General features: G+C 37.0%; 1 long non-coding RNA gene and 2 other non-coding genes across 3 annotated transcripts; 2 read left to right on the plus strand and 1 right to left on the minus strand.

Moving 5' to 3' along the window:
* Positions 1-406: 406 nt before the first annotated feature.
* On the minus strand, positions 407-19,313 carry LOC139357714 (uncharacterized). Its single transcript, XR_011611320.1, has 3 exons — positions 19,161-19,313; positions 1,552-1,701; positions 407-891 (listed from the first exon to the last, which is right to left on the minus strand). It is a non-coding gene; the product is annotated as an uncharacterized lncRNA (long non-coding RNA).
* A 29,181-nt stretch (positions 19,314-48,494) lies between these two features.
* On the plus strand, positions 48,495-48,600 carry LOC112423769 (U6 spliceosomal RNA). The gene has a single exon (XR_003014325.1). It is a non-coding gene; the product is annotated as a U6 spliceosomal RNA (small nuclear RNA).
* Positions 48,601-48,672: 72 nt separating this feature from the next.
* On the plus strand, positions 48,673-48,779 carry LOC112423763 (U6 spliceosomal RNA). The gene has a single exon (XR_003014319.2). It is a non-coding gene; the product is annotated as a U6 spliceosomal RNA (small nuclear RNA).
* Positions 48,780-72,089: the final 23,310 nt, after the last annotated feature.

Raw genomic sequence — 72,089 nt, forward strand, 5'->3', positions numbered from 1 at the left:
CAGATGTTCTGCTAACTCCTATAATTCACCTAAAGAAGCAAATGGCCACAGGGTGCTGTGACTCACGCCTGTAATCCCAACACTTTGGGAGGCCAAGGCGGGCGGATCACCTGAGGTCAGTAGTTCAAGACCAGCCTGGCCAACGTGGTGAAACTCCATCTCTACAAAAATACAAAAATTAGCTGGTCAGGATGGTGGTGCCTGTAATCTCAACTTCTCGAGAGGCTGAGACGGGAGAATTGCTTGAACCCGGGAGGCTGAGGTTACAGTGAGTTGAGATCGCGCCTATGCACTCCAGCCTGGGCGACTGAGTGAGATTCCATCTTCAAAAAAAAAAAAAAAAAAGCAAATGGCCAGTCAGAGTTCTGTTTTTTCTTTATTATACTATTTATTAAAATTTATTGAATGTCTGTACAGAAATTAGGGAGGGCAGTAGGAATGTCTTTACCCTCTAGTAAGTCTGAATAGTCCTTACAAGTTTGGGACAGACTAGATGGTCCCTAAAATCAAGAACAGATTCTGGTTTTCTTTGTTTATAATATTGGATTTTAGACCAATTAATATACCAGTTAGAACCTTGGGGATCCTTGCAAGGAGGTCCAGTATTATTTCAATTCTGCTTTTCATATCTTTTTTGTAGTTGATGCTAGATCAGGTTGGACTAAATCTTCTTGGATGTGTCTATTCGGCTTTGTCTATCCAAATTTTAGCTTCATGAGTTGACTTCATTTGCTTCTACCTTGTGTCATGAAGGCCAGTACAGTCATGGCCGCATCAGCAACAGCCATCAAGGAAATGTCTATCCCCAAGGTACAGAGCGAGCAAGTTCCACTGGGCATATGGCAGTTGCATCTCAGCAGATAAACAGGAGATAGGACATCTGGAGCAGCCCTTGTAGTAATTAAGGCAAAGCTGGATTATTTTAAATGTTGATTTGCAAATCTTTAGTTACAATAGATAATTAAAATAAGAAAGTTAAAAGTTAAATTTGATATTGAACTTGATGATTGTGAGTTCAGTTATCACGGCATAAAATCTGTGTTTCACAAACATTGCTTTCTAGATACATTTTAAAAAGTAAAGTGATAATAGTCATAGTCATGATGATTATAAATTGTAGAATAAAGTAAATATTTCAGAGCTTTTCTGAAAAACACTACAAAATTTGTTTGCCAAATGTAAGTTCATTAGATCAATAACTACAATACTGTTAATCAGTATTAACAAATATATAACATAAATCCATCATGCAAATAAAAACTTGTTTGCTTGAAGAAAAAAATGGGACAAGTATTTTACCAAAAAGAAATAAAGTTTTATTAATATATTGAAGAAAACTAACTAGATGTTCAGCTATACAAAAGACATGCTATGTTGTAAATGTCAGTTATCTCGACATTGCTCTACAGATTCAGCGCAATTTTAGTTTTTTAGAGGCATTTCTTTCATGGAACTTAATATTTATTTAAATTATTTGTAAATAAATATAGAAATTCAAAGGGCCAGGAAAAATTATGATACCCCTGAAGAAGAAGAATAAATGGTACTTACTCTGTCAGACATGACAACATATTACACGGCTATAATACACTATAATAATCAAGACAGTGGCAGATTTAAGTAGACCAATGTAACTGAATGTTAAGCCAAAGCACCACTTGATAAGTGAGACTGGTGTTATTTGCAGATCACATCATGCTCCTAGGACAAAAGATTATTCATAAAAATCAGTTTCATTTCCATATTTGCCTTAACTATGTAAAGCAAAACTAAAAACTTTTATCTGGAAATATAGGAGCTATCATACAAGAATTTCAGGACTGTCATAATGATGCAAAGTAATTCTTCTATCCAATATAATAGCGATAGATATTCTGACTCAAATATAGAATATCCTGTATTTGGCTTTTAATGCTTATCCCAAAATTTTACAAATGGTATAGAAGAGCAACATAGGCTTTTCCAGGTAAATTAGAGTAAGCACATTCCCATTCTATCTCTTATATGAAATGCAACTATATTAAACGTGGAGAGAATTCAGGCAACAGCTATTTGAGGATTCTATAAAGTGAATAGGATCAGACAGAGGGAAAAAGACCAGAATTCAAATTACCACCAAATCAGTGGTGAGTTTACCATTGTTTTTTTTCCTCTGGCATCCTTCAGCCTTGACATATACCAGCCTTCGATTAATGTTCAGCCAATGTTCTTGTATACAAACATTTTTAGAAAGGTCTGTGGGTCAGGGTTAGGATTATTTTTCTCTGTGTGGGTGTTTTGTTTTTTGTTTGTTTGGTTTGGTTTGGTTTTTTTGTCTTTGTTTTTGTTTTCTTTTTTGAGAGACAGTCTCGCTCTGTCACCCAGGCTAGAATGCAGTGGCGCGATCTCGGTTCACTGCAAGCTCCGCCTCCTGGGTTCACACCATTCTCCTGCCTCAGCCTCCCGAGTAGCTGGGACTACAGGTGCCCGCCACCATGCCCGGCTAAATTTTTGTGTTTTTAGTAGAGATGGGGTTTCACCGTGTTAGCCAGGATGGTCTTGATCTCCTGACCTCGTGATCTGCCCGCCTCAGCCTCCCACAGTGCTGGATTACAGGCGTGAGCCACCGCGCCTGGCCGTTTGTTTGTTTTTTGGAGACACGGTCTCACTCTGTTGCTCAGACTGCAGTGCAGTGGTGCAATCTCAGCTCACTGCAACCTTGACCTCCCAGGTTTAAAGCAATCCTACCACTCAGCCTCCTGAATGGCTGGGACTACAGATGTAGGCCACCACACTCAACTAATTTTTGTGGTTTTTGTAGAGACAGAATTTTGCCATGTCCCCAAGATGGTCTGGAACTTCTGGGCTCAATGGAGCCTCCTGCCTCAGCTTCCTGAGCAGCTAGGACTATAGGCACATGCCACCACACCTGGCTAATTTTTTCATATTTTGTAGAGATGGGGTTCACCATGTTGTCCAGGCTGATCTTGAACTCCTGAACTCAAATGATTCTCCTGCCTCAACCTCCCAAAGTGCTGGGATTACAGGTGTGATCTACCACTCTCAGCCTAAAATTCTTAGTTACATATTTCTCCATCAGGAAACATCTTTCATCTGTATAGTAAAAACAGGACTTGGTGGAATTCTTAAAATAAAACATACTTGAGATCGAGGTATTAGAGATTTATAAAATCTTTGATTCCCCTACTGTGAAGGTCAGAAACTTATTAAATTTGATGCTTTTTATACGAGTATTTAAAAATACTTATGTAAGAACTTTGTGTATTTTCTAGTTACTATTGAAGTTATATAACATGACTTTCAATAAATATTATTTTTATTACCATGTAGTCCTAAGTAATTTCTTTTCCCTCTCAGGTTCTCTTCTTTGATGAATTGAGAAGACTGCTTTAAATATTTCTCCCAAAAATAATGTCCCCTTCACAGTTTTTGCTGCTCTTGTCCTTTAATTATGCTGTGATGAAACTGAACATTTGATATTTAAGAATTGTTTTGCAACTTAGAGTGTGAACATTATTTTTAAGTGTTCCATATGTGTTTGGGAAAAATGCATATTCTCTAATTGTTTGGTAAGGATTTCTAAATATCTATTAAATTAGTCCTAATTGTGCTGTGCAGATCTTCCGTGTGTGTGTGTGTGTGTGTGTGTGTGTGTGTGTGTGTTCTTCTGTCTAATCTCTCAATTATTGAGAAAGAAGTGTGGCTGATTGGTAGTTTTATAAATTTTTACATTATAAGTTTTGAGGCTACTTTTTAAATCCCCTAATATGAAACTGTTAATTTCCTGGTGAATTAAATATTTTTCATTTTACAGTAACCCTCTTTCTTCTATGCATCATTTGATTCTAAAATCTAAATTGTCTGATATTAAAATAGCCACTCTGACTTCTGTTTGGCTTATATGAGATTTGTAACCTTTCCATTATTTGACTTCTAATCGGTCGGTGTCTGTTTTCCTTACAGAGAGCATAGAGTTAGATTTTTAAAAACCTAAACTTACAGCCTTTACTTTTATATGTATTATCATTGCTGATGTGTTTGTTTTATCTTTTGAGCTTTTGTCTTTTCTATTAATGTCTCCCCCACTTTTTAAATACTTCATTTTTATTTCTATTTAAATAAACTTCTGTTGGATTAACTGAGTCCCTATTTTCTTACTCTAAGTTTTACTTCTACAGTTTTGAAAGCTACATATATCAATATTTAGTCTTTTAGTGGATACCTTGGCATACTTAAATGTATAAAGTTTCAATTAAATGAATATTTTATGTCTTTCTCTCAGAAAATAAAAGATTATCATATTTTAACTCTACTCAACCCTTCTCAGGATATATTCTACAGACACCAATAGACATTTTCTTATGTTTACCGATTTCTTTATTTACTCTTGCATCTCAAAACTTCCTGTTAGTTAGGAATTGCATTTGGCTCCTAGAATTAGGTTGGTGCGAAAGTAATTGCAGTTTTTGCTATTATCTTTAAATTATTGCCATTATACTTTGAATTTTAAAAGTAAATTTGCAATTACTTTTCTAGTGACATAAAAATGTATATTATCATGTCACAGAAGATTGGTGATAAGCAGTTCAGAGACGTGCTATGACCTCACAAACTCATTAGGAATTGAAAAAGAAAAATCAGACAAGGCAAGATGAACAGATGAAAAGAAATTTTATTCCGATACTTTTGCCAGCCACAGGAGAGAAAGCACAGACCAAGTCTGGATTCTTACTCCACTGAAACAAAGAGCAGGGGAGTTTTTGAAGAGTAGGGTGGGGGTTGTCATAGGCCTCATGTGTTTGTTAATTAGCTTTTCTCAGAGGAAAAGTCGACTTTCTTCTGTCTTCATGACAAGGCTTACAGCCGGGAAGAAGCCTGTCTAGAATTTAGTCAATTTGGGGGAAACATTAAGGCCATCTTTTTCAAGATCCAGAATTTGCTCACTTTTTGCCAACCTCTCTTTCATGTGTTGTTTCCATTTTCAAAGTCACAAAAGAGCTGTAGTACTCAACCCACAGTGTTTGTTTTCCAGGCTGGAAAGGAAAGGGCAAAAAGAAAATGGCAGCCCCTATGACTGATCAGCCATCTTAAAAATAATTACCAAAAGCCCTACCCAGCAACTTCTCTTGACATGCCCTAGTCCACTTTAACCTTCAAAAGCGATGGAAAAATGTGTGCTTTTAGCTGTGAATGAAATCAGACCAGAGTAACGTTAGAATTCTACATTAAGGAGGAAAACGAAATAGAAATTTGGTGGTCAAGATAGTCTCCATGACAGCCCTATTTAACTACTCACATCTCTACATACCCTTCTTCCACTCGTGAAATAGACTTATTTCCATTTCGAAAGGTAAGAAGCAGTTTCTGCATCTATACCCAGCTCAAAGTCCAGATAATGTACAGCCCTTTCAGTCATGTCTACAGGCAGCTTCTGTGGTCCATCTAACCATAAATTGAGGATATTTTGGGGATCCTCCACCCTGGGACACTTAATACAAGAGGAAAAAGTATAAGAGGAAAACAAGTAGCTATAGTAAAAACTTCCATGCGGAAAAGAGAAAAATGGGAACCATGCAACCATCAGTGTGCCAGAGCAATTAACCCAACCTGACTGGAAGGAATAGTGAGAACTCCTTTTCTTGGCAATGGAGTGCTTTCTATGATTAACCCATCTGACAATCTCTAGTTCCATTTTCCACTTCCCTCCATGGCCTCTGGCCCTTCCATCTGAGAGGTACGTCTGTCCGTTTTCTCTCATGCTCTCAACAAGGTGGGCATTGGCAAAGTTGCCCTTCCTGGGGGCTGCAAAGCTTTACAGATTTATTCCTATTAGTGGAAATCTGGAGGCCTGGGATTGTTCAGGTAATGAGGCCGTGAGAAGATATTATACGCCTGGCTTGGAGAATCTTCAGAAATATTATTTTCTCAAAACTTGGTAAGTTCTCAGTGTATTTATTTCTGGTTGGGCCCATCTTCAAGTAAATATAGCCCAAGGTCTTGACTAAACATGGCTTTTAAGTCTCAGAATTCATCTTTAACTCATTGGCCCTATGCTTAGCCAATTTCCTAAGCTCCTAAATTAATGGTGACTACTTCAAGATCATTGAAAATGAAAGGCTGCATAAGGAAGCAATACCGTTAATCTGACCATTGACCCTGTGCTGTGTGTGATTATGCTACCAGAAATTTTCCCACTTGATCTATTAGACTCTGAAGTATTTATATGTTAAGATTATTCCTGTTATATTGCCAATGTCCTTGAGAGGTGTTATGGAGCCCCAGGTTCTTCATCTGTGAAATGCAAATAATCCCCCAAATACTGCTGCATTTGCATGCTTTGAAGCAACACACAAACAAAAAAATTATTTATTAGAAGATGCTGGAAAGTCAAGAGAGCAGTGATGAAAGAAACAAACAAAAAAAACCACAGAAAATAGTAATTTTCTTTTAGAAATTTCTCTTTTATTTGTACTTCTCAAGGTAAGTGAAAAAGCACGACATTGAATTTAGGCTTTTTTTTTTTCCCAAAAATTTATACTAATATAGTGATGATGACAATGACAATAATGATATCCATGGTAAATAAGTCTTATAGCTGGGCACCATGCTAAGATCTTCACATGAAATACATCAATTCATTTTTAGGAAAATCTGCTGTCTCATGTTTTGGAAGCTTGCTACCAGAGTCTCTGATGTAATCTAGGAATAACATATTTAAATTATTTTATGTTTGAACAGTTCCTATGCATTTACATGGAAATGAGATCTATAGTAAAGAAACAAAAGGCATGTATATATAGTTGACACATACTGAAATGTGTACAATCTCTTTTTGTTTTTATTATTTTAATTTTGGGTGTTTATGCAGCACTTTGAGACCTCATGATTCTCCAAGCACTTTTTATAAAATCCATCTACTGTTGATCCTTTTATATATGGACGACTCTGCCTGTTCCAGCTGTCACTGTAGCAACGAGATGTGTATTAACCATGACTTTCAAGCCAGAAAGTTTCGCATTTGTTTTGACAGCCTACAGTGAATTCTCTACCAAAAGCAATTTCTTGCGAGAATATTACAAGCAAGTCCTTGCAAAGTGGAAAGTCTGGGGACCTTTGGATGTGAGAACTTGCATTCTCTGTATGGAAAGGCATTGCATTGTCGACCAAGGCTGTGTCTACCAAATTTACCATTTTATAAATCCAGTTGGTTTTCAAGATTATGAGCTTAGCTTTCAAAATATCTTTTTCAGGTTGAGACAGTGAAAATGTAGAAAAGATGAACAGAATTCTGTCACTTGTAAAATGTAACCTGTGTCAAGATTTTCTTGTCACAGAATTTTTTTGCAATAGGAAATAAAATAGAGGCTGGTAAAAAAGAGGTATACATTACCCTCTTTATGTGGAGAAACATACTATGATGATGCCAAAGGTAGAAAGCACACAAAATAAAAAATGTAAGTAATTGGCTACATAAAAAGTAAAAGAGTGAACTCCTTTGTGAGTATGTGTATGTGTGTGTGAGAGATAAAGAGAAAATGCTGACAATAAACAGACAAAACTACATGTAACATTTGACATAAATACCAGGTACTTTTTACAGCAATGCTAAATATTGGACTCAATACTTTACATAAACTATTTTACTGAGTCTTCCTTCACAACAGTCCAATGATATAGTGTTATGGTTGCATTTGTGTCCCCTCAAAATGTATATGTTGAAGTACTAACCCTCAGTATATCAAAATCTGACCTTATTTGAAAATAAAGTCATTAAATATGTAATTAAACAAGAGTTAATATTAGTTAAGTTGAGGTCACACATGAGTAGAGTGAGCCCCTACTCCAATATGACTGTGTCCTTCTAAAAAAAAGTTTTGGAATCAGGGCTAGATAAACAAGGATAACATCCTGTGAAGCTTAGAGATATGCTGCCAGGAGCCAAGGAATGCCAGAGATTGGTGGAAAACCAGCAGAAGCTAGGATAGAGGAATGGAGCAGATTCTTCCTCATAGCCCATAGAAGGAACCAACCTAGTTGACATCTTGATTTTGGACTTCTAGCCCCTGGAACTGTGAGACAATACATTTCTATTGTTTAAGCCATCCAGCTTGTAGTACTTTGTTATGGCAGCACTAGCAAAGCAATACACTAGAAATCACCATTACTCCCACTTACAAAGATGAGGAAACACATGCTCAAGAAGTCTGAATAATTGTTTTATTGTCATGCAATTATTAAGTGGATATTATAACTAAGCCTTTCTAATGACAATCCAGGTGTTTTTTACAACTTTAGAATAGGGAAGAGAATATTCCAGGCAGAAGGAACAGCCAGTGAAAAACATATGGAGCCAAGAAATGCACATCACTGGGTGGAAATGAAGGATAATTTCGTTATAGGTAAAGATTAAAGTCCAGGATTAGGGAGGTAAACAGAGAGGGGAAAGAGCAATAGATCTACTTGACATAACGCTTGTAAATAATATTGAAAGTTGGATTATGCACTATTTCTTTCCACGGCTGCATAGCTGGCAATGATTTCCTCCTCCTCCTCCTCCTCCTCCTCTTCCTCCTTCTTCATCTTTGTCTTCGTCTTCAAGTTCTTCTTCTCCTTTCTTCTTCTTCTTTTGTTTGTTTGTTTGTTTTGTTTTTGTTTTAGAAAGGGTTTTGCCCTGTTGCTCAGGCTGATCTTGAGATCCTGAGCTCAGGTGATCCTCCCACCTTGGCCTCTGAAATGTTAGGATCATAGGCATGAGCTACCATGCTCAACCCTAATTTTCTTCATATTACTTCATGTTTTCAGGAAAATTTCCCAAGTAATTTTCTTTGTGACACATTAACAAACTGATCTGAGTGCTGTTATGGACCTTGTTCAGAATGTTCCATGGCCAGTGACCTCCATCTACCCAGTAGGGAATCTAACTGTTCCATAGTGAAAACATCAAATGATGAGTGAGTGTAACTATTTATTCCCAATCCTTCAGCCGTACTCTTCATGGAAACTCTCGCCTCAATTTTGTCTGCTCGAATTATTATACCACTGACTTCTAGGCATGGACACATCACTCTGGTATTTGGCCTTCAGTATGTGTTTGGTTAGCCCCATTCATTACATTTAAAAAGACATATTTTTAATTTTTATAGTCAGTATAAAAGACATAACATACTATTGTTTTGTTTATAATGTTTCCAGCTTGTCTCGAATGTGAATTTGTATAATTTTATATTCTTTGAAGTTAACTACCCAAGATTTCTTTCTTTCTGAACACTATCCTAAATACAGCACAATATTTCATTTCTGATATAAGCAACTCTTTGTATGTTTACCCATTTTCATAAATTAAAATAAATTGTAACATTTATTTTGTGTATATATCATGTATCTGAAAGAGTGGACTGACAACAGGAGAAACCAGGAAGCCCCTCCTTCTACATAAATAAAGGCAAATATCACATTACAGCTAAATTATTTATGGAAGAAAATATTAAATGGTCACTAAAATGTTAAGAAAAGATCGGGGAGATAATCATGTTTTTTCAGAATCAACCTAATTGCCAAAACATTTAAAAAGTATAACTGATCATTACAACACAACTTAGAATAGTAGAATCTATGCTTCAATATACTTCAAATTATTCAGAAGTTTATTTATTTAATGTAGATATCAAATTACTGAAAGCAATGTTTATTCACTCAAATCAACAAATAAAGACGAGGTCTACTAGGCTGAGGGGTATAGCAAGAAAAATAAGATCATTTCTGCAGAGATTTTAAAATCTACTCAGGGATAAATCAACAAATAAGCTTATTACAGATTGACATTGTGATAAGCACTATGCCCAAATAAAAAGAGTGATAAAATAGCGAGTAAGTGGAAGATATCTCTTTAATTGCATGGTCAGGAACTTAAGGAATGAAGCTGGCTCAGTCGTCCAAAGAGGTGGGAAAAAAAAAAAGAATTTGTAATCGTTTTCTATCTCTGCCTAACGAATTAGCATAATCTTAGTGCCTTAAACAACAACTTCCATTAATTAACCTCAGTTCAGTTGGTCAGACAAGAGGCAAGCTCCACAGAGTTCTCTGCTTAAGTATCACAAGTTCTTAATTAAGGTGCTGGCTGACTGGGCTTTTATCTACAGATACTTGAAGAATCAGCTTCCAAGTTCATATTCAGACTGCTGGCAGAATCCAATTCCTTATGACAATATGTTTAAGGTCCCAGGTTTCTTGCGGGAGCAGACTTTGGCTATTCTCAACTTCAGGGATACCCCTCTATCTTCAATCCATCAATAGTGCACGGAATCTTACTCATTTGTCAAACATCTTTGACCACTCCTTCTGCCTTTCTTATCTACTGCTATTAGAGAAAGTTCTCTGTTTTTACACACTTATGTGATTAGATCACATTTCCCAAGATAATCTTTCTTTTTTTAAAGTCAACCATACCATATAGCGTAAAACAATAATGGGAGTGATATTTCATCACTTTCTTAAGATCTGTGAATTTAGAAGATTGAAAGCTTTGCAGGAATTTTTAGAATTATGCCTGCTACAGAATTCTAAACACTAACGGGCACACATAAAAACCTAGTTTGATTTGCAGTTATCTTTGCAGATAGAAGGTTTTAAATACAAACCCCATGAATGGGTTAAGAGTTGCCATGTATAAGATCATAATTGTTCTCCCAGTACTGAGGATATCTGTAAACAGAGAGTTATGCTCTGTTGCAAAAGTTTGGTCTGATTAGGCACCTTGCCTTGGACTATAAACAAGGGTCAGATATTTCATTTGGTTTCATTGCATTCCAACTTGATCTGCATAGCAGGACTCTAGTCCATTGTCACAACTACTAAGCTTCTCTCCAAGAAAGGCAAATGGGAATTTGGCTCTGTAGATATTACAGCAGAGGAAGGAATTATCTTCTCTGCAGGTACAATAAAATAAAATAAAATTGACTGGTTTATTTATGAAACTACTATTGAATATTACAGCAGATGTAGAAATGAAGAAACTTTTGCTAATTATAGAAGAGAAAATATAGAGCTCCTGGGTGAACGAGAAGTTGGAACTTCTTTGTAAATAATATGAAAAGCCAAACATTATTTTTTCTGTATGTTGTCTATTTTTCCACTTTCTTATCTGTAGAACAAAATAATATCTACCTATTAAGACTCTAGAACCTAACCCATAAAACATGGGCTAATATATGTACCTCTGCATTGCATCATGCCTACCATATAGTTTTTACTCCAAATGCTAAGTCCTGATTTTTTCTCTCTGTATGAACCCAAGGCCTTCTTAACTATAGCAAAATAAAAATGAACGGCTGTCCCTTGTCCCTCTTTGTCAAGTATTGTATAAATCTGCATGATTTTAATATCAAAATGTATTTAAAAATATGGCTTAACATTTACAGGTTGTGTTATATTTTTCTGCGTTGTGCTCTCCAATTAAAGCATTCTAGGTAGGAGTCTGTAATTGACTGCCTGGTTCTTTAAATACTTTCCAACACCAAAAAAAGAAGTGCTGTAGGGAAAACTCATCGTGAAACCAGTTCTCTTAATGCTGAGTGGCAGCTAGAATGGCGGTTCATGTACAGTAGGGTAGAAAATGAGAAAAGCTGGCTTGTACATTGGTTTTCTGGAAGTAACGCTCAGATACTGAGCTTGAAATGATTAAAACGTGGCCACAACAAACAAGAGAGGCTTAATTGTATTCTACGTGAGGTGTCATCATTGGGTGTAGTTTCTACCCTGAATTCAAGCTGGAAGTGACTCTTCTCACAAGCATGGAGATAAGTGACTTTTCTACCACTGCAGTTAATCAGAGAACCTTAATAGCTGGCCAGGAAAACCAAAACCTCAGAGCGGCAGTTCTAACTTCAGTCTCTTCCTCAGCATGTCATGAAAAGGAAAACTATTCCAGAATGTGGCTCTTAACAATCGTAGGTATTATGAAACAGATACTATATGAATTAAAAGCTAACGTTAATATAAAAATTAAAATATTTATGCAAATTACATTTCTTTCTGTGTAATGATATATTTTATCAAATATTTTGATTTACTCATTGTAAATCTCTCCCCCTTTTTCACTTAAATGAAGACAGCGTATCTCACAGTCTTACTTGTAAACTATCTGGTAAGAGAATTGAGACAGGAAAAATAAAATATTGGGATTTATGAATCTATTACTGTGATATTGTAAAGCAAAATTGCAAGTATTCCCAGATCTCCCTAACAAGGAGCACTCTAACTACCCCTGGATTCTGAAGAAATCAGCAGCGAAGTAAAATTTGTTCCTTGGCCCATAACACATCCTCGTTCACAAGAAAATTCTATCTTAGGTCTATTATAAAAATGACTTAATGATTTAGTCCAAAATAATGCATATTTTTGGAAGCCACAATAGAAGGAAAGTCAAAAGTGATAAGGAAAACCAAACAATTAACAAAGTGAAGAGACAATACACAGAATGAGTGAAATATCTGCAAACCGAACATCTGATAAGGAGTTAATACACAAAATATATAAGGAACTCAAATAACTAAACAGCAAGAAAACAAATAACCCAATTAAAAATGAGCAAAGAAGCTGAACAGACATTTTTCAAATGAAGACATACAAATGGCACACAGATCTGTAGAAAATAAATGGCTCAACATCTCTAATCATTAGAGAAATGCAAACTAAAACCACAGTGAAATGTCCCCTCACATCTGTTAGAATGGCTACTATAAAAAAACATGACCAATAACATGTACTGAGTGAGGACGTGGAGAAAATATAATCCTTGTATACTGTGGGTGGGAATGCAAATTTCCCCAAACTTTATATTGTATTCCCATATTTATTACAGCATGATTCACAATAGTCAAGATATGGAATCAACCTAAGGGTCCATTAATGGATGAATGAATAAAGAAAATGTAGCATATGTACAAAATGGAATATTATTCAGCCTCAAAAAGGAGAGAAATTATGTCATATGTGATGACATGGCTGAGCCCTGGAGGACATTACGCTACATGAAATAAGCCAGGCACAGAAAGAGAAATAGTGCACGATCTCACTTAGATGTGGAATCTAACAAAGTTGAACTCATAGAAGTAGTGAGTAGAATGGTGGTTACCAGGGGCTTGTTGTGGGAGGATGGACTGAGGAGTTGTTGGTCAAAGGGTACAAAATTTCAGTTAGAAAAGAGGGATATGTTTTTGAGAACAACAGCACAGCACAATGACCGTGGTCAATAATTCCAAAGTAGATAAGAGTACAAGTTTCACAGGTTGCACTACAAAAAATGATTTTAAAAAAGTGAGGTATGGATATGCTCATTAGCTTTATTTAATTATTTTGTATTGTCTACATGCATATGTAAAACATCAAATTGTACCTCATAAACCTATACAACTATAATTTGTCTATTAAAATAATATTAAGAATATAGAATGAGGAAATTATTAAAATACAAACTAGAACTAATTCCAGAGATGATTAATTCTCTAACATTAGTCATAATATCCCTGATACCCAGAAATAAATCAGTGCAAGAAAGCATGAAGCAAAAATAGCCAGAAAAACATAAGAGTCTCAGCAGAAATGAAAAAATTGAGACCCAGATCTCACCAGAGTAAGGACCATTGTCCAGTTATATTTGGCTTTGTTGGCTCTGGGTCTTGACTGAAGAACAATTGTTACTTCCAAAGGTTAAAATGTAGCCAATGTCTCTGCAAGTGTCTATCACTTGCTCCTTGATACACCACCCTCCACACACACCTTCCCAGTCTTATGTTGTACTCTTTTCTCTCTCACACAGTCTCCTTCACTCTTGCCTGGTGAGTTGTAACCCTAGGGGCTTTGCCTGCTTCACTTTTCTCCATAGCATTGTTTACAATGTAATATAGTACATATTTCAATTGTGTTTTGCTGACTCTTTTTTTTTTTTTTTTTTTTGAGATGGGGTCTTGCTCTTCTTGCTCACGCTGGAGTGCAGTGGCAAGATCTCGGCTCACTGCAACCTCCACCTCCCGGGTTCAAGCAATTCTCCTGCCTCAGTCTCCTGAGTAGCTGGGATTACAGGTGACCACCACCATGCCTGGCTAATTTTTGTACTTTTAGTAGAGACAGGGTTTTGCCATGTTGGCCAGGCTGGTCTTGAACTCCTGACCTCAGGTGAACTACCCACCTCAGCATCCCAAAGTGTTGGGATTACAGGCGTGAACCACTGTGCCCGGCCGTTTTGTTGACTCTTTATCTCATCCAACTAGAATATGAACTCCATGGGAGCTGGGAATTTTATCCTAGTCTGCAACACTAAGCACAGCGAAAACAGGGGACCCTTCGTAATCATTTTTCACATGAACGAATTGATCTTAAAACAACAGCAATGTAATCATTCTAAATTAATTATTCTTTCTCCATCTTCTTCCATAAAGATACACAGTAAACAACCACCCCAGAAATTGTTCTAGATAGAAAGACAAGCCATATCAACTTTCAACAAACCGTTGAATCAAGATTGTGGTTTTCTCAGCAAGCGAACTGCACAGAAGTCACTCATTCCATGATACTTAACCAGCATTATTTCTGAGTATCTTTCCAGGTCAATCCTTATCCCACAGAACGATTTTAAATAAAAATTACATATGCCTTTTCTGAAAAAGTTCTACAATTCTGTTCTATTACCTTTGTATTATCTTTCATAATAACATTGTCCTTGTCTTTATTTTCAATTGAGAAATAGAAAAATTATCACACAATTTTTAAATGTATAAATTTCCGGTTGTAAATAACCCTTCATGGGAATGTCATGGAGTTGGGATGTGCCTGTGTATATAACCAGGAGATAAAAAAGAGTGAAATTTATTTTTCTTTTCAGAGCTATTAAGCCTATTGTTCTTTTGTTCTGGTTCTCTGTTGCATCTTGCAATCTATCAGCCTACTTGACTATGAACCATTTTTATGTCCCTCACAAAGCATGCCTTGGAGTTGATTATTGTGAGGAGGAAGTAATATACAGGGCTTTATGTGTAGATTCAAAAGTGTCCAGTGTTTTATTATTTAGTCCTTATAGGTTACAAAAACTAGAAAATTCCAGGTTAAACCTGGAAGGAAGATAGAGAATATGGACAACATTGAACATCATTTACTCACAGTTTCACAATTACTCTAGCTCTGAAATCCTGAAATCTAATGCATGCAACAATAATTTAGTATCGTTTGATGTTTACTTAGCTTAGTTTAAATATCCAGATTTATTTAGTGTTTGTTTTTCCTACCAGAGAGTCTTAAATGGAGCACCTAAAGTTGGGCAGTTTCCCACCATACCTACTCAGAGACGCTTATGCCCCCTTGTGGTGGTTGGTTACATTACACTAAAACACAACGTTATTAATTCAATGACCTATTGCCAGTGTAGCTGTATTGATTTCATCAATGGAATGTACCATTGCAATATAATCCAAAATTACTGCTTAGGTTTCCTTTTTTCAGAAATGCTTATGGGCTGAGCAGACAGTATTTCATTACATACCATCCATTTCAAGAAAGTCCTCAGTAACTTTTGGAAGTGAAAGTATATTTTCAAGGAATAGAGTAAATGTGACTATCATACACTTGTGAATGAGGGAAGACAGAGAAAGAGGGACCATCATGAAGGAGCTAAATTGCCAAGGCAGTATTCCACCAAAAGTTACTCCTAGTTGGGACCGGGCGCGGTGGCTCATGCCTGTAATCCCAGCACTTCGGGAGGCCGAGGAGGGTGGATCACGAGGTCAGGAGATAGAGATCATCCTGGCTAACACAGTGAAACCCTATCTCTACTAAGTATACAAAAAATTAGCCCGGCGTGGCGGCACGTGCCTGGAATCCCAGCCTCTCGGGAGGCTGAGGCAGAAGAATGGCTTGAACGCGGGAGGCAGAGGTTGCAATGAGCCAAGATCATGTTATTGCTCTCCAGCTTGGGCAAAAAGAGCGAAATTCCGACCCCCTTCCCCCCAAAAAAATTACTCCTAGCTGGGTTACTTGCAGAGAGAACCATAATCAGCGTTCCATAGTTAGCTGACAGTCCATTTGGTCTTTTTAACTAGAACATTATGGGTGCTATTGTTTACCTTATGACACTATCAACAATGAAAAAGAGGGAGAAGAATTAATTCAGAAGGATTGAGCCCACACTTTGCTGTGATTCACGTATGCAATAAATATCTATTGAGGGCCTGCTATTTGCTTAGGTGAAGACATGTGTTTCTAGTTGTCACATAGAATAAGACACAATTCTCTGGCCTAGAGGTGTGAACTGCCAAACAGCGATGGACGTTAAATTTGGAGTTTGGAGGAATCTTTCTTTCTGAAAAGAAATGGCTTAACATGAACTTTATCTGCATGTAAATGGAAATACTGGCGAAAAGAGTACTTGGAGCATCCTTTGCTAAAACCAGCAACCCTGAAAGCAGAGAGATAGTCATCCTCCTAGTTTTTCAAAGTAGCACTTCAGTATTTGCACAAATTTACATCCTGCTTTCTTCTAAGCTAGTATTGTGCAACTGAGAGTCCCTTACCAGGTTGTAGGGTGAATGAGCAAATGCACCACAGTATGCCTACAGTGAATCTTCTGGTTATAAGAATCTATAGGTTATAATTCAGCATTAGATTTTTTCATAATAATAAGTAATGATAAAATCTAGACCAGCTTTTGGACAATCCTTAAGTAAAAAAGAAGATTATTGACATTGTCCCTTCCATGGTTGAATTGTTGGAAAACAGTCCACTTTTACTATGGCACCAAATTAGATAAAATTAATCAAAATTGCTTGCACCACAGTTATACCAGAGTTGCTTAACTAATAACAAATAAATTCACATATAATACAGCAATAAAATAAGCACTAATTAAAGTTTTAGAGAGACCTAGGAAAATAGGTTTAAAATTGTCGTATGGCTAGCAGCCCCCAGAACCATCATGATTTTGGGATGGTATCTCACAAAAGCACCATCAAAAATATATAATAAGAAGAAACCACAAAACATCACCAACAATAGCAAGATACGGCATGGCAGAATTTTGGAGTAATTGTAGAAAGTATATGACAGGCGGAATTGACATGTTTAAAACCTATTCAATCTTTAATCTAGCTCTGGCTAAAGTCTGTGAAACATGAATCTCTTTTAAAAAATCAGGCCTTGGCCAGGCGCGATGGCTCACGCCTGTAGTCCCAGCACTTTGGAAGGCTGAGGCAGGTGGATCACAAGGTCAGGAGTTAAGACCAGCCTGGCCAAGATGGTGAAACCCTGTCTCCACTAAAAATACAAAAAAAGTTAGCTGGGCGTGGTGGCGGGTGCCTGTAATCTCAGCTACTCAGGAGACTGAGGCAGGAGAATGGCTTGAACCTGGGGGGCAGAGGTTGCAGTGAGCCGAGATCGCGCCACTGCATCCCAACCTGGTCGACAGAGCAAGACTCCCTCGGGGAAAAAAAAAAAAAAGTCAGTCCTTTTATTCAGGCCTGAATTCACTGTGGGCCCCTATGTTCTTCATCATTGCTATGCATGTCTCTATATGGTAAATACCTCCTTATTTGAACTAACTTGATGGAATTTCTGTATTTCACAACCCAAATACTAACAAAAGCACATTTTTATTGTCTTTTTATTTTCCTGTCTTTCATAGCTCTAACTTAATGTTATAAAAATTCTGATTTTCAAACTTTCAGCATGTTATTTGTGCACAATTACACACAACATTTACAGTAGCAAAGCTGCCGGCCTCGTTCTAAAGGCCTGTCCTACTGCCTCACCCAGGAATTAAACATTCAGAGACAAGACATTGTATAAATCCTACAGGTAGAAGTTGTGTGGGAGAATTGAATGCACTAGAATGCCTTATCTCCGTCTTTTTCACTTGTCAGACAGCGCTTCATTCTTCAAATCACCTTGCATATTGTATTTTCTGGGAAGATTGCTTTGACAGCCTCTCTCCTACCACAACAGATGTGTCACTCACTGAATCAGCTGCCGTGAGTTTGCACCGTGAAAACAGCAATGGCAGCAACAAGATTAATAGCGAACAATTTTGAGTGCTTAACATGTGCCAAGCAATGTACTAAGTGCTTACACACATTGCCTCACTCAGGCTTCACCAAAACCTCAAGAAATGACAGCATTTTACAGATTTAAAAAACTATTATTTTACAGATTAGAAAACTCAGGTTTCAAGCACTGCGGTTAGTACTTTACATTTATTGCTTCATTTTATCACCACAGCGATAGTGTGGAGCTATTGTGAGCCCCACTCTAAAGGCGAGAAAATAAATGCTCATAGCAGTTAATTGTCTAATCCCTTATTTTATCTCCACTATATCTATTATGGCATTTATTTAAACGGAAATGATCCACTTATGTGTCCACTTCCCCTGTGAAACAGTAAGTTCAAGGGAAAGACTCTTCCCTACTCTTCTTTGAATATCAAATTACGTACTTAGTAAATATCCACTTGCCAATGCAGTATATATAAATTAACAGGTAATGCATTGATCTTTGCTCATTACTTCTTTGACAAATCTCTTTAGTAAGTTATCTGCATACCCATCCTGGAAAGACAGCCTTCCATGTCTGGAGTCTGGCTCTTTTCGTAGTGCAGCAGTCAACATCATTGTGAAACGGATCATGATAGACCTTTCTGTCCTTGGAATAAAGAATCCTAAAATCTCTTCACACATTTGTCTCATTATTTCTAGGCCACTCCTCCCTGATGTGAGTTCTACAATTCTTAAGTTTTCAATATGTTTTAGTAAATGAGTAAACACACATGTACTTTTTCTGCAAAAGGCTCTAGCATTTTTATTTTACCACCACATTGCTGTCTCCCCTGAAAACGACCCCCAAGGGATCATTCTTCTAGAGGACCCAGCCAAAGTCATGGTTGGCTATTGTTGATGACCCTGTCAGGCTTAAGGACAGAAATTCCGCTCTTCTGGAGCCTAAGCATCAGTCCTTGTTGCTCTCAGGCCTACTAAAAGACTCAAGAACTATGGCCACAAATGCTAGTTGTCCCCAACAATCCATGCGCAACTCTGCACTACTGCAGCGAAAGATGCAGCAAATAGTAAAAGGCTTGTGTTACTGACCACTTCAAACCTGCCTCTCCGGGACTAGGGAACACTTACCCTGGGTGCTGGACCTCCTCAGGTCTTTGCAAGCCTTACCCTGAGCCTCCTCTTCCAAGAATGCAAATGGAAAGAAAATAAATGCAAAGGTAAGCCTCATCGGTGTCCTCAGATAAGTTCCTTGAGAACATGAGGAGTAGGGGCACCCTTTCCTTCCAGGACAAAAAGATGCAACATCGCCCAATGATCTCCAAAAGGGAACTACAAAAATATCAACATAGTCTTCAATTCTTTCATTTTATCCCTGGTCACCTTGATGATAATATAACATTAGTGAAAATGAAGGTAAAACGGCTATGTATTACCTAAAAGCATATCATGAAAGTTAACATGAAGAACATGTCAACAGACACCTAACGACACTGTTGTAATGAAGAAAAGCCCTTTCCCTGTAAAGCACCAATGTGGCTGATAAACCGCAGAGGCTCTGCTGTGTGGCGGAGTGATTCAATTTCGCCACCGATGCCAGACAGCATTACTCCTACCGCTTTCATGGCAGAAAACACGTCATCAAACTGTCGGAACGTCACTGAATTTTCCCCAAGTGCTTTTCCGCTCATCTCGATTGAACATCTAAATCTTTTCTCTACATGATAAACAAAAATGAATGGATGAAAAATGGCTTTAAATCTCTGCAGCAACAGTGAGCTTTATAATCTTATGAATGAAACCAGGCCTCTTGTGCTCTCAGGCTCTATAGGGACTGATTTATAAATTAACGGGTAACGCATTGATCTTTGCTCATTACTTCTTTGACAAATCTCTTTAGTAAGTTATCTGCATACTCATCCTGGAAAGACACGCTTGCATGTCTGGAGTCTGGCTCTTTTCGTAGTGCAGCAGTCAACATCATTGTGAAACGGATCATGATAGACCTTTCTGTCCTTGGAATAAAGAATCCTAAAATCTCTTCACACATTTGTCTCATTATTTCTAGGCCATCATTAGATGATTTCATTGACATCAGAAAATAAGGTTTTAAATAGATTTTATTCATGTATTGAAATATATTTTATAATAGATTTTGGATTTGAAGAATTGAGATGTGCTTAGCTAACCACATCATTTCATTTCTGAAGTAAATTGTGTAGGGACTTAAACAGATATAAAATTAAAGATACTACTACTTGACAATTATGCAAATGGAAAATCCAGAGGGATGGATGTTCAGATTTAGGTTGAATATATTCCTTGAAGAAGTATATTTACACTTTATGGCACTGCTAGAAAATTCTTCTGGAAAAGAACCTTTTCTTCTTTCTTCTCTGGGAGAGTTAAGGGTTTTCTTCGTTTTCATTTTCTTTATTATTATTATTTAGCCTTGTGTTAAGATGCTTTGATCTGATGTTGGAAATGAATGCTAGGTACTTTTATTGACTTCCACACAATAAGATTGAGGAAATACAGCAGTTCTTGGGGAAGTCCTTTATAATAATGGTAGGATGTTACTTTTTAAGCTATCAAAAGTGTAAAGACTTAATTTCTTTTAGTAAGTAACTTACCTAGTTGGAAAGAGATCAATTAAAGGATCTCTTACATTTTTTCCTATAAGGCCTAAATTCACATTGTTAACCAAGGAAACACGGTCAGCCTTGAAAAATCAAGGAATTCATTATACCTGCTGAACTGAAGTCAAAATTACTAGTTGTTCAACATTAACTTTTCCTAAATTCAAATCTATTTTTATAAACTAATGTAAATAATGTGTATATTAGAATTTAACTGGTTTTCAGTTTATAACTGTTAGACGAAACCTTCCTTCTGAGATCAGATGAGATCGGGCACATTCAGGGTGGTATGGCCGTAGACTAGACAAAACCTTCCTTAAACTTTTAGAAATAAAATGAAGGCTTAACTGGATTTGTGAAGATAAAATACATTTTCTTTAACTATCCTAGAGCAAAGTGGATTAGTCACTCTGTGTTTTTTGTAACAATGCAAATTGTAATTTATCAAAGAAAAATACATACATTGCTTGGTCTTGCAGAAAAGTTCCCTTGAAAGAACCTTTCTAATAAATAAAACTTCCAAAATTAAATAATAATAATAATAATGCTTTGATTTTTCTTCCTGTGGGAATCTTGTTTTGTTTTGTTTCTAATGCTTTTTTTAAATTTTTCCTTTTTCCCCAGTTCTTTATCATTTGCTGTAGATGACTTACTTTGCATTTATGCAGACTAGGCTGCAAGTTTTGTTTCATTCAGTGAACTAAAAATTATTAATTGAAAAAATAAGGTTTGAAAGAAGCACCCTAGTGGATACAGGTTACTCACTGTTGTGGTTTGCTGTGTTGTTTTTTAATTCAAAGATGCTAGCAGCATCAGTCTTACTACCAGGCCCAGTCTGGTTCATGGGGCTGCAAACTATTTTAGGCAGATGAATAAGAGAGGCATCATGTTGACATCAGCACACAACATGGATACTCAGCAATACCTATAGGAAAAAGTGGCAGCTTGAACATTTATGTTTGTTTCTTCTTCTCCTTTCCTTATCTCCATTTCTCATCTTACAGATACAACTGAAATTATCTAGGAAGTGAAAAGGTGAAGGAAAAATGTAGAAATTAATTTTTTTTAAAAAAGGAACCAATCAAAATATTTAAAACAGGATGTAAACACTCTTGTTAAAAATTAGAGTCAGCTCAGGGTGGTGTAAAATTGTAATGAAAGAAACCAAGAACCTTGGAATTTTTGTCTTACCTCTAAGGATGTGCATTTACACACTATTACCTTCCATCAAAATGAGAAACCCCCGGGTTGTGATTTGGAGGGTTTGCCAGGGTGGGGAAGGAGGGAAGAGGAGCAGGGAGAGAGTTACTTAGTCATGATTTATTAACAATTACATAATTTATTAGAGGTAAGAACTGGAATTTAGAGCAAAAATTCTACTTAATAATGTATATATATGCGTTTGTTCCTTTCTTCTTGTGTACTTGTATCCATGATGACACTTAGCAGGGAAAAGATAACCATGGCCTTGGATACGAACAAGGATATTGCCACCACTGCTTAGAGCTGACATGCCTAGGGGCCACATGAGCCTTTTCTAGGCACAGGAAAAGACAAATGAACTTATTTTATTCATTCATTCAGCCCAAAATGACTTGTTGGGACTCACTGTGAATTAGGGACTGCTTTAGGCATTGAAGGCACCTGGAGAACCAAAAGGAGACATGATCTCTGCCCAAGTGTGCTACTCTACTCCTACCTTCTACTCTGTGGACAGCTCCAATCACTACAAAATTAACTATGTCAACGTTGTCATTATTCCTCACCCTTAGACAGAGTGCCAGGGTTGGAATAAAAAATAAAAGCAGACATGCAATGCACTTCCTCAGCACCCATTAGAACCCCACATTTCCAAAGCAGTAGGGAGAAAACAAGAAAAAGAGTGATGATAGAAAATAAGATGCTGCAAGGAACCAAGAATAGCATTAATGACAACAAATGCAAACAGACCAAACTCTTTTCTAAATTTGCAAATTCATCCAAAATATGCAATTAAATCATATGGCATCTACAGAATGTAGATTTCTTAATTACGAAGTAAGAAACAAAGATGGGAAGAGAAGTATTAAATAAAAGCCAAAGTAAAAATATTAATTTCAAATAGAGTTGAGTTCAAACAGCTTTGCCTTACCTCAAAGAACGTGCATTTACATAACATTATTGCATGATTACTAGAGGACTATGAGAGGTATTTGCTCACATACTAGTTGGTAATAACACTAGTGAGAGGAGAGTTACTGGGATAAGCATGTTGGAGTTGGAGAATCAGGGGTTCACTTTTGAACATCTTTTGAGATGTCTGCTATGATCTAAATGTCTGTGCTCCCCCACAAAATTCATATTTTGAAACTTAATCCCCATTAAGGGTCAGGGGGTGCTTTTAGGAAGTGATTAGGTCATGAGGGCAAAGCCCTCATGAGTGGGACTAATTCTCTTATAAAAGAGGCCTAAGAGAGCTTAATCACTCCTTCCACCACATGAAAATGCAGCAGGAAGGCACCATCTATGAAGCAAAGAACAAGTCCTCACCAGATACCAATTCTGCGGATGCTTTGATTTTGGACTTCCCAGCCTTTAGAACTATGAACAATGAATTCTTGTAATTTAAAAATTGCCAGTCTTAGGTATTTTGTTACAATAGCCAGAACAGACTAATATAATGCCTAATGAGTTGACAACTGAAATATATGACTTAAATATAAGGAAGAGCTGTGCAGTGAAGATGAAAATGTCTATATCATCAGCATATATTTCATATTTACAGACATGAAAAGCAATCACCAAGGAGGGAAATGATACAAGAAGATATTCCAGAATGGAGACTGAGATGCCTGTTCCAACATTTAGAATTTAAGTAAAGATAGAAACAGAAAAAGAAATTGAGAAAGATAGCCAAGGAGGTTAAAAGAAAGCTGAGAGAGAAGAGTATTTTAAGGGGAAGAGATGGTCAACTCTGTAGAATGGATTGTGGGAAATCAAATGGATTCATGATAGAAAATTACTCACTTGCCACATGGAAGCTGATGATCATTCTGACAAGAGATGTTGCATATGAATACTGAAGATGAAGTTGCCATCTGTGGGCCAAAATTATAATAAATCTCTTAAAGAGAGAAACCATATAGAGTTAAGTTGAAAGAGAAAAAAAACTGAAGTACAAAACTTGCATGGAAATGAATGAATACAAATGGTGGGTGAGTTTCCTGGAATTCTATAACCTTGAAGGTGATGGACAGCTGAAGATAATCTTAGAGCAACCCAAAATCTAGCTATTAGTTTGGATATCGTATTAATATAATTGGGTGAGGATCCATCTCCCCTTCCTCCCACTCCCCTTGTTCCAAGAAGCAGGAAGCAGAGGCATCTATCTCACAGAGCAATAATGACCATGGGTGCTCTGCTTTGGTCATTAGAAATTCTAAAAATGGCCCCAATATTCCACACTCACCACCAGAACCTGTGATATGATAGGATATCACTCCTGTGATCGTGTTATGTTACACATCACGACTTTTTTAAAAAATTATTTTTTCATTTCAGTAGATTTTTGGAGAACAGGTGGTATTTGGTTACATGAATAAGTTCTTTAGTGTTGATTTCCGAGAATGTGGTGCACCCATCACTCTAGCAGTGTACACTATACCTTATGTGTAGTCTTTTATCCCTTGCCACCCCCTTGCCCTTTCTCCCGAGTTCTCAAAGTCCAATGTATCGTTCTTATATCTTTGCGTCCTCATAGCTTAGGTCCTACATATGAGTGAGAACATAATAATGTTTGGTTTTCCATTCCTAAGTTGCTTCGCTTAGAATAATAGCCTCCAGTTCCATCCAAGCTGCTGTGAATGCCATTACTTCATTCCTTTTTATGGCTGAGTAGTATTCCACGGTATACATATACCACATTTTCTTTATCCACTCATTGACTGACGGACATTTGGACTGGTTGCATTTTTGCAATTTAAGCTGTGCGGCTGTACATATGGGTGACATAGCACAATTGACCTTAAAATTGGGAGATTATCCTAGATTATCCAGAGAAGGCTAAGTGTAATCACACTTCCCTGACTGGCAAGAGAAAGGCAAGCTAGAAAGATGTGAAAAAGACTCACACACACACCCTTCTTAATTTGAAGGTAGAAAAGGCTTTGTGAGAAAGCATGTGAGAATCTCTGAAACAAAAACCTTAGACCTATAGTCACAGGAAGCAGATCCTACAACAACCTGAATTAGTTTGAAGCCAATGCTTCCCCTGAGCCTAAACATAAAAGCCAAACCCAGATGACTCGTTGAGTTTGGTCTTGTGAGACCTTGAGCAAAAAACCTGGTCGAGCTGATGTGGATTTCTGTCCTAAAGAACTGAGAAGTAATTATGGGTATTGTTTGAAGCCATTAAATTTGTGATAATTGATTACACAGCAATAGAAAAGTAATATAACTGGGAAACCCCGACCTCATCTGCTGAGCAGATCTGCTCCCTCCTTATTGCATGCAGACTGCTGTCAACCAGACCAATAAGACAATCAGGCCACTTGGGAACACTAAATATAAAATGAGCACACACAGGAAATATCAACTATGTTACACAAGGCATCAGGAAAGAATGATACCGCTCTTGAAAATTAATAGTAATAGCGGCTGAGAAGAAAGGGTGACTGAAGAGAAAAAGCAAAAGGAGATTTAAAGATTAGTATAATTGAAAAAAGCTCAGAAGTGTAGGAGAGGACAGCACAGCCGTTACACAAGAAATTATCTTAGAAATACAGATTACACGTCTTGGCAATGAAAATATGAGACTTGGAAATAAATTCAACAGTTGGACTCAATGGGTGAATATGTACATTTGAGAACTCATTAATCAAATGGAGGAGAAGGCCAAGGAATTCTTCTGAATTCTGTGATGTAAGAAAAAGTCAGGGGAAATAAGAAAGAAAAATTAAAAGACAGAGAAACTTACTTTAGAAGTTTCGATGAAGAAAATAGGGAATGAACAGAAAGAAAACACAGAAAGAAATTATGAATAAAATGTCCAAGCATTAAAGAAATATGTATGACCTACAAAATCGGCCACAAAATGTAAGAAACACACACACATATAATGCGTGTGTGTGTACATGTGTGTGTGTGTATATATATACACACACACACACACCCCCAGGTATACATACCTAGGTATATATACATATGTATGAATGAATTGAAAACTCATTCATTCATTTGTAATGAAAAATATATATGTATATATACCTAGAAACATTATAACAAAACTTCAAAACTTCAAAGTAACAAGGATGATGAAAAAGGCTAAATAACTTTCATAAGCTCCAAATCAGACTGGAAACAGACGTTTCAGCCACAACACTGGTTGTAAGAAAATATTGAATGAAGTACATAATAATGTTTATGAAAGTAATTTTTGAAGCTACAATTATTCAATACCTACTTAATAAGTTGTTCAGATTGTTCAAGTAATTAGTCTAAGTAAAGACATGTCCAGGCCTGCAATCACTCAAACATTCCAGTCCAGGATATTCTATGCTGGATAGGAGTCACATTGTTCACAGAAAGCTGCTGGATACAAGTTCCAGTAAAACACCTGGGCCCTGCAGCATAAATGCAGGCAAGGGGACCTTCCTTCCAGCAGGGCTAGTAAAATAAAAGTTAGAGGAAAAGAGACATTCCTTGTGGGTGGTGTGACCACTCTGAGTGGTATTCCCTCAGCTGTAGAATTACTAATTTGTATGGCTGTCCCAATTAGAAATTGCATTCACTTGCTAGTAACAGATATCTCCCAAGATAGTGGTTTATCCAAATTAGTCTCTGTCTCTCTCCTTCCTTTCCCTGTCTCCTGCTCCCTCCCTTCCTCTCCTCTCTTATTTTTTACTTCTTTTTACATCCCCCCTCCCAAAGCATCTTTTTTTAACTTCTCTTACACAAAAGAAATCTGGAAATACTTCTAGCTTCTCAATATGGTATCCTTAGGTTGTGACCCCTGTTCTTCTTATGCTATCAGATGCCTGCCAAAAGTCCAGGACCAAGAGATACACAGCAGCTGAATCAAACACTTTTTATAAAGACTTTTCTCAAAGCCCCCCAAGTAAATTTTGTCTTCCCCACTCCCATGAGCTAAAGTTGTTTCATGTATAACATCAAAGGAGACTGAAAGGGTATGTTTAACCTGAAACATTGTCAACTCAAATAAAGTTGGGATTATCTTATTGAGGAACATGCGAAGATGGATGTAGGGTACCCCAAAATAATGGCAAAGTTTTTTGCGTGCTGATGATTTTCAGAATAAAAACAGCAAGGAATTCAGGCTTTCTATGATCTGTCTCTCTGGAGAGCATTTCTTTCCACGTGGGCTATTAAAGAGCACTGAACTTAGGAAAAGCCTGTGTGAAATATGAAAAAGAAAATGGGGTGCTGCATCTATCCACTTAGATTCTTGCCTTATTTGTATTCTTTGCACTTCTTGTTTGCTACTTCAGGGTAAAACACAGTTAAAACAAGCCTGAACTATCTAAGTCATCTTTTTCATTCAACCTTGAGCCTAAACTCCATTTTCTAACTGAGCTCTTCCTCTCTAACAGAATTACCTAAGGATGAAATCTCACGTAATGAAAAATAAAAAATTTGGATATAAGAAGCATTAATACCAAAAAATCTAGTAAAACTTAGAGTTTTGTCATTTAGACACATGCTCATTATTTAAAATCTAATGTTTAAAAAAAACCACCTGGAGTTAAAATATGAACTGGAATGATGTACAGCAAATCTGTGACGTGTGGTTGTGTCTGGAGAGGAAAGTGGAGAAATAGGATTTAAGAAAACAAGGGAAACATGAGCTTTATATGTAAGATTTGATGTCATGTACACATATACACAAACAGATATGACTGCACAACTATAACCAAAATAACTGATAACTTTTCTATTTTTATCACATAAATATTGTCATTCTAATCTCTATACATTTATAAACAACTTTATATATGATTGACATACAAAAAGCAATACCAATTTGATGTATACTACTTGATGAGTTTGGAGATAAGCAAACATCTATGAAACCATCACCACAATGTATACATAATCCTATCCATCACCTTTAAAAGTTTTCTCCTGTCATCTTATCATTTGTGATAAAAACACTTAATGTGAGATCCACCTTCATGGCAAATTTTTAAGTGTGCAAAATAGTATTGCTAATTATAAGCGCTGTGCTTCATAGTAGATCTCTGGGACTTATCCATCTTTTATAACCAAAACTGTATAGGTTTTGACTAATATATCTTCATTTCTCCCTTCCCCTAGCTCCTGGCAACCACAATTTCATTCTCTTTTTATGGGTTTGACTATGTTAGTTTCCTCGTATGAGTGATACCATGTAGTATTATTAGTCTATCTGTGTTTGGCTTATTTTACTTAGCATAATGTCTTCCAGATTCATCCATGTTTTTGCAAATGGCAGGATTTCCCTCTAAATTATATTTATTTGTGTTTATATATCACACTTTCTTTATTAATTCAACTACTGATGGACATTTAGAACGCTTACATGTCTTGGTTAGTGTGAATAATGCTGAAATGAACATGATAGTGCAGGTATTTCTTCAAGATATCGATTTCATTTCCTTTGGATATGTATCCAGAAGTGGGATTGCTGGATCGTATAGTATTTCTGTGTTTAAGTTTTTGAAGGACCTCCATACTGTTTTCCATGTTGGTTGCATCAATTTACATTTCCACTAACAGTGTTCAAGGGTTTTAACTTCTCCACATCTTCACCAGCAGTTACCTTTTGAAAAAATATTTGGTAATAGGCATCAAAACAGGAATGAAGTGGTATTTCATTGTGGTTTTGATTTATATTTCCCTAATAATTAGTGATATTTCCATTTTTTAATACACCTGCTGGCCATTTGTAGTCTTCCTTAGAGAAAAGTCCATTCAGTTCCTGAGCCCAGGGGTCACCAATCTCCAGGCTGCAGACAGGACTGGTCCGAGACCTGTTAGAAACTGGGCCACACAGCAGGAGGTGAGCAGCAGGTGAAGGAACATTACTACCTGAACTCTGCTTCCTGTCAGATCAGCCCTGTTGTTAGATTCTCATAGGAATGTGGACCCTACTGTGAACTGCGCTTGCAAGGAAACTGGGTTGTACGCTCCTTATGAGAATCTAACTTATGTCTGATGATCTGAGATGGAACAGTTTCATCCTGAAACCATTCCTCTCTCCACCCCATTCATGAAAAAATTGTCTTCCACAAAACCAGTCCCTAGTGCCAAAAAGGTGAGGACCACTGCCTTAGACCATTTTAAAATCAGTTTGTTTTCTCTGCTATTCAGTTGTTGGAGTTCCTTATAGATTTTGAATACTAATCTCTAAATTTTGATTTTTTAATTTAAATATTAGTTTTAAATACTCTGCATTTTGAATTTTTAAAATATTTTAACAAAAAATTTTAACAAAAAATATAAATTATGAGTAATTTAAAACAAAAAGTCAAACATCATGGTTACCATTTTTTCTATCACATCAGCAAAGATGTGAGCAGGTATTCAGAGTTTTAGGTCATGTAGAGGAAGAAAGCATCTTTGGTACATTTGATATAGTCTTTTTAGAGGGTAATATATAATGTTTATCCAATGATTTATTAATACAGAAAGCTTTTAATCTAAACAATCCAATTCTGGTAATCTATCCTAAGCAAATAATTAAAAGGGTGTGCAAATGAACAAGAATAAAAATGCTTATCAAAATTGTTAATACCAGTGAAAAACAGAAACATTCTAAATGCCCCAAAAGAAGAAAACATTTAACCATGGCTTATTGATTCAATATAATACAACATAACTTTTAACAATGAAGTTTTGGAAGTTTATATTCTCACTGAAACTTTTATCCAGAAAAGATACACAAAAGTGTTTATGAAAATTATCTCTGGGTAGTGGAATTGCAAGAACGTTCTTTTTTAAATTTTAGTATATTTTTGTATTTTCTAAATTATCCACAATAAGTATGCTCTACTTTTAGAATACAAAATAAATTTCTAGCAAAAATTAACTATTTCTTTATTTATTTTCAACTTTTATTTTAGAATCAGGGGTATGTATGCCATATTGTTACAAAGCTACATTGCATAATACTGAGGTTTGGAGTACGAATGAGTCCCTCACCTAGGTAGTAAGCATAGTACCCATTAGGTAGTTTTTTAACAGTTACTTTTCCTTCATCTCTTCTCGCTCTTATATTCCTTAGTTTGTATTGTTTCCATCTTTATAGCCATGCGAATGCAATGAAATTAACTATTTAAAGTCAAACTCACTTTGGAATAATGCAGTCAGTTCCAGAAGTTTTAAACATGCAAAAGTCCACAGCCTACAAAAGCTGATTTAAATCCAGATGCCTTATGTAAATAATTTATTTTAAACAATTCCATTTTATACATTTGCTGACCTTTCATTTAACTTTTGATTTTTAAAACTGTGAAGTCATAGAAATCGCCTTAACCCAATAATATGTTATTAGCTTTGCTATATTGTAAGAAAAAAAGTATAATATTATCCTGTATTATTAGAATTATTACGTCAATTCCAAGGACCTGTCCATTATTAAAGCTCATGCAGCCCAAATTAAGTAAGGCTCACATATATCAGCTATCCATTCTTTTGCTAGCATATAACCAAGTATTTGCAGGCAGGTATTAAATTCTACCCCTTAAGGACTCAGAGAGCTCCATAAATGTGTGCAAATTCCCTATATGTATATTTTAAATGCAAATTTCTGTGACAATTTTATGAACAGCTGTAGAGTTCAAAAAAAGTGCATTTCCTAATTCATACTATCTATATGCAAACTCACGAAAAATATCAGATGTGATGTGCTATAGCTTGTTTTAGTAGAATATAACCATTTATATTTATGGCACACAGCACCCCTCTTTCACAAGCACTTCCTAAACTCCAACAGAAAAGTTTGTTAGCCTACCATTACAAAAGAACCATCTTCAGGATGAAATAGTGACTTCCTCTCAAACATGAAGCAATAAGCTGCTTCAAACTGAAGGAATAAAATTATGGCTGATCAACTGCAAGAATTTTGAAAAGACTGAAATAAGCTTAATTTTCACTTGGAAACCAGTGGCAGTGTAATCGAATGAGTATCAAACTGGAAATCAGAGCTATGTATTTGTTCCAGCTGTGAAAATAGGAATCTAAGTGGCCATGAGCAAAGCCCTCAATTTTTAAGTTCTTTCTTAAAAAAAAAAAAAAAAAAAAAAAAAACATGAAGGGAGGAACCTAAGCAGTCTCTAAGATCCCGTCCAGTTCTGCATTCTACAATCATAAGCAAAACTCTTCTGGCAATTAAGCTGGCCTTAGCTACAAGGATGGACACATCTTGATCACAAGGGAAAAAACAAAGAAAGACCAATGATGGAGAGGGAACACTGTCTCTTCCGTCTTCCACATCAATGGAGTGATAATAGAAAATTAGAAAGCACAAAAAAAAACCCCACTTTATTATAAAGAAAAACTTACTGATCACACACATCCTAGATCTTCTTTATCTACATAAGCTATATTATACAACAAATACATGTCCACCAGAAAGTACTTATTGAGAGAGTACTGTGCTGGGGGCTGAAGGTCATGGTAGGCTTTTACTGAAATACTACAGGCTACCAAGCAGAGTCTTATCAGAGCAGCCAGCCAGTGTGAACTCTGAATGATGCTACCGAACTGACCATGCTTCAGACACCGTTGTTCATGGTTAGCCTGCTGGACCTTTGGGAAAGAGACCAAAGCTAGACAAGTTTACACCAAAGAAAAAGGCATAAATGAGACTGTTAATGTAATGCAGATGTGCAGATATCCCCAATATTTCTTGTTTCATGGTGCCCTTTAGTGCCTCATTAATTGCTTCATGTAAATCTTAGGTCAAAAGAAATACCTAACAGTTTTAGGTATTAAGAAGTTAGGAATGTTAACCTTAATAACAGAGACCGAGTCTCTAAAAGAAAAGAATATTTTTCCAAAATAGGTCATTGCAATGAGAATACATGTGCCATAATAAACTATGTGCATATTCAGGGAGATAAACAAAGACAAAAAATAGAAGAATTAAATAATTATTTTGAGATAAATATCCTTGGCTATAAGGGTCAATAACAAGAGTAATGCCAGTTTGAAGCTGTAAAGACAGAGGCTGAACAGATGTCCTCACAAAAGTTTTTTGTTTGTTTGTTTGTTTGTTTTGAGACAGGTTCTCATTTTGTTGCTCAGGCTGGTCTCAAATTCCTGGGCTCAAGTGATCTTCTCACCTCAACTTCCCAAAGTCTACAGTACGAACAACCATGCCCAGCTTCCTTGCAGAAGTACTTTTTTTGTGTAAAGTTGCAGTTGTCTTTGTGCAACGTTGTGGTTTCAGTAGAGTTTTTTGTGATAGTTCCTGTTATTGTGCTTATGCATGAGAACCCTTTCTTCATGACCTTTTCTTACTCTATTTGTCAGGGCTGTTGTTGTTAACACAAGTGACTCCATTTTTATTCTGACAACTTTCACATTTCCCCTTTTTGATAAAAATCTTTCCCTGAAAGCATCATTGGCCAATGACCCTGTGGTAAGGTTTTCATTTCTTTAGTATCAGGATGGACCTGTCTTAGGTTGCTCCTCTGGTCCCATGTTGGAGGGAGTAATTGGAGGCTATGAGTCAATGTCAAAACACTTTTATCCACATTTGAGCCACAATGAAAGTTTGAAGGAAGAAATGCACTGGCCATCAGTCCACTTCTCATCTGGATAGTTGGATGAAGAGAAAAAAAGCTTCATTACCTGACCAAGTTAGGACCAAACAGAATTATTAAAAATTGTCCTCTGATCCATGAGAGCAGTGAACAGAATACCCTGATTAATTTTATTCTTTAAATTTTGCGGATGGGGTGGGTAGGTGGCTGATTTGTTTTTGTGGAACAGAACACTCATATTTTCTTCCTTTAGTATCATTTCTCCAAGCAAGTTAGTACCCGAGAAGCCAACATTAGTCACATGATTGCTTGTGGAGCAAAGAAAACAAGTTGGTTGAAGAGTGAGGCTAGACCTAAGAGATTCATATAATCTAGGCCATGGACATTCTCTTTGACTCATTGCAAATTTTACCTCTATGGAAAGTTAGCAAAGACGTAGTTCATGTACAATCCCTCCCCGTACACTCTGGAAGTATCACTAATCAATCGGGGCATGCTTTCTCAGTGAGCTTGGAGGAGCCTGACAATCATCTCCAATACCCTCTGCCAACTGAACACTGCTCCTCAACAGATTGTATTTAGAAACGAAATCTGTTTTCCAACTCAGGCCTACAATGACTGTATTGCTTATTTTTATGAGATTCAGCGTCTCTCCCTCAATACAATTTGACATATAAAATATTATTTGTTCCTTCCCAGAACCTTTTTTTTTTTTAACATATTTGCTCTTTTTACTGTAACTGCAATCTCTATTTATATGAAATAATTCACTGATTATCATTAAATCAAGGTGGTATGCTAGTGGTTTATAATGGGTGCTAGAAACTTTTACCCATTAAGTGTTGACTTAATAATAACTCTGAAAAAGTGATCTTAATTTTACATTCTGGAATGACAACACATTTTTCCCCTATGCATGACTACATCTTAATGATCATGAACACTTTAGACTGTGATTAACTCCAGCCCCAGGGATTGATCCTCCCCTCCTCAATTCTCAAACTCAATACCCTCAGAAAAACGAAATCACTCTCAAAACCCACATGAGGGGGGGCGGAGCAAGATGGCCGAATAGGAACAGCTCCAGTCTCCAACTCCCAGCGCTAGCGACACAGAAGACCGGTGATTTCTGCATTTTCAACTGAGGTACTGGGTTCATCTCACTGGGGAGTGCCGGACAATCGGTGCTGGTCAGCTGCTGCAGCCCGACCAGCGAGAGCTGAAGCAGGGCGAGGCATTGCCTCACCTGGGAAGCGCAAGGGGGAAGGGAATCCCTTTTCCTAGCCAGGGGAACTGAGACACACAACACCTGGAAAATCGGGTAACTCCCACCCCAATACTGCGCTTTAAGCAAACAGGCACACCAGGAGATCATATCCCACACCCGGCCGGGAGGGTCCCACACCCACGGAGCCTCCCTCATTGCTAGCACAGCAGTCTGTGATCTACTGGCAAGGCAGCAGCAAGGCTGGGGGAGGGGCGCCCGCCATTGCTGAGGCTTAAGTAGGTAAACAAAGCTGCTGGGAAGCTCGAACTGGGTGGAGCTCACAGCAGCTCAAGGAAACCTGCCTGTCTCTGTAGACTCCACCTCTGGGGACAGGGCAATAACAAACACAGCCCAAACCTCTGCAGATGCAAACGACTCTGTCTGACAGCTTTGAAGAGAGCAGTGGATCTCCCAACACGGAGGTTGAGATCTGAGAAGGGACAGACTCCCTGCTCAAGTGGGTCCCTGACCCCTGAGTAGCCTAACTGGGAGACATCCCCCACTAGGGGCAGTCTGACACCCCACACCTCACAGGGTGGAGTACACCCCTGAGAGGAAGCTTCCAAAGCAAGAATCAGACAGGTACACTCGCTGTTCAGAAATATTCTATCTTCTGCAGCCTCTGCTGCTGATACCCAGGCAAACAGGGTCTGGAGTGGACCTCAAGCAATCTCCAACAGACCTACAGCTGAGGGTCCTGACTGTTAGAAGGAAAACTATCAAACAGGAAGGACACCTACACCAAAACCCCATCAGTACATCACCATCATCAAAGACCAGAGGCAGATAAAACCACAAAGATGGGGAAAAAGCAGGGCAGAAAAGCTGGAAATTCAAAAAATAAGAGCGCATCTCCCCCGGCAAAGGAGCGCAGCTCATCGCCAGCAACGGATCAAAGCTGGACGGAGAATGACTTTGATGAGATGAGAGAAGAAGGCTTCAGTCCATCAAATTTCTCAGAGCTAAAGGAGGAATTACGTACCCAGCGCAAAGAAACTAAAAATCTTGAAAAAAAAGTGGAAGAATTGATGGCTAGAGTAATTAATGCAGAGAAGGTCATAAACGAAATGAAAGAGATGAAAACCATGACACGAGAAATACGTGACAAATGCACAAGCTTCAGTAACCGACTCGATCAACTGGAAGAAAGAGTATCTGCGATTGAGGATCAAATGAATGAAATGAAGCGAGAAGAGAAACCAAAAAAAAAAAGAAGAAAAAGAAATGAACAAAGCCTGCAAGAAGTATGGGATTATGTAAAAAGACCAAATCTACGTCTGATTGGGGTGCCTGAAAGTGAGGGGGAAAATGGAACCAAGTTGGAAAACACTCTTCAGGATATCATCCAGGAGAACTTCCCCAACCTAGTAGGGCAGGCCAACATTCAAATCCAGGAAATACAGAGAACGCCACAAAGATACTCCTCGAGAAGAGCAACTCCAAGACACATAATTGCCAGATTCACCAAAGTTGAAATGAAGGAAAAAATCTTAAGGGCAGCCAGAGAGAAAGGTCGGGTTACCCACAAAGGGAAGCCCATCAGACTAACAGCAGATCTCTCGGCAGAAACTCTCCAAGCCAGAAGAGAGTGGGGGCCAATATTCAACATTCTTAAAGAAAAGAATTTTAAACCCAGAATTTCATATCCAGCCAAACTAAGTTTCATAAGTGAAGGAGAAATAAAATCCTTTACAGATAAGCAAATGCTTAGAGATTTTGTCACCACTAGGCCTGCCTTACAAGAGACCCTGAAGGAAGCACTAAACATGGAAAGGAACAACCGGTACCAGCCATTGCAAAAACATGCCAAAATGGAAAGACCATCGAGGCTAGGAAGAAACTGCATCAACTAACGAGCAAAATAACCAGTTAATATCATAATGGCAGGATCAAGTTCACACATAACAATCTTAACCTTAAATGTAAATGGACTAAATGCTCCAATTAAAAGACACAGACTGGCAAACTGGATAAAGAGTCAAGACCCATCAGTCTGCTGTATTCAGGAGACCCATCTCACACGCAGAGACATACATAGGCTCAAAATAAAGGGATGGAGGAAGATTTACCAAGCAAATGGAGAACAAAAAAAAAGCGGAGGTTGCAATACTAGTCTCTGACAAAACAGACTTTAAACCATCAAAGATCAAAAGAGACAAAGAAGGCCATTACATAATGGTAAAGGGATCAATTCAACAGGAAGAGCTAACTATCCTAAATATATACGCACCCAATACAGGAGCACCCAGATTCATAAAGCAAGTCCTTAGAGACTTACAAAGAGACTTAGACTCCCATACAATAATAATGGGAGACTTCAACACTCCACTGTCAACATTAGACAGATCAATGAGACAGAAAGTTAACAAGGATATCCAGGAATTGAACTCATCTCTGCAGCAAGCAGACCTAATAGACATCTATAGAACTCTCCACCCCAAATCAACAGAATATACATTCTTCTCAGCACCACATCGTACTTACTCCAAAATTGACCACGTAATTGGAAGTAAAGCACTCCTCAGAAAATGTACAAGAACAGAAATTATAACAAACTGTCTCTCAGACCACAGTGCAATCAAACTAGAACTCAGGACTAAGAAACTCAATCAAAACCGCTCAACTACATGGAAAGTGAACAACCTGCTCCTGAATGACTACTGGGTACAGAACGAAATGAAGGCAGAAATAAAGATGTTCTTTGAAACCAATGAGAACAAAGATACAACATACCAGAATCTCTGGGACACATTTAAAGCAGTGTGTAGAGGGAAATTTATAGCACTAAATGCCCACAAGAGAAAGCAGGAAAGATCTAAAATTGACACTCTAACATCGCAATTAAATGAACTAGAGAAGCAAGAGCAAACACATTCGAAAGCTAGCAGAAGGCTAGAAATAACTAAGATCAGAGCAGAACTGAAGGAGATAGAGACACAAAAAACCCTCCAAAAAATCAATGAATCCAGGAGTTGGTTTTTTGAAAAGATCAACAAAATTGACAGACCACTAGCAAGACTAATAAAGAAGAAAAGAGAGAAGAATCAAATCGATGCAATTAAAAATGATAAAGGGGATATCACCACCGACCCCACAGAAATACAAACTACCATCAGAGAATACTATAAACACCTCTACGCAAATAAACTGGAAAATCTAGAAGAAATGGATAATTTCCTGGACACTGACACTCTTCCAAGACTAAACCAGGAAGAAGTTGAATCCCTGAATAGACCAATAGCAGGCTCTGAAATTGAGGCAATAATTAATAGCCTACCAACCAAAAAAAGTCCAGGACCAGATGGATTCACAGCTGAATTCTACCAGAGGTACAAGGAGGAGTTGGTACCATTCCTTCTGAAACTATTCCAATCAATAGAAAAAGAGGGAATCCTCCCTAACTCATTTTATGAGGCCAACATCATCCTGATACCAAAGCCTGGCAGAGACACAACAAAAAAAGAGAATTTTAGACCAATATCCCTGATGAACATCGATGCAAAAATCCTCAATAAAATACTGGCAAACCGGATTCAGCAACACATCAAAAAGCTTATCCACCATGATCAAGTGGGCTTCATCCCTGGGATGCAAGGCTGGTTCAACATTCGCAAATCAATAAACATAATCCAGCATATAAACAGAACCAAAGACAAGAACCACATGATTATCTCAATAGATGCAGAAAAGGCTTTTGACAAAATTCAACAGCGCTTCATGCTAAAAACGCTCAATAAATTCGGTATTGATGGAACGTACCTCAAAATAATAAGAGCTATTTATGACAAACCCACAGCCAATATCATACTGAATGGGCAAAAACTGGAAAAATTCCCTTTGAAAACTGGCACAAGACTTGGATGCCCTCTCTCACCACTCCTATTCAACATAGTGTTGGAAGTTCTGGCTAGGGCAATTAGGCAAGAGAAAGAAATCAAGGGTATTCAGTTAGGAAAAGAAGAAGTCAAACTGTCCCTGTTTGCAGATGACATGATTGTATATTTAGAAAACCCCATTGTCTCAGCCCAAAATCTCCTTAAGCTGATAAGCAACTTCAGCAAAGTCTCAGGATACAAAATTAATGTGCAAAAATCACAAGCATTCTTATACACCAGTAACAGACAAACAGAGAGCCAAATCAGGAATGAACTTCCATTCACAATTGCTTCAAAGAGAATAAAATACCTAGGAATCCAACTTACAAGGGATGTAAAGGACCTCTTCAAGGAGAACTACAAACCACGGCTCAGTGAAATAAAAGAGGACACAAACAAATGGAAGAACATACCATGCTCATGGATAGGAAGAATCAATATCGTGAAAATGGCCATCAAGACAATCCTAAGTCAAAAGAACAAAGCTGGAGGCATCACGCTACCTGACTTCAAACTATACTACAAGGCTACAGTAACCAAAACAGCATGGTACTGGTACCAAAACAGAGATATAGACCAATGGAACAGAACAGAGTCCTCAGAAATAATACCACACATCTACAGCCATCTGATCTTTGACAAACCTGAGAGAAACAAGAAATGGGGAAAGGATTCCCTATTTAATAAATGGTGCTGGGAAAATTGGCTAGCCATAAGTAGAAAGCTGAAACTGGATCCTTTCCTTACTCCTTATACGAAAATTAATTCAAGATGGATTAGAGACTTAAATGTTAGACCTAATACCATAAAAATCCTAGAGGAAAACCTAGGTAGTACCATTCAGGACATAGGCATGGGCAAAGACTTCATGTCTAAAACACCAAAAGCAACGGCAGCAAAAGCCAAAATTGACAAATGGGATCTCATTAAACTAAAGAGCTTCTGCACAGCAAAAGAAACTACCATCAGAGTGAACAGGCAACCTACAGAATGGGAGAAAATTTTTGCAATCTACTCATCTGACAAAGGGCTAATATCCAGAACCTACAAAGAACTCAAACAAATTTACAAGAAAAAAACAAACAACCCCATCAAAAAGTGGGCCAAGGATATGAACAGACATTTCTCAAAAGAAGACATTCATACAGCCAACAGACACATGAAAAAATGCTCATCATCACTGGCCATCAGAGAAATGCAAATCAAAACCACAATGAGATACCATCTCACACCAGTTAGAATGGCGATCATTAAAAAGTCAGGAAACAACAGGTGCTGGAGAGGATGTGGAGAAATAGGAACACTTTTACACTGTTGGTGGGATTGTAAACTAGTTCAACCATTATGGAAAACAGTATGGCGATTCCTCAAGGATCTAGAACTAGATGTACCATATGACCCAGCCATCCCATTACTGGGTGTATACCCAAAGGATTATAAATTATGCTGCTATAAAGACACATGCACTCGTATGTTTATTGCAGCACTATTCACAATAGCAAAGACTTGGAATCAACCCAAATGTCCATCAGTGACAGATTGGATTAAGAAAATGTGGCACATATACACCATGGAATACTATGCAGCCATCAAAAAGGATGAGTTTGTGTCCTTTGTAGGGACATGGATGCAGCTGGAAACCATCATTCTTAGCAATCTATCACAAGAACAGAAAACCAAACACCGCATGTTCTCACTCATAGGTGGGAACTGAACAATGAGATCACTTGGACTCAGGAAGGGGAACATCACACACAGGGGCCTGTCATGGGGAGGGGGGAGGGTGGAGGGATTGCATTGGGAGTTATACCTGATGTAAATGACAAGTTGATGGGTGCAGCACACCAACATGGCACAAGTATACATATGTAACAAACCTGCACATTATGCACATGTACCCTACAACTTAAAGTATAATAATAATAAATAAATTAAAAAAAAAAACTCACATGAGATTATTGCAATCTGCCTACCATTGTTCATAATGCAGAATATAATAACCGTATGGAACATTAGGCTGTCAGTCCATCTTCTTACCATTGGAGAGCTTCCCTTAGGAATTTAAGAAAAGACAGCATGACCACTTAGGAAAGGATTTGGAACAAGAGTAATTGATGTAACTAACAAGCATAATCTAGCCCAAATCAACCAGATGCTATTCTTGGCTAGTATCTATTTTCTCTTGCCAGGCAATGCTATAATATAAAACTCTTCAAGTTGCCATCTCAGATCTTTTGGTGTCTGCATAAAATCCAGATCTCTTCAAAAGAAAATCTTCTATAGATAGCAACCTCAAAAACATCTTGACCTCAGAGGCAACTCTCTATCACAAGCATTAAGACAATCCGATATTTTGAAAACAAAAATATTTTTAAATAAAACTGAGATGATATATGTTCTGTTCCTCAAAAACACATCATCTCCATGAATTTTTTGCAAATGGTACTTCTATTAAACACATGAAGCTAGAACTACAAAGTTTTGTTGTTGCTGCTGCAGCTGTTTACATGACACATATGGTTATAAAACTCCAAAACACATTTTCATTGTGAATTAGTACATGCATAAAACCAAGTAGAAATTTTTTCGATTTTGTAAAAATTAAATTATAGCAGTCTTTCTCATTCTAAATGAATGATAGTTAGCTAGTTATTATTCATTTTTAAAAGTTATTATCCAAGAAAATTATCTACATATAAATTGTGTTATACATAAGAAAAAAGAAAAGAATTTAATCATTTGAAATCCCATCACCATAGTCACAACATTCTGGTTTTATAATACAGGTTGGCATTTTCTGTTTGCCAAAGGTCCAGATAGTAAATATTTTACTGTTTTGCAGGCATGCAATCTCTGTCTCAACAACTTAACTTTGCCACTGTAGCATGAAAGCAACTGAAGATAATACATAAACAAATGAATATGACTGTGTTCCAATATTTGCAAAATCAGGTAGTGGGCTGGATTTAGACTAAAAGAAGTAGTTTACCAACCCCTGGTATATGCTTTTACAAAATTATTCTCTATGTAAATACACATAATGTACAAACACCCACATACCCACATATATGTATGTATATGTAGATATGTTATGTATATGTTTAAATATATATTTGATAGTCATACGTATGCATGTGTATTCATTTATGTGTCTGTGTGTGTTTGCACATATGTATTCACAGACAGTTTAGAGAAATCTATTTTTCATAGGGTCTTCTAAGATCAGGTTTGCCTTTGAAAGTATACTAAATTATTTACAAATCAGAGTCTCATATTTAAAGCTGCAAAATATTCACAGAATACATCACAATTTTTTAATTCAATGGTTTTAAATATTCAATTTGTTGTTTTACTTTATAAATGATACTGTAGGGACTATTCTCGTTTAGCCGCTTCTGAGCATCTTATTTCTCTGGAGTGATTCCTCAAAAGTGGAATTATCTGGTGAGAAAACGCTACATGTGCAGGCTAATTTCCCTATCCCCTAATCAACATAAGTGTTAGTCTGTAGATTGTTTTCCAATTTGATATTTAAAAAGTAAGATGGCATTTTTATTTCTCATTGCTTTCATTAAATATTATTAACCTGTATCTATATTGTCCTCCTTTTGCTAAGTATGTACATTTGGGGTGGGCAGAGGGCTCATCTTTTTAAAATTGATTTGTAAAAATTACCAGCTTTCTCCAATGCAAGAAATAGAAATTCTATTCAATTTGGCTCAAAGAAGTTTTCTGTAGATGGTAGAAAAAGAAGAAGTTGTTATTATAGTGATACATTCAATGCATTATCCTATTTCTTCACTGCCCACATAGCAGAACTTACAAGACTTCAAGAAACCTCTCTCTCACAGTGTAAGAATCCCTTTTTGTGTATGTTTTTCCACGTTTTCTCTCTGAAGATTAATTTTCTTGGCAAGTTTTTGTTCCTCCACCTACAATGGTAATAATAACAACATTATAGTAGGAATACTTATATCATGGTTAAAAGTGTTGTTAGGCACATTTACATTCTTTTCATAAAGCAATTTATTTAATCCTCACAACTGTCCTATGAGGTAGGAACTATTAGGATCCCCAAAGATGAGGAAACAAGTTTTTTCTTTAAGGTTATACCAGTCATAAGTGGTAGAGATGAGATTCAGAACTAGGCAGTCTGGATCCAGAATATTGCACTTTCTTCACAAACCAAATCTTCATCTCTTGTACGGTTGGGGTTGCCAAGATATAAATTTTGGCTTCAACTCTGAATAGTCCTATAGCTTGTGAGTCCTTGAAGTTTTTTGCTTGGATTAATCTCTAATTCTCAATTCCAAATTTCCACAAAAAGATAATATTATTTTGGCTCAGTTTGATTCAAAAGTTGACACAAACCCAGTCATCTGTGGTCAAGGGAACAAAATCAGATGTTTTTTAGAGCTATAAATGGCAGGCTGTGAGCAGTATTTTCTTTTCTTTTCTTTTCTTTTTTTTTTTTTTAAGACAGAGTCTCGCTCTGTCGCCCAGGCTGGAGTGCAGCGGCCAGATCTCAGCTCACTGCAAGCTCCGCCTCCCGGGTTCACGCCATTCTCCTGCCTCAGCCTCCCGCGTAGCTGGGACTACAGGCGCCCGCCACTTCACCCGGCTAATTTTCTTGTAATGTTAGTAGAGACGGGGTTTCACCATGTTAGCCAGGATGGTCTCGATCTTCTGACCTTGTGATCCGCCCGCCTCGGCCTCTCAAAGTGCTGGGATTACAGGCGTGAGCCACCGCGCCCGGCCGTTGAGCAGGATTTTCTAATCCTGCAGTATTCCTTACTCTTTTTCACATAATGGCACACAAAGAAATCATAATACTCTTACAAACTATGAGGTAAAATATGAAACTCTTTGCAGTTGGCTACTTCAGACCCTGCTCAGTATTCTGGGAAATCAATATCACAGTCTACTGGTAAACCCATCATGACACATCAGAGCTCCAGAGTACACTGAGTAGGAAGATCTGCTCCAAGGATGTGGGGAGGATTAGGGGAAAAATTATTGCAACTATTAGAATAAAATATGAATCCTCTATTAAATATGTAGCAGATATGTGTTCTGGGATTGTTACATTTTGAATTTACTTTGTATATTTATTCTTCACGTGGAAATTTTTATTTTAATGTTACAAAATCTATTAGTTTTTCCCTATATAGATTAGAAGCTAAAGATCTTTCATTAGTTATCTAAGTATTTTCTAATATGCTTAAGTTTTGATGATATATTTAATCTATTTCAATTTCAAATATATTTTGTAATGATATACAAAGTAATAATTTAATGTATTTACCCCCCAAAATACCAGGCTGACAGTCTTGTCACCATTTCTTTAACCACAAATTTTAAATGTTATCTATTTTATATGGCAAAGTTGACAGAAACAGAAATTTAAGTATCTGTATTTTCATTTTCAATTCTGATTCGTTGATTCACCTATTTATTATGGCATCAAAAGCATACCTTTACATTTATTGTGGTTTTATAATATATTTTGATCTTTTAAAGTCAATCTCTAACCATTACTATTCTTCTCTTCTAATATTTTCTGACAATTCTCATCCCTTTGTAGTTATAAGTAGTCACACAGTAATTTGGGGGTAATTTTCTAAAATTACTCTACTTTATAATAAAATATAAGTTCATTTCACAAGGACCAACTTCGTTAATGTAGTGAGGATTCCCATAGAAAGATATGATTTGTCTCTCCATTTACTCAATTCTTATTTTATATCCTTCAGTAAAGTGTGGTGATTTGGATAACATATTATGGTTGGACTCATCTTTTATGTGTATTTATTACTTTTTGTGTTTGTTTTGATGGATTATCTGGCTATAAGCACAGATGATTTTGCTCTGGTTTTTTTATTGTCAAGGTTGGGAATAAGTGCCACACTATCTCCTGTAAAAGAATTTTGCACGTTCTTTCTGAATATTTGTGAATTATTTTGAATAGAATATGACATTTTTTTCCATGAAATTATATGGGCTTGGAACTTTGGGGACTAGAAGATTCATTACTTAGCAACTTTCTTAATTACTTCCATAATTACTGGCTGCTTCAGGATTTTTATCAAAGAAAACTTCTATAGTGCTTAGAAAATCATCCATGTCATCCAGATTTTGAAAAATATTAGCTTAAGTATAAAGTACATGTCTAAATAGTTATAAAATTCATCAATATTTGTTATTGTAATTCCTTTTTCATTTATAATTTTGTAATTTTTTGTGTATTTTCATGTGCACACACACCCCCTCCATTATTTATTTTATTTTACTTTTTTTTTTAGTCAGGCTATTTGGTGATGTATGAGCTTCATTATGTGCTTCATTTGTCTGCTAAACAATTTACTATGGGATCTTGGGTTTTGTTTTTGAATAATATTTTTTATTTATAAAACTTCTTTCTTTCTCTTTTTTGTTTGTCTTATTTTAAATAGGTTTTATTTTGTCTTTGAATATAATGCCTTGTTTCAATATTTTAGCATTTATTTTTGTTGCCTTTTAGTAGGAAAACTTTTATGCTTATTCTTTTACATACTATTTGGCCAAAGTCTTAGTTATAATAAGTGTTGTGAGCATTATTATCCTTTTGTAAATCACTGAGACGATTTCAGATTCGATTTAATAATTATTTAGACGTGTTTTTATCTAGTTGAAGTTTTTATTTTTACTTTTACATTTTGATAGGATTCTTCTTAGAATGTATTGGGAATTTCTCTGTAAATGGATCCTTAGTAAATTTTTATAAGTATCCCACAGCAGGTGATAGGCAGAATTTATTTTCCATTGTACAGTACAAAGCAGTCCTTCCCATTGATGAAGGACTTGGTTGAAATGTTTCCTAGCCTTTCCACAGCATACACTGGCAAGTTGGGCACACATCAAAACAGCAACAATAGCAAAAAAGACTCAAAATTTTTAAATTAAAATAAAAATCCCAGCAAAGTGCTATATTCCCATACACGTTAGCAGTTTGGTTCTCAGCTTGAGAAACTAGGTAAGAGCAGAGTCATTTTGTACACTCAATTAATTTGTTTCAAAACGAAGTCTGTCAGTTTTTAAAATCCTTTATTTAAGTCATACTAATTAGGTGATTTTTATCACCTTAAAAAGAGAACCATAATGAGAAACAGCCACCGTCATACTTTCTTGACTTGGAAGCCAGCTGAGGCATTTGAATCTCTCTTGTCATTTTAGAAACCCCAGTCCAACTGGTCACCGTGAGCTGAAAATGAACTGATGCCTTTACGCTTATTTCATATTAAGCCTGATCGACTTAATTGGCCCACGGGCAAATTTTTCTTTAGAATTTCTTTTTTCCCCTAGCAAACAGTACTCATTTTAAATTAACTTAAGTTCTCACTATCTCTTTCTTGGATTAATAAAACTACTTCTTAACTGATTTCCCTGGTTCCACTCACACTTTCCCACAGTCTCCTCTCAACAAACAACTACAATGACACTTTTGACCAGAAGATAAACACTTTTTAAAGATACAAGCCTGTCTTTCGGTTTTTAAATTATTTATTATGTCTGCCTAAAATATTTTTTCCTCCTATGTTCACATGCCTAATTTCCTTATACCTCTGATGTCTTTGCTCAAATCTACCCTTTGCAATGAGGCCCACTCTGACCTTTTAATACTACACCCTGCTCCCTGATGCTAACATTTCCAATATCCTCTGCTTTATGTCATTGCTTTTCTACAGCATGTAGTACCTTCTAATGTATTATATATATTCATGATTTATTGACTCAGCCTCCTTGCTTAAACGTAAGCAGCAGATCAGGGATGTTTATCATTTGTGTTCACTGAGGAATCCCAAGCACTAGACCAGTTTCCTCCACATAGTATGCATTCAACACATATTAGTTGAGTAACTAAACAATGGTAAGATTTTCAATTCATCTGAAAAAACACATTCTTAAAATGCAACACTAGGAAAAGAATCAATCAAAACTCAGTATCATAACCTACAAGTCCGAGCACAAACATTTAAGCATGTAAAAAAAAAAAGTGTTAAACAAACTTTGGTCTTATGAGACATGAATAAACATGTTATACATTTATGTGCTGTCTCATGAGGGTGATGGCATGAGTCTCAAGCATGCTCCTCAGCCCTATCCGGGATTGAGCTGAGCACAGAGAAGTCGTAATACAGAAGTGCACTCAACTGTACAGTTTTACATAAGTAGACATTCATGAGCCTGCATTTAAAACAAACAAATATAAACACAGCAGAGCTACACATTTCCTAATCAAGGGAACATTTTCACCTATTCCAGTTTAGACATGGAGATTGCAGGTAAGTTTTTCTTCTGAGGTCTTCACAAAACCAAATTCACTCTGGTATACTGATACACAGATTATGTAACTCCAATGTGTTAAAATATGGCAAATGATGTATTTGAGAGTGTTTATTCTAAAATTACAGACTGTCAAAAATATGAAAACGAAATGTGACTCAAATAATTTCAAAACAGTTTTTTTAATTGCCAGAAATAATAATTATATAGTTATCTTTGCTGTCATGACAATAAGATGCGACTTTTAAGAACACTTTCCATATCGATATCCTCAAAAGCTGGTTGTAAATTCAAGCAGTTACGCTTAACACTGTAACTGGTGCATTTGTACTTGTGGCATATTGGCCAGAAGTATAGACACCAGCAATGTCCTTCCCTTACCCTTCAGATCTTCCTTTTGCTTTGGCCAACATCCAATGGCCAGTATCTACATTTAGCTGCCTTCAGTCTTTTTTTTCTAGATCCTAGGAAGGTCCTTTGCCTATAGGGGCAGATCACACCCAGTGGTTCAGGAAGCTAAGTGTCCTAGCTCCCTCATTCTTGGAGTAATTCTGACTCATATGGTGTACGTTTCCCAGAGTTTCCCTCACAGGATTAAGCTTTCTATTGGCTTAAAATAACATACCATTTATCTTCTGCCAGTACCTTGCAGGCATCACTTGCCCATTGCCCTTCAGATGTTTCCTTAACTTCTCGCTTTCTCAACAAAAAAAAAAAAAAAAAAAAAAAAAAAAAAAAAAAACTACTTTCACTCAAATCCTCCAGTTAATCAGCTAAAGTGCACCTGGCATAAAACACCACCAATAGTTGACTATGACATTGATTATTTTGTGATTATTTTTATGTGCAAATTTGACACATTATAATGACATTGTACATATTGTATTAATGTCAATGTATTAGATATCTTCATTTTGCTCCTCTAGATAGAGTTCCACCCTTTTATACCTTGTTCTATCCTGCTCCCTGGACATATTTGCGTGGAGTGCATTGATTGATAGGCTCCTTTGACCTCTGGCTTCTAAGCTGTCAGTCATGGGAGGAACCTGCAAAACATGAAAACATGAAAGGAGAATGGAGTCAGGGTAATTATTCCACTGGTGTCTTTCCTCTCTTCCATGTCACTATAGATTGGCTGTATTTCTCTTGCACATGCCACCTTCTTGTCAGGCTGCTCTATCCATGTAGCTTTTATAATAATTCCCAGTTCTGGTGACCACTCCCTCCAATTCTTCAGACCTAGGAGGTATAATAGCCCCTACTGTTACTAAGCCAGGATAGAACACTATCTACTGTTTGTAGAGATGGAGAAACCAAAATTATAATAAATAATCCCTTAATTAAATGCTCCATGGGTTACTCAATTTGAATACGCCTTCACTTCATGACAGGACCCTGACTTTTACAGTAAATAATAAATGCACATGATTAAAAAAAAAAAAGAAAAACAAACTCAAATTAAACAGATGGTACAAAATTATTATGTTCTTTCCAATTATCATTCCCTAGAGGTAAACATCTTCAACTGTTTCTCTCCAAATACTATATATTTTTTCCATATGTGTTTTGGGTTAGCCAAAACCTAATAATAACTATGGATTCTTTGCTTTGAAATACAAAAATCTAGCTCACCTACATTTCTAATACCTCTCTTCCCTATGCTCCAGTAGTCTTGGCAACTGATATTAGAATGTTCGGATCGCCTTCTATCTTTAGGATAGGTAATACAATGCAACTTCTTTTTCTTAATCCGTCAACTTCTACAAAATGTATCTTTAATTCCCGCCATAGAAAATTAAAAAAAAAATATCAGTGGCACCACATTCCCTTACCTCTCTTTATTTTCCTCTCCACTTCCCAATTGTTTGCTAGCTCTAGCATGGATTGAATACTACCAGGTTAAAAAATTGACTTCTTTTTTTTTTTCCCCCAGAATTCAGACCTCCAATTACTCAAACAACTTTTCGGTTTTCCTGAAATTTCAATGCCTTATTTACATTTTTCCACTTAAAAAAAAAAAGATACTATGCCTGCACCATAGCACTAAGTTCATTCAGCTTTCAAATATATAATTTGTTAATGTGAACACAATTTCACTTTGTGTTTTTAATGAATTGCTGTCTAAGCCTACTGCACACCTTGTATTCTAAACTTCCTTTCATTTCTCTCCTCTCATAATTATACATTATTGTTTTTATCTTTTTGATTATATATTTGGATTATATTTTACTATTCCTAGGACATATTCTCAATTATTTTTTTCTTGGTAAATAAGTGCATTAAAGGTAAATTTTATGATATCCTGCATGTAGAAAATTCTTAATTTTTTCCTTGTGGTTAATTGTTACTCAGTTTAAATACAGAACGCTAGTTAAAATAATTTACTTTAAAAACCTTAAAGACAATATATTTCATTCTACTGTTTTGATTGAAATTTTGCTAGAGTGAATATATTGCGTTTTCTTTTTGTTCTGACAGATTTTTATTTTATTAATGCTTTAGTGTTCTTTTGAGTTCTCTTTGATAATCACATACTTTTAATTTCTAAGAATTTTTTCTTATTCTCCCATTGCCCCTTTTAATTTATCATTCTACTTTTCTTTAAAACTGCAATATGTGTGCTCACTTCAGCTGCACATATACTAAAGTTGGAATGATACAGAGAAGATCAGCATGACCCCTGCACAAGGTGGCATGTAAATTCTTGATGCATTCCATTTTTTTTTAAAGGCAATATCTTCTTGTGTAGCTGTGAAGAGACTAAGTAGATTATTTTTTTAAAAAAACACACCTTTTGTGCTCACTTTGGCAGCACATATACTAAAATTGGAATGATACAGAGAAGATTAGCACAACCCCTGCGCAAGGATGACACATAAATTCATGAAGCATTCCATATTTAAAATAATAATAATAAAACACATCTTTTAATGTGTGATTTATTCATTTTTTTCAAGGTCTGTGTTCTACTTCCTTGCCTTTTCTGTTTTGCTGTTTCTGTTCCTTGCATATCTATTGCTCATTAGATATGAGTTCATGATTGTGAAGGAAGGATTAGATTGATTACATTCTAGCAGGATTCCTCTTTCCCTATTAAAGTGCTTTCCCAACAGTCTTATCATGAAAATGAGACTATTGACCTAAATTTATGTGTCTAACTGGGCATGTTATATGGATGGTATACTGTTGGGCATGCCACGTGGAAGGTCCTATGTACACTTGTTGGGTATGTCAGATAGTAGAATTCTCTGTATACTGCCCAGATACATCACATGGAAGAATCTATGTTCTCTGATTGGCAATGTCATATGGAAGTTTCTATGTATGCTGATCAGGCATATCATATGGAAGTTTCCAAGTACACTGTTTGGGCATATCATATGTAGATTTTATTTATCAACATGGGGAAGAAGTAGGTAGGCTGTGTTCTATAAAGCCAAAAATGAGGAAGGGTTTATTCTGTTGGACTGAGGCCAAAACCAGAAGTCCTAATCCTTCACAGACACATCATTAAATTTCTGAAAACAACAGTGGGACTTTCAGCTTCCAGTCTCATATGTAAAAAAACTGGAAGTCACCATTTCATCCTAATAACAAATAAAAAGCTGAACACACTAAAACTGAATATATTGTCTTAGATCCATCAGAGACATGAGGTCATAGGACAAATCCCTGTCTCCCAAATTAGAGAGACCAACAGGAAAACAGAGACAATGAAAACTTACTGAAGTAGAAACCTTAGTGGGGACTTAAAAATGATGCCCCAAAACATGCCTCTTTGGACTTCAAAGCACTTGAGGAATAGCAAATAAAGGAAGGGCTTTCTCTGAAGTTACCCTACCCGCCTAAAGACTGAATCTTTCAGGAAATATCCAATTGTTGTGATACCCTTCCTTAGATATTTCATTAATTAGAGGAAATCAATATATGTTCCAGGAAGGAAGACTGATGTGGACACCACACTCAGAACCCAGATGAACTTTGTCTCAAGCTTCTGTTTGTTCTTTAGGCCCATTCATCTCCCCTAAAAATAATTTATTCTTCTTCTAAAAATTGCCTATATCCTCCACTTTCCTCTGCTTTATGAAGATGATGTTTAAGCTTCAATCATCTGGTCCCTTGTTGAGTCTCATATTTTGTGTTACTCCTGTGCACTTGCACATAGGAAATTTCTATGCCTTTTCTAGTATTAATCTGTCTATTGTCAGCTTATTTCAGCAGACTAAATTATCAGAATTTCAGGTGAAAATCTGAGCTTCCCTTTACTCATGAGCTGAAAATCTGTGGAAACTAGTGCCAGGCAGGAAGTCCTGAACTGTAATTGACACACAGTTGGAGGCTCAGTGTAGACAAGTCTGAGACATAAAAACTCCAGGGGTGGTCAGTCATTTTGGAGTCCCAGTCATTTGGGAGCTCCAGTGTTTTTTTTGAGTTTTACCTCCCGAAACTCTACTAGGTTCTTACAGAATAACTGATCTTCGACGAAGCATACAAAAACATAAATTGGGGAATGGGCATTCTATTTAATAAATGGTACTGAGAAAACTGGCAAGCCTCATGTAGAAGAATGAAATTGGACCCCTATCTCTTACTTTATATAAAAATCAACTCAAGATGGATCAAATACTTTAATATACAACCCGAAACCATGAAAATTCTAGAAGACAAAGTTCGGAAAACTCTTTCAGACATTGGCCTATGTAAATACTTCATGACTTAGACCCCAAAAGCAAAAGCAATGAAAACAAAACTAAATAAATGGGACCTAATTAAACGGGACCTAATTAAACTATAAGGCTTCTGCCCAGCAAAAGGAATAATCAGCAGAGTAAACAGACATCCCACAGAATGGAGAAACTATTTGCATACTACACATCCAACAAAGAACTAATATCCAAAATCTACAAGGAACTCAGACAAATCAGCAAGAAAAAAACAAATAATCCCATGAAAAAGTGGGCAAAGAACATGAACAGACATCTCTCAAACGAAGCTATATAAATGGTCAACAAACATATGAAAAAATGATCAATATCATTAATCATCAGGAAAGTGCAAATTAAAAGTACAGTAAGATAGCACTATACTCCTTCAAGAATGGCCATTACTAAAAAGTCAAAAAACAATAGATGTTGGTGTGGATGAGGGGGAAACACTCATATATGGCTAGCGGGAATGTAAATTAGTACAACCTCTAAGGAAAACAGTATGAAGATTCTCTGAAGATCTAAATGTAGATTCACCATTTGATCCAGCAGTCCCACTCCTGGCTATCTACCCCCCCAAAAGGAAATCACTATATTAAAAAGACATTTGCACATGTATGTTTATAGCAGCACAATTCACAATTGCAAAGATGTGGAACCAATCTAAGTGCCGATTGTCTAATGAATGGATAAAGAAAACGTTATACACCCACACACACACACACCATGGAACACTACTCAGCATAAAAAGGAACCAAATAATGTATTTTGCAGTATGTGGATGGAGCTGGAGGCCATTATTCTATGTAAAGTAACACAGGAGTAGAAAACCAAAAATTCTATTTTCTCACTTACAAATGGGAGCTAAGCTATAAGTATGCAAAGGCATACAGAGTGATATAATGAACTTTAGAGACTCAGAGGGGGAGGGTGAAAGGAAACATACAGATAAAAAAATACATATTATGTACAATGAACACTATGGCTGATGGGCACACTAAAATCTCAGAGTTTCCCGCTATATAATTCATCCATATAACAAGAAACCACTTGTACCTCAAAGCTATTGAAATAAAAAATAAATATGCATATGCATATATATATATATTTATACACACACACAATAAAAAGAGAGTCAGAAGATAAACAAAACAACACCAAACTATATATTGTCTAAAACAAATCCATTTTAAATATAAAACACACATAGATTAAATGTAAATGGATAAAGAAAATTATACCAAGCTAAAAACATGAATTGAAAGAAAATAGGTATAGCAATATTAATTTTAGTTACAGCAGACTTCAGAGCATGGAAATTTATCAGGGATAATAAAGAACACTACATAATTATAAAGGGGTTAATTCTTCAAGAAGACATAACAATTCTTAACATGTATGTGCCTAACAACAGAGTATTAAAATATGTGAAAGAAAACTAATAGATCTGTGAAGATATATATATATATATATATATATATATATATATATATATATACATGTGTGTGTGTATACAGTATTATAGTTGGAGACTTCAATACACTCCTATTAGAAAAGAACAGATCCAACAGACACAAAATTAATAAAGACAGTGAAATTCAACAACACCATTCATCAGCTGGATGAATGTCTATAGACATCTATAGACAACTTTATCCAACAATAGGAGAATGCACATTATTCATAGGTTCACAGGGATATTCACCAACATAGTCCACATTCTGGGTCATAAAAAACACCTGAAAAACTTGAAAGAACAAAAATCATACAATGTCTGCTCTCAGATCACAATGGAATTAAGCTGGAAATCAGTAACAGAAAGATAGCTGGAAAACCCCAAATTGCTTAGAGATTAAACAACACTTCTAAATAACACGTGGGTTCTCATTCTTATGAGATTAAGGGTTCACTTGTTACCCAGTTCTGATAATGAGACTTAAAGTTGAGATTCAGAGATAGCTCAGAATAAAGGGCTCTAACACTGCTTCTTTCTTATTTACATTAAATTGGTTAAAATGCTGCATTTGATTACAACTTTTTAGTTCTCTTTATGTATATAACTCAACTCTTAGCATATAACGAGATTTTGTTATTGCAATCCCTACAACCTCGCAATATTACATTGATGTCTTTCTTTTCTGAAATATTAATAAAGGTATAAATTTTATTTTTCTTATTGAATATGTTTATATGTAATTAGACCACAGAAGAAAAAATACTGGCATATGTTCTCATTATTTTTTAACAAATATATATTTAAATATTTGTTTCATCTCAATATACTCAAAATGTTGGCATTTCAAATAGATGTCAGTTTTCAAGTAACATACACTTGTAATTATATTATTTTAAATAATGGTGATTATTTTTTCTAATTGGCTAATGTTTTAATTCAACAAACCTGCAGAAAACATTGTCCTTCTTCAAAGAGCTTCATTCCTAACTAGAAAATATTTTGCCCTAAGGAATGAGAAAACAGCACAGAAAAAAAATATAATCTTTCTCAGTAGCTGGTATTCAGACAAAAAATGTCCTACATGTTTATATCATTTAGTTTACATCCAAGATTTTGACACTACAATGAAAATTACAATATTGGGAAAATCAAGAGCAACTACATTTGAATAAAATCAAAGAAAAGGGAGGAAAGAAAAAAAAATAAGCAAACACACTCAGATCCTTAGCTCAGGTTTTTTCACTGATGCTTCATAGCATCAGTTCCTTCCACTCTAAACAGCAGCAGTGGCAGCAATGCAGACATTCAACTATGAAATGAGCGTGATTTCCAGGTGGCCTTCTTCAATAAGGACTATTTAAATTAGCCAGGAAGTGAAACATTTCTCAAATAAGAAGCCTATACAATTGAAATTCTGCACAGCACAGCTAAGGGAAGATTTGAGGCTGATACCTACCTACTACTACCACCATCAAGCATTCCAACATTTTTTTTTTTTTTTTTTTTTTTTTTTTGAGACGGAGTCTGGCTCTGTCGCCCGGGCTGGAGTGCAGTGGCCGGATCTCAGCTCACTGCAAGCTCCGCCCCCCGGGTTTATGCCATTCTCCTGCCTCAGCCTCCCGAGTAGCTGGGACTACAGGCGCCCGCCGCCTCGCCCGGCTAGTTTTTTGTATTTTTTAGTAGAGACGGGGTTTCACCGTGTTCGCCAGGATGGTCTCGATCTCCTGACCTCGTGATCCGCCCGTCTCGGCCTCCCAAAGTGCTGGGATTACAGGCTTGAGCCACCGCGCCCGGCCCCAACATTTTTTAAATGAGCAAACTAATGATAATGAAACTAATTTTACCACATCACCCTGGGAGAGGAAGATTTTCTATAAACTTTTGCTATTAACAGCTAGGATATTCTGAAACTATTTACCATTAAGAGATAAGCACAATGAGAAAGGTAGCTTTTAATATACAGCAGAGAATGTGCAAATAAAACCACTGATATAACAGAATCCCAGTATAATAGCGTTTGCAACAGTCAACTTTATAGTTAAGGTTACAACTCAATTTCATATCCCTGCTTTACTTGCTCATAAAAACTTGGTGGAAAGTTCTTCAACATTAAAACTTTTCATACTTGATCTCCAAGTAAATATGAATGATAAACATGAAGGTTTTTCAATTTTAATAAAAGATTCTTTCTTTCCCTTTCTCCCAGGACAGTTCCTTCACACAAGTACTCCGACAAATAGCATGAACAATGAGGAATTTAAAATGCAGGAATTTCCTAATTAAACTTCAAACATTTATTATGGACCCTTTTCTCTTAAACAACACCTGAAGTTCAGGGAACTTAAAAACCTTCTGACAAAGCACTAGCCCTCAGGGAGGAAAAATACTGTCTAGGCTTCGAAAACCCATCCAATAACCTGGAACTTATTTAGATCTTCACTAGAGAAAAGCTGAATGTGGTTATGGAAATTTTGGCGGCCTCAGATTACAGTAATACTCTATTAAATTTACATACAATTACATTTTTGCTAATAGATCTGCCCTGGAATTTTCCCCATTATATTGTGGATATGTTTTTAATTTACTGCATATTATAATTTTATTTAAAAAATTCTATCGATATATAATAGTTGTACAAAACACATGTGATATTTTAATACCTGTATATAATGTGTAATGATCAAAGCAGGGTAATAGGACTATCCATCACCTCCAACATTTATCTTTCCTTCGTATTGGGAACATTACAATTCTTCTCTTCTAGCTATTTTGAAATACACAATAAATTATTGTTAACTATGATTTCCCTGCTGTACTGTGGAATACTAGTACTTATTCCTTTCTATCAAACTGTGTTTTTATACCCTTTATCCAATTTTTCTTCCTCTCTCCTTCCCTTCCCATCTCATGTTATCGTGTGCAATTGACACATAATAATTGTGTATATTTATCGGGCACAGGGTGATATTTTGATGCATAAATACAATGTGATGTTTTAACACATTAAAAAACCTTCCTAGCTGGGGAGAGACTGCCTCTCCCTGGGTTAAGCCAATTCTAAGAGATAGTGAAGGACCCAGCAGAAGCATGCCTTTGATATACAAAGTAACCACCAGAGCCATACTTTCTCTACCTGGCCCATCACACCAAGAGGTAACAGTCCTCTGCCTTAATCATCCCAGGGCCAAGTAGCAGGCAACTAGGGACCACCCTATAGCCCAAAGTCTGCCAGTTATTCAAACTAGCCAATCCTAAGTTATTCAGTCTACCCTGCCTTGCCTTTCCTGCTTACCCCAATAAATGCAATGGCTGAAACCATCCTCTCACTCCTGTCTTCTGCTCTTTGACCACCCTGGTGTCTTGCCTGTGTGGCCCTGTGTGGCATGTTGTGCCTCCCATCTTCTAGGAGCTGTGAGTATAATAAACTTCATTTTTTTCTTGAGCCTCTCCATTGTCTCCTCTTGTGGCCACACCTCACTGAAAATCACATAAAAGAATACAAAACACCCTTCTTCCCAGATGTCACCTAATACTTTATTGGCAAGAACGCATTGCTAAGTCTAACCAATAAATCAGACCTGTAATATTTGACGATAAGATTTTCTTCCATTCCTTTTCATCGCACAACCTCCTTCAAAATCTTTCTGATATCTCAGGCAAATATCTAGCTCTGTTCCCATCAATAATATCAGACTCACTTTTAGAAACTGACCTTCCCCTTCCTTGAATGATTGCTTAACCTGTCCAGTGGCACTAACCAAGATTTGCAGCACACCTACCCAGAGGTGGTAGGAAATGTATGGAAATAGTACCTTGGGGAATAAGGTAGGGAAAGCATTGTTTGACTTTTGTGCGTAGGAGCTAAAGATGCTTATTAATTATCTTGCAACATTCTGCAATGATACAAAATGAATTATATGGTCCAAAATGTCAGCAGCACCTTGTTGAGAAATAATAGTGTACATGATCTCTCACTTCAAGAAACTGGTCATCTAGGATATCATTCATGTTAGGCCTGCCAGTCCTAGATGTCCTAGCAAACTAGAGTTATAGAAACATATTACATAATTCGCATCAGAAAATGGATGCAATTGTTTCAATTCTTGAATAGATCTTGAGAAAATAACCTCTCCCTCCACATGAGTATGGAACCCAGAAATGGTCATTTGAGATTTAAATATTCTGCTTCTAAAGGACTTTGGACATTCATAGATAATATGAAGCCAGAAATACAAATCTCCACACTCCAGGTCTTTATTATCTAGACTGACAGAGCATAACAGTGGTGGTGGTGGGGGGTGATCTGGGGAAGGTGGTATAGGCACCACAGCAATCTAGAAAAAGATGACTCAATACTATTCAAACACCAAAACCACAGGAAAGGTAAAGAGAATGTCCTTTAAGACTATAGACTTTCATATCTGACATTCCCATGTCCAAGTCCTCTGTTTTGTGCTTAATATGAATGATATTAGGTAATTGCTTCTAGAGGTTGGGACTTCTAATAGATAGAGTGCAAGTAAAAATGTGGAAAGAAAGAACTAAAGACCAGTTTAGAATCTGTCATCCTGAGAAAAGCAGCAGCATTAGGAAACAATAATAGGTAATACTTACTGAATGCTCATTCTGCATGAGGTGCTAATACATGTATTCACTTCATCCTTACAACTCTAAGAGGTTTTATGACCCATTTTGGCACAAAGATTATGAAGGTTAGACAGGTGACATCACTTGAACAAGGTCACAGTAGCTGGCACATGGAAGAGTTAGGGCTTGAACCTAGGACTTCTTTACTTGAAATCAAAAACTGTTAGACATTACTCTAACCTTCTTTCTCAGAGACCTTCATGAAAGCTGCAGTATTATAGTGGTAAAGACACAAAAGCAGCCCCAGGACATCAAGACAGCCCTTCTTGGACTTCCACTTTGCTGGGGAGAATAAGCAGCATTTGAAAGGAATGGTGCTGCCAAGATTTGCCTGAAAGTTATGCCAGGCAGAAAGCCAGTGGAAAGGTGCCAATCTTATCACTGGCACAGCACAAGGAAGGAGCTTGAACGAAGTCTCTGTGACAGGCGTGGAAATGTGCCACTCAGCTCTCCCAAGTGGAAGCATAACTGACAGGACACCCCAGCAGCTGCCTTTCTGACTTTACTATTGCATTCACACCCATGAGCTGTTCCCAGCTAATGCCTAAGAGCTTCAGGAACACCAGTGCAGAGGAGATACAGGACTCCTCTGGCAAGCCACCTTGGCCTGTGGAATTCCAGTTGGCCTGGCTGACACTTACTTAGAACTGTGCCACAGTCTGAGACTTTTCCTGCCCAAGCCTCCTTCCTTCTGTCTCTCCTTCAATGGGATCAGACCTGCATTAAGAATGTGGCTAGAAGGTTTTCTCCATCCTCTTCAGCACCTTCCCATTTCTTCTTCACAGATGTTTTCTCTAACAAATTTCTCTCATGTTTAACTCCATATTGGGGTCCGCTTCTTCTCAGAGGATCAAACTAACAGTCACAGATTATTCATGATCCCTAGTTAGAAGGCTTCTTCATCTCAAAAAGCAACAGAAAAGATGTGATTTCCTTTGCCGTGATGGACAATGGTTATGTCTCCCCAAAAACTTACTAACCTCAGGCATCTGGGGTTACTAAAGCAACCGGAAAATTATGAAAAGGAAAGAAAATGGAGATAAGTAAGATAAGAGTTGCAGCATAAGTCAAAGGACAATTATAGAATTAAATTAATATTTTTATCAGCAAAAAGCATTACTGATTCCACAGAAGAGACTTGATGATATGGAAGATCCATTGAAGAGCTCTCTCCAAGAGAGTCAAAATCCATGAAAGAGCATATCACGAACATGAAGGACAGAGACCCAAGAGCCAACATGTTTAGTGATATGTGATCCAGAAGAAAAGACCAGAACTAATGAATAACAAAGATAAAATAGAGCAAAGTAGTACTGAGCTGAGGGAAGAACCAGCTGTACAGAAGAAAATGTTTCCCAAGCTACACGATAAATTGATAAAAGAGCAGCCCAGTTGCTCTAATTTTTCAGTCTAGTCCTTATCTTTCAAACAACAGAAGCTTTTTACATTTCTGGAGACTTTTCTCTGCTTGATCCTCCTTACATCCTGAAAGTGGGATTCAGACAGTTTTTGTCAAATATGATATGAGTTACAGGAAAAGCAGCATCACAGCTCTGTCGATTCATTCTTTACCCACCTTCAGAGAGGCAAAATGATGTTAGCTACCAAAGTGCTCTCTCCTGCCCATCAACTATCTCAAATGCTGTCCTTTCAACCTGCTAACAGTCTGTTTTACCCATTAGACCTGTTGTGAACGGAACAGAAACACTGAAGTCAGACAATATATGAGCATGAGTTATTACGAAGGTTCTCCCTAGGATTTAAATTTGTTCTCTACTGATTACCTCTGACAAACAGCCCCCACAGTTAGGACTGTGGTGTGCTTGGAACATTTGCATCAGTTCAGGTTTCAGTCATAAGAGTAGGTGAGGAGATAAAGGGGAGGGAGGCACTAGAAGGACTAGTAAGGCACCGCTGTCTTGAGAGAGCTCTCTATTTGCTCCTCTTTTTCTTTTTTCTTATTTATGCAACCTAAAGGTACCTACAGCACTTCTCTACCGGGCACAATTGATATTTTGTTGTTGTTTTGTTTTGTTTATGATACAGAGCCTCGCTCTGTTGCCTAGGCTGGAGTACAGTGGCACGGTCTCAGCTCACTGCAACCTCTGCCTCCCAGGCTCAAGGGATTCTTCCATCTCAGCCTCCCGAGTAGCTGGGATTACAGGCACCCGCCACTGCGCCCGGCTAATTTTTGTATTTTTATTAGAGACAGGGTTTCACCATGTTGGCCAGGCTGATCTCAAACTCTTGACTTCAGGTGATCTGCCCGCCTCAGCCTCCCAAAGTGCTGGGATTATAGGCATGCACCACTGCACAATTGATATTTTAAAGAGCTTGCTATGACAAAGATTTCATTTCATGTAGCATGCCTTACCTTTGACGGATACAATGGAGTGATTGCTTTGCTCAGCCACTGTTTGTATGCAATTTAATGAGGTTTTCCTTTCTTCCTTTAAATATATAGGGATGGGGTCTTGCTGTACTGCCCAGGCTTGTCTTGAACTCCTGGCCTCAAGTGCTCCTCCTACCTCAGCCTCCATATATGAGTGTATCAAGCAAGTGTCTTAGTTGCAAACTAATAGAAGCTAGCTAATTAAGCATAAATGAAGTTGAGAAGTTTAAGTTGACATAATTATGGGAAGGGCTAGAGAACCAAGTTTAAGAATAGTCTTCCATTTGTCAACTCTCACCTCCCCAAAAGACCACTAGGAAAACCTGCGGATAATGGAAAGCTAAACCAATTAAACCTACCAAGGATAACACAACCTTGAAAAACACTTATTTCAGAAGGGGGAAATCAGGGCAGATAGTTGTAGGGTATTTCAAACCCAGGCTGAATGATTTTAATGCCATTGTTTCAGGAGTGGAATTTCTTGGAATTGGGTATGGCTCAGGGTATAATAGCTTTGGATTGATAGTCACGGTGAGGTGAGAAGGTTCTTGAAGAAGGAAAATATGATATATCCATACAATGGAAAAGTATTCAGTCTTTAAAAAGTAAGAAATCCTGCTCTGCTTAGGTTATAGGTACACCAAAATCTCAGAAATTACCGCTAAAGAACTCATTCATGTAACCAAACACCACCTGTTCCCCCAAACCCTATCGAAATAAGAAAAAAAAAAGAAATTAAGAAATCATATTAGGGCTATGTAAATTAAGATTAAAAATTGGCAACTACAAAATATGCATTGTGATATAGAATAAATAAGCCAAAAAACATTTAAATAAAAGAAATCCTGGCTGGTCCCGGTGGCTCACATCTGTAATCCCAGAACTCTGGGAGGCCAAGGAGGATGGATCACCTGAGGTCAGGAGTTCAAGACCAGCCCGGCCAACACGGTGAAACCCTGTCTCTACTAAAAAAAAAAAAAAAAAAAAAAAAAAAAATTCAGCCAAGCATGGTGGCAGGTGCCTGTAATCCCAGCTACTCAGGAGGCTGAAACAGGAGAATCACTTGAACCTGGGAGGGGGAGGTTGCAGCGAACCAAGATCGTGCCATTGCACTCCAGCCTGGGCAACAAGAGTGAAACTCTGCCTCAAAAAATAAATAAATAAATAAATAAATCCTGCCATTTACAACAAAATGGATGGAAATGGTGGACATTATACTAAGTGAAATAAGCCAGTCACAGAAGGATAAATATTGTATTATATTACTTACATGTATAATTAAAATAGTCAGACATATAGAAGCAGAGAGAACAATGGTGGTTACTAGGGGTTAGTGGAGAAGGATAAATGGCGGGGATGATGGTTAAAGGGTATAAAGCTTCTGTTTTGCAACATAAACATCAAGAAGGTAGATCCTATTATCTGTGTGTATGTGTGTTTTTAACAGACAATAATAATAACAATAGTTGTTATAATTATTATTATAATAAAGGAGACAGAAGGAAACTTTAGGAAGCGATGGGTGTGTTTATGGCCTTGATGGTAGTGATGGTTTCACAGGTGTATACTTCTCTGCAAACTCATTGACTTGTGAACATTCATTAAGTAAAGTTTTTCACGTCTCAATCAAATCTCAATAAAGGGAGGCCGAGGTGGGCAGATCATGAGGTCAGGAGATCGAGACCATCCTGGTTAACAAGGTGAAACCCTGTCTCTACTAAAAATACAAAAAACTAGCTGGGTGTGGTGGCATGCACTGTAGTCCCAGCTACTCGGGAGGCTGAGGCAGAAGAATCGCTTGAACCTGGGAGGCGGAAGTTGCAGTGAGCCACGATCGCACCACTGCACTCCAAGCTGGGTGACAGAGAGAGGCACCCTCTCAAAAAAAAAAAAAAAGAAGGATATTGAAAAGACATTACATTGATAAGAATTGTGGCTGAAAAATAATGTGTCTAGCAGAGCAATCACTCATCCAAGATGCAAGGGAAAATGGTTTTGGGAGGATAAATTATTTCCACCACATGAAGTGACTCAAAACTTTATTCCTGAATGGTGTGAGCCCTTAGTGATTCTGGTATTTGAGGAATTTTTCATTACTTTTGACCACTGAACACAACTAAGCTAGAAGGTTTCCTTAGGAGTGCCCTTAGGGTCAAGACGTACTATTTCCTGCCTTCACTGTGTGTCATTAACGTGTTCTGTCCACTGACAACCAGGTGCAATCAAACATACCAGTCCATTTTCTAAACCATTTTTTTACCCTATGAATTATGTAAAATAAGAAACTCAAAGAATTCAGGTGGTAACCTCCATCTCCCAATTACATTTTTTAAATAATGAAAATCTTCCTGTCTCAGGGACCAGATAAGCCAGCAGAGCTGAGTAGCTGGAATTATAAATCAAAATTTTATAACTGAGTTACTTAATATGATAGTGAAGGAAACATGTCCATTTTCATTGTGTGTTACAATGGACTGCCTCTTTTGTACTCTTGATTTCTATATAAAAATATTAAATAAACACATATTAAAATATTAAACAAACAAAATAATCACACACTTAGCCTCTAGTCTCACCTGATAAATCCTCCCACAAAATGGAGTGAATGGGTTTGTAATCTGTTTCTTTTCTCCTTCCCCACTCTCCTCAAGCCAGTGAGCAAAGGCAACCTAGCTAAATATTTTTCTATAAAAATTCAAATCTTACTCTGAGAGGCTGGCTTAACTCCTAGGCCAGTAAGTATGAAGTTAAAATGCCTATATGTTTGTCTTTCACTATAAGATGTGTCCTCCAAGCTGAGTTTATCAGTCATAGGAATTACATGTTCCACTTGATCTGCAAATAGCATCTCCACTCTTCCACTTACCCTTTCGGTGGGTTCTACCATAGACTGTACCCGCTTAGTCAAAGCCACCCTCATCTCTTATCTCGATTATCATGAAGTCCTCCCCTGGCCACGTACCCCCCCAACCACTACTTGCCTCCGCGAATCTCTTCTTCACATTCAGCCAGAGAGAACCTTTAAAAACATAAGTTAGATCATAAATTCCTCTGTTCAAAAGTTTCCAGTGACCTCAGAGCACTACATCATCAAGGTCGGATCCCCACCGACATGTCTTTCATATCTTACCTACTTTCTTGGGCTCTGTGCATCAGCCATACTAGCTTCTTTGCTGTTTCTGGAACACCCTAAACATTCCATTAAGTCTCCTTCATTTGCTGTTTCTTTTGCCTGGAGTTTCTTTCCTACACATAGCCACATGGCTATCTGTCCTGTTTCCTTCAAGTCACTCCTTGCATGTCACCTTAACAGTGAGTCTTACTCTGACAGAGCTGTATTAGCTAACACCTTCCTTATCTCATCTAAGCATTTTTCAACCTTTGAAACAGTCAATTTCCATGTGTTAAAATTCTGGTTTCTCCCATTAAAATTTAAACTTGCTAAGAACAAGAGTGAATTGGTTCACTCTTATATTCCTAGAACAGGAAAAATGCCTGGCATGTTTGTAAATGCTCAATGAACATCATTTGAAGAAAGGAAAACCAATCTATGTCAGCTTGGAAAACTGTCAAGGGTGACAGGAACATTGAGGAATTTCTGCAAGATAGAGCCTGTATGGTGACCAGCACACAAGAATTGCCTCGCAGATCACACGTCATTACAAATAAAGGGAAAGCCCTGATTCCCCAGGACTGTTCCTATGAATAACCCACTACAGAATGGCAGGTGCTTGCAATTTAACTGGCTTTCTATCAAGGAAGCATTTGCCACATTCTCTCTCAATTGGCACAGGACTCAGGCAGGGAGGAGGGTAGCTGTTTACTGATTCCTTTGACTCTCAACACCCTATAACACAGACTCCAATTTTACAAAGCGTTGTCTTCTATCTGGCACTGTAACCGAGTCTTCTGTGTGCCTTTCTACCCATATGTTAGGGTCATTTTGATTAGCTACAGTAAATAAATAATGAGATACAGATAAACTAAGACCAATGGATCTAATGGAGATCAGTTCATTGTCCCACTTTTTTCACTGTCTGAAAAATGTCTTGGCCAGAAGTAATAATAGGGTGATACAGCAGCAATAAGTAAAGCATGCAAATAGGTCTATCATGGCAGCGTTGCAGGTAAATAGGTTTTGTATGTGGAACAAAGGGATGCTTGTCTTCCGGCATGACACTTTTAGATGTATTGCTAAATCTGCGATTCAGTGCTTGAAAACTGAAGTTTGGCACTTGGGCCATAACCCATTCGACTGGGTCATTAATAAGCTCCATGATTACTTTATTATGTATGAAACCACTGAGCAAGCACTGGGATAGCTGAGGAAAGAGGCTAAGTGACATCTGGGGAACAAATAATCTTATCCACGTAACTGAGCACTTCCCATGCAGTGGGAATATTTCCATGTATTCACACATATCCTCACACTCTGGGCCTATTCTGAAAGATTGAATCACACGACTCTTCCCTAAATGTCCTTGTCACCACTTATGTCATCCTGCTTTATTCAAATCTTTGACCATCCAAGAAAATTATTAACCATTGTTCATTAATCAGCATATCTTTGAACTTCAAGCTACCTCTCTATTCCAGGCATGGTGGAAAACTAGATGTGCTACCTGTCTGGAATGACTTCCGTTTCCCATTGTCTTTCTGCTGCTAATGTGCCTCTTGCACTCATATTCTGAATGACGCTATACTGTTGCAGTATTCTATTTCTGTGCTTTACTAGGATGTGAGGGGTTGTCTATAATGTGGGCTCATTTTCTGCTCCTTGACAAATGATCCTGAGTGTTGAGCAAAAGTGGGTCCATCTGGCCTCATTATAATTCTAGGGTGCCATTTTTTTCCTCAAATAATTCTTCGTTTTTCATATAAGAAATATAGAAAGTCTTTGATTTCAACAACTTGCAGCTACCCATGGATTCGAATTTTGAGTCTGTGTTTCAGCTATCTCAGCCCTGTGGCTGGACTTGATATAAGATTCTTATCACTTAGACACAGAAATACCATGATTTTCTATCTTTGCCTTGAATGTAAGAGTTTGTGCTTGTCATCATTTCTAATTTAAGTTGCCCAGTACAGTTAGAAGAAAGCAGCTCACATGAGAGTCCTTTAATTTCTCATGTCATTCATGTCAGAATGTGTTGTGCTTAAGAGCATGCACTCTGGAGCTAGACTGCCAGAGTTTGAATCCTATCTCTGTCACCAACCAGGTGTAGGCAAGCTGCTAGATATCTGTGCCTCAGTTGTCTGGTTTTAAAGAAGAGAATCGTAATGAAGACCAATTAAATAAATTTCTATGAAGTGCTGAAAGTTGGGTATGACCCTGAGTTAACACTACATAAATGTTTAATCTGAACTTTTTTTCTATGGATTGGCCACTAGTCATGTCATCATTAGTAACGTTGTTCAATCATTGTCTAGCTATAATTTATTCGGTTGTTTTGCCCCTGTGCATCAAACACTAACAAAGTTTCATCTCTTGATACTCATTGCATTTTCAGAGCCATCATCCTGAAGCAAGAGAGATGATCTCTCAAATAAACAATTCAAGAATTAATTTCATGAATAGTCAATAGTTTTCTTATAAGAAAAGAAACTGACTTGAGTGGATTAATCACTAAAGATGCCTTTTTAAATTTGTTTATTTTGTAAGATAGCGGGTAGCTCACAGAACTGTTGAAGTGACTGCCAAACTAATCTTGCCAAAATATAATGTTATCCTCAGTGTTTCTGGCACACTCAGTAGTTTTCCTGTCTAGTACTGATTTTTTTCATTTATTCAAAATGTATTAATTGAGCATTTACAAAGTGCCAGGCACTTCTGTTCCAGGACTACAACAGTGATCAAATCTGTCTCTATTCATAAGGAGCTTAGAGTTTAATGGGAAGTGGCAGATCATAGGCACATAGGAATAGACTGAAACTTGCAAGATGTTTGATGAAATGAAGAAGGAAGATGCTGTCATATATTTTGGTCAGAGACGGCCTCTCTCTGTGTGACTTGAAGGAAGCCAGGAAAATAGTCATGAGTTTATCTGTGAGAGAAGAACTCCTGGCAGAAGGAACAGCAAATGGAAAGAGCCTTAGGGAAGATGATGTTTAGTCTATTCCAAAAACAGCAATAAGGTCAGTGTGGCTGGGAGAGAGGCGGCAAGAAAGAGCCACGGTAGGATGTGGCATCAGAGATATAGTGGGGGGGTCAGAACTTTAGATTGTGTTCTGAAGTCCCTGGGAGATTTTTAACAGAGAAATATAAGATCTAACTTGTTTTTAAAGAATCATTCTTGCTTCTTGTGAAGAATGGACTCAAAGAGATGGTTAGTGGCAGTGGCAAGAGAAGGCTATTATGATAGTTGAGTCAACTAGATTAGTACCGTCTGAGGTAGAGCCCACTGAATGAATCAGTGGAAGAATGGAGATCCTATTTGCTAAAATGAGAACGAGTAGAGGAAGAAAAAGTTCATGGAAAAGGTAAGTTTGCAAAATTCAAGTGTTTTGGAGGGGGTCATATTAAATTGGATATGTCATTTATATAACTGTTGAAATATCAAGTAGAATGGTAATAGGTGTTTGGAAATAAGGGGAGAACCTCCTTTTTTATTATGTATGCATGTGTGTTTGTGTGTACACATATACATATATATAATATATTTGTGTCATTTCAATAGGAATTTGAGATAAAGCATAGTTAAATTATTTTTAAATGATTCCATCTTGAAATTGAAACTGAAATTGTATCAGGTACCAAGAAACAAAGTTAAGCAGAAATCATGGAAGGTCATTTTCATATAAACAAATTTGTAAAGATTTGCTTTCTTGTATTTGATTTCTTGAAACAGCCTGGCTATTTGTTTCTAATTTTCTTGATGAAAGTCATGATTTTGTATCACAGATACAGATACACAGAACCTTTTTTTTTTCCTCCAGACTCATCTTATTTCAGTAGTTACTTTCAAATAAATAGGACTTGTGTTTGTATCTGCGTCTCACTATGCATATACCTCCTCCTAGGAGAACAATTTTAATTTTACAAAGAATGTGTCTTAGCAGAGGGTTAGATGACATCTCCCTGCCAAAGTTAGTGGTATAATTAAAATGTGTATGAGGCAGATAGATGGCAATTGACTCCCTGCGGTTCCCTCTAATATAGATTCCCTAAATCACAGGCCTCAGTTATGACTTCAGCAGTATGTTGCCTTCTCCCTAACTACTTTCTTTACAATTGCCTGCACCATGTAGGGTGTCTTACCAGCTGCAGAAAAGTGAGACGCAGCACAAAGCCTGAGTACAATTTTGCCCATTTTCTTTAATTGAGGATATACAACAACATGAAAGCTTCAAATTCACAGAAGAGAAAAATGGTTTCCCATTTCCTGTGAGGTAAGCTTTAGAGAATAAAATGACAGAATCTTCCAAACAAGCTAAGTGTACTCATTTAGCAAAGACAAGTTGCTTTGGATATCACAGTTTAATAGAACATTGCCCATACTGAGGTGTGTCTTTTAGAGCTGTACATACTTAGTAGAAGACAGAATTGAATGTTGGTAACTGACCTTGAGAATCGTGAAGACAGAATCACACAGGCAGAACATGAAGCTTAGGTCTGCAGAGAAAAAGAAAACGTTGAGTAAGTAATCAGGAAAAAAAAAAAAGTATCACTATTTACTACAGTTGTGTAAATGCATAATTGAAGGCTGACAATATCTTCTCCCAAATATATATAAACTCAGAGTAACCTTACTCATAATAGCCAAAATACTGAAAACAACTTAACTATACATGCTCAAAAAAAAAGAGAAATCATAGTTTATTCACACAACAAAATTATACATAGCTGTTAAGAGTCACGAATTAGCACTGTCTACAACAATATGAATGAATCTTGCAAACATGATAGTAAAGAACGGAAATAAGACAGAGGAATCTATACTGTATGGTAAATGCACACAAAATTGCAAATCAGACAAACCTGTAGTGTTGGAAGTTTGGACAGTGATTTTTAAAATATATTTTAATTTTTTAATTTTTAGGTTGCATATAATGTGGTGTAATTGAGAGAAGTTATGGGGTGTGTAGGAAGAAAACAAACCCAAATTGTTTTTTCTATTGCCTCGCTCAACAACAATCAATAGAGAAAACATCTGTGACCAAATGTGTGGAGATTTCTTCTCACCAATAAGTAGGCAATCAATTCTGCAGTGGGCACCAGCTAGGTAGGTGTCCTCCAATTTAATCCAGACACTATCTACCTGGAGACAGCATCAGATCCCAGGTAGGGGTCTCAGTCCCACAAGACTGCCCCCTACATCTTAGGCTGATAGTAGGCCTAGGTTGTTTTACCTGTGCTTCTGACCAACTGGTTGCAGATTGAGGTTCCAACAGCCCCCTCCTTGTGTTTGATTAATTTACTAGAGCATCTTACAGAACCCAGGGAATCACTTATTTACATTTGCCAGTTTATTATAAAGGACGATACAAAGGATAGAGATGAAGAGATACAAAGGATAGAGATGAAGAGATGCATATGGCAAAGCATGGCAAAAGGGGCGAAGAGCTTCCATGTGTGCCAGAAACTTCCAGTTATTCAGAAGCTGTTTGAACCCAGTCTTTCTGTGTTTTTATGGAAACTTCCTTCTGTAGGCGTGATGGATTAAACCATTAGCCATTGGTGATCAACTTAACTTTCAGCTCCTCTCCCCTCCCCAGAGGATGGCGGTGGGAATGAAAGTCCCAACCCTCTAATTCTGCCTTGGTCTTTCTAGTGACCAGACACCATCATGAAGCTACCTAGGAACTAGTGGCCATCAGTTAGCCATCAGTTAGCTCATTAGCTTACCAAAAGACATCACTTTAGAGATTCCAAAGATTGGGATGAAGACCAAATAAGTACATTTCACAATATCACAAGGTAAACCTTCAGGGTTGATGCCAGTGTCTATTTCTTGACCTGATTGATGGGTATAAGGGTGTTTGCTTCAGCATAATTCAAACAGCTGTATGTTTTTGTTTTATTTACTATTATTTATGTGTGTTACACTTCAGGAAGGAAAAGTTTTAAAAGTTGAATGCAGAAATCTACCTGAAAGGATGAGTTAGTAAAGTTCTAGCTATTAGAAATTTTATAGGAGCCCTATTTAACTTTGATTGCTACTAAACACAAGACATAGTGAAAGAAAAAAAAAATTCTCCTTAAGCTACATTAATATAAAATCACAGAGGGGAGAAAAACTACTTTGTGACTGCTGTCAATTTTGCCTACCAGAGGAATGGAAATTCCTCTCTAGGAAAGAGATCTTGTAATTGAGAAAAAAATAGCTATTTTGAATGTAGAAAGTGAAGCCAGCAGTGGGCAGAGTATGAAAGGAGACAGCAAGAATGAGCTGAATTGCTCTGCCTAGAAAAATACCAAGAATGAAATTGGGAGAGATTAAAAACTGACAGGTGGGATAGGAAGGTGGGCTTGAGAGATGCATCTGGGTCCCTATCTTTTCTGTAAAGTTTAATGTGCACAACTTGAGCCGTGTTTCAATTTATTTCTGCATAAAAATCACAGAAAAGGCAACAGCAGCAAGAGGTGTGAATGCTCAATACTGAAAAAAGTTTAAAAAGCACAAACAGGAAATGCAAGGAGTGCAAGAAGTAACTAAGAATAATCATAACCTTTTCAAAACAACAACAGATAAACCCCAGCAACACGAAGACAGACGTGAGCAGTCCTTCATATGTGAGATGGGGTTCGGGCTGTTTAATTTAAATTTTATAAGACAAGGTTGTTCCAGAAAGCTGAAATATTTAGGTACATCTGGGTAACAAACGTTTGCATAGTGTCTCTGTTAACATAGCAGTTTTCACATTTCCTCTTCACCAAAATCCTTTTCAGTATTATCATTAACTCTATGTTACATTTAAGGGTGCTGAGAATCAGGGCAGTTCATGCTGCTGGTATATGATGGAGCCAGAGAGATCAAAATAATTCTATATTCTTTCCACCGAATCCCATTAGGTCAAGAAAACCAATAGTTTTCTAAAACTAAGTCCATGTGAACTAAGTTACCTGTCATCTGTGAGTACTTGATCCTGTAATTGGGTCCAGGTATGGTACAAATTTTGTTTCATCCTTTTTAAGAAAAAATTTTTGGAGAACATATTAAGTTTGATGTTTGGAAAGCCCAGAAAATAATAAAGGAAAAATTCATTCATTATTCTCATTATTCAGAGATATTTTATAAAATACAGAAAGAGACAGACTAGACTATCTATCACTCTAGGTCCAAGATTCCATAGCAGAGCTCTCAGAGAGCAAACAACAAAAATATTCATACTACTACTGGAACTGTAAATTAGTGAGAAAATTAGTCCTTTAAACACTCAGTTGTTTAAGCAATCAAATACCATTGGGAGTGGTAACAAATTTAGTGAACTGTCACCTTAGAAATGAGCGAGTCAAGCCATTTTTAGGAACACAGAGACTGTTCCAGGCTTTGGAATTTCACAGACTTTGGTTAGAAAACTGGTTAGAATACCAAGTCTGTCATGTACTGAGTAACATTTTTAAAAATTTTAACTTTTATTTTAAGTTCAAGGGTACATGTGCAGGTTTGTTATGTATGTAAACTTGTTGAACCTATTATTTTGTCACCCAGGTATTAAGGGCGGGGTTTGTTGTACAGATTATTTTGTCACTCAGGTAGTAAGCCTATACCCATTAGTTATTTTTCCTGATCCTCTCCCTCCTCCCAACCTCCACCGTCCAATAGGCCCCAGTGTGTGTTGTTCCCCTCTATGTGTTCATGTGTTCTCATTGTTTAGCTCATACTTGTAAGTGAAAAAATGTAGTATTTTGTTTTCTGCTCCGCTTTAGTTTGCTAAGGATAATGGTCTCCACCTCTATTCATGTTCCTGAAAAGGGATATGATCTTGTTCTTTTTATGGCTGCATAGTATTCTATGGTATATATGTACCACATTTTCTTCATCCAGTCTATCATTGACGGGCATTTAGATTGATTAAATGTCTTTGCTATAGTGACTAGTGCTGCAATGAACACGCACAAACTATACACATGTGAACTATAGCTTGCAGGACAAATCCGGCCTACCACTGCTTTTGTAAATAAAGCTTGATTAGAACACATCCAAGTTCATTTGCTTACATCTTGTCTATGGCTGCTTTCACGCTACAACAGCAGAGTTCAGTAGCTGTGATAGAGACCATATGGCCCACAAGGCTGAAAATAATTACCAGCTGGCTTCTTACAAAACAAGTTCTTTTTTTTTTTTTTTTTTTTTTTTTTTTTTTTTTTTTAAGAGGAAGTTTTACTGTTGTTGTCCAGGCTGGAGTGCAGTGGTACAATCTTGGCTCACTACAACCTCCGCCTCCTGGGTTCACGTGATTCTCCGGCCTCAGCCTCCCGAGTAGCTGGGATTACAGGTGCCCTCCACCACACCCAGCTAATTTTTGTATTTTTAGTAGAGATGGGGTTTCATCATTTTGGCCAGACTGGTCGTGAACTCCTGACCTCAATTGATCCACCTTACTCGGCCTCGCAAAGTGCTGGGATTACAGGCGTGAGTCACCATGCCCATCCAGAAAGAAGTTCATTTATAGGGTACAAAGAAAGGACCTTGGCAGCTGGACTCTGCAAATATTAGCTTTTGATATTAGAATATTGTATATAAAAGAGCATTGCCAAATCAAGGAACAATTTCTGTTGCCTTGGCTTTTTAAAAGGCTTATTAAAGTTAGAAATAATCATAATCATTCTATCTTGCTATACTTCTTGCAAATTTTAGTCACTAGCATAAGAGCAATCAGACATTAGTTTGAAAAATTATGCAAAGTTATTATTATTACTGCAAAAACCCAAATGTACTGAGCATATAGAGTAATAACAGGATTTCCTTTCTATAAACATCATGACTTTTGTGATTACGCAATGTGATCCTTATTGGCAAAAGATGCATCATGAAAATAAACACTATCATTTTTTGTTTACATAAAGACATTGTAAAATATAGAAGTTTGCAGGCATTATTTTGTCGTCACTCTTTAACTGCAACAATAACAGTAACACTAAGCATTCATTAAATGCTTACTGTTTGCCTGATTCAGAGTTATGTAGGCAGTCTATGATTTAATAGGTTCTAAGAGTTGGAATATGATCTGATATTTATTTTCTTCAGGTCTCTTTATATTTTCTAAAATTTTACAATAGTGTTCTGTGTTTTATAATTAAGAATAAATCAAAGCACTTTTTTTTATTATACTTTAAGTTCTAGGGTACATGTGCATAACGTGCAGGTTTGTTACATATGTACACTTGTGCCATGTTGGTGTGCTGCACCCATCAACTCGTCAGCACCCATCAACTCGTCATTTACATCAGGTATAACTTCCAATGCAATCCCTCCCCCCTCCCCCCTCCCCGTGATAGGCCCCGGTGTGTGATGTTCCCCTTCCTGAGTCCAAGTGATCTCATTGTTCAGTTCCCACCTATGAGTGAGAACATGCGGTGTTTGGTTTTCTGTAAGTGGAAAGAAAAGCAAATCTAGCTACTTAAACTCACCGAACTTATACCTCCCTCAGCTTTCATCATTGAAAAATTTGGGGGAGAAAGCTAAAGACAGCCAAAGACAAAAATAAAGGAGAAAGGAGACCAATGGTGGAGTTACAGGTTAAAAAAAAAAGGGGGGGACAAGAGATAGGAATAAAAATAGCGGCCTAAGGAAACTGAAAATAATAAGCTAAATAATTATGATAATGACAATGATAATAAGCAGACCCCAAGTGAGAAAAAGAAAAGATTTGAAGTCATACACTATTTCAAGGGCAATAACCAAGCAAAAATGGAAAGGAAATAGAATTCCTACAAATCACAGAGTTTGAAGAGAGCCATGAAAACGTATTTGTCTTCATCAAAAGGTGCAGCAAGAAGCTAAATGAAGGTAGAATAAAAGATTGTCAGAAATCAGTTTAGTAAGAACATGATTGATTCAAGCAATCT

Source organism: Macaca nemestrina, chromosome 13 (assembly GCF_043159975.1).
Source record: "Macaca nemestrina isolate mMacNem1 chromosome 13, mMacNem.hap1, whole genome shotgun sequence".
Lineage (NCBI taxonomy): Eukaryota > Metazoa > Chordata > Mammalia > Primates > Cercopithecidae > Macaca > Macaca nemestrina.